Source organism: Peromyscus leucopus, chromosome 20 (genome assembly GCF_004664715.2).
Source record: "Peromyscus leucopus breed LL Stock chromosome 20, UCI_PerLeu_2.1, whole genome shotgun sequence".
Lineage (NCBI taxonomy): Eukaryota > Metazoa > Chordata > Mammalia > Rodentia > Cricetidae > Peromyscus > Peromyscus leucopus.
The window spans coordinates 43849785-43921873 of NC_051080.1; positions in this window are offsets into that span (position 1 = coordinate 43849785).

Genomic DNA, 72089 nt, shown 5'->3' on the forward strand with positions numbered 1-72089 from the left:
CCACTATCTTCTGATCCCTCGTCTGCTCCTGTCCTATTGGTTCTCCCTGGATTACCCAGAATAATCATCTTTATCTTCACATCAGCGGACAACCCACAACTGTGATTCCATCTACCACTCAAATCATAACAACGTGACAGTTCACATAATGCATCCCGGGAGCTGGGCAGCATTGCTACTGGATGAGCACAGACAGGGAGATGAGTTTCTAGAACATGGTTCTGTGCAAATGTTCTACTTCTTATTGCTGAGATGAGTTTCCAGCATTTAAAGAACTAACATTTGTGTTGGTTTTTAGGGAAAGTGTTGCTTAATGGAAATAAAACCTCCCTGCTCCATAGCCAACTGTGATGAGTGCACACCTGCCATGATGGTGTACCCCAACTGTGATGAGTATATCCCAACATTGATGAGTGTACCCCAGCTGTGACGGGTGTACTCCAGCTGTGACAGGTGTACCCCAGCTGTGACGGGTGTACTCCAGCTGTGATGGGTGTATCCCAGCTGTGACAGGTGTACCCAGCTGTGACAATGTACCCAGCTGTGACGGTGTACTCCAGCTGTGACAGGTGTGCTTGTGACTTACCAGCTTGTGACAGGTGTACCCCAGCTGTGACGGGTGTACTCCAGCTGTGATGGGTGTACTCCAGCTGTGATGGGTGTACTCCAGCTGTGATGGGTGTACTCCAGCTGTGATGGGTGTACTCCAACTATAATGGGTATACTGTAGTGTGATGAGTGTACCCTGACTGTGATTCATATACCCCTCTAGCTTCCCTGGGAGAATTCCCTCATTTATGCTTATAGCTCCCAACTTCTTTCTTGGTGAAGGACCCAACCATTCCATGGCCTACTTGGGATTCCACACAACAGTCTGTAAGAGACCATAGACTTCACAAGTCCTTAAGAGAATTCCCGTCCACTTGCATTCACTGAGTCCCTGTCGACCTTTTTCTTTTTCATCTAGATGCTGACCTTCCACACTGCCACTCTGCTATAATTCCTTCCTCAAGGGCTGTGATTATATTTCCAGATTTCTACCAGGGACCAACCAGGCCTGTTCCCTCAGTTTGTGGAGTCTTAGATCTTACACATCTATCTAGGCTCATCTTCCCAACCTGCAGGCCACATCTTAGCAGTCACCTCTTCAGGGAAGTCTTCTGTGGCCCTCAGATGAAAGTCCCCCATAGCTGGAGTTTTCCTGGTCCTGCCTGGCCCACAGTCAGGACAAACCTCTGTCACCTGCCAGTCCCACAGCCACTCAGACCCAACCAAGTAAACACAGAGACTTATATTGCTTACAAACTGTGTGGCCGTGGCAGGCTTCTTGTTATCTAGTTCTTCTATCTTATGTTAACCCATTTCTAATCATCTATACTTTGCCACATGGCTCGTGGCTTACCAGTACCTTACACCTCGCTTGTCATGGCAGTGGCTGGCAGTGTCTCTCTCCTCAGCCTTCCACTTCCCAGAATTCTCTTCTCTGCTTGTCCCGCCTATACTTCCTGACTGGCTACTGGCCAATCAGTGTTTTATTTATTAACCAATCAGAGAAGCACATTTGACATACAGACATCCCACAGCAGTCCCCACACACACATTGCAATTTCAAACAGCGAACCTGTGATTTGTCGCTGTCTACCATAAGGCATGGTGGTGGTGCTTTCACCATGACCTGACCGCAGAGGGACACTCCAGTTGGTTTGATTCAGTTGTGCCCATTGCTTCATCTCCACAAGGCCATCGACTGGGGCCTGGAACTTTTGATGAGGTGGAGAGCTGTGTGTACTGGAGCTGGATTATTGGTCTGACTCCAGGAGAGTCCACTCACTCTGACTTCCTTCTCCTTTGGGAAGTCCTTATCCCTTCCTTCTCCCCTTCTCTCTGAAAGGGAAAAAAATCAGTAGCCATCTTGAGAGACGCCCCCCACCTCCTCTAAAGGTATTTGCTGACCAGCAGTTTTAGAACTGACCAGAAGTTGAACTTATGGGAAGATAAGGCTAAAACAATAAATCTATATGTCCTGGACTTGGTAAAACAGGATATGGGGAGTAATGGACTCAAATTGAACTTATGGGAAAACAGGACTGGAACAGTAAATCTGAATGTATATATCCTGGGTTCAGCAAAAGCAGGACATAGGGAGTAAAAATTTATGTCTCTGTAGATACCTGAATCCTGACAGCCATCAGTAACCTCATGCTTATAGTTCAGCAAGTAACTTCAAAGACCTACCTCACACCTAGCCCCCTCATCCAATCCCAAGCTGCATGTAAACCTTTCCTATAGAAACCCCTTCAAGTGAGTGCTCCGGGGCGTCCTCCTCTACCCCCTGTGTAGGATGCTGGACATGAGGACCAAGTCCCAGACCTGCTGTTTTGTTATTAAAAACCTGTGTGTGCTTGCATGGATATTGGCTCTGTGGTGGTCTTGTGACCTGACCCGGGCACAACACTCTTTCCTGTTGACACTGTCTTCTCACACTCTCTCCTATTCAGGCTCCAGATTCTCTGGTCTCCCAGAAACAAAAAGCTTCGTGTGTCCTGCATCTTCCCACAGCAAGAAGCGAGGTACTTTTTTTTTTTTTTCATCTTTGTTCTGTTTCAGTGTATCTTAACTCAGAGTACCATGAGGAGGCGAGAGGTGGAAACTCAGAAAACAGCCACATTGCCACTTCCATATCATTCTGCCCCATATAATTGTGCTTCCTGTTTACTGGTTTACCACTGTGGACCTGTGTGACTCCTCCTCTCAAACTTGCTCTCCTGGGACCTTCCAAAGACCCTAGGAAATAAGGTTTGTTGATGCACTTAGCTAAGTGGAGATCAGTGGATTAGGGTGGGTCCCCAAATCCAACATGACTGGTGTCTTTAGAAAAGAGGAATTTGGTATAGAAATGTAGACACGCAGGGGAAAGGGGAAAGGGTATAGGCGATGGTTTGGCTAGCACTGGTTACTGCAGCAGCAGCGGTTTGGGTGGCGGTAGAAGAATCACGAGCCATGGTTACCAGAGTTAGAATGGGTTTTATTAGAGAGAAGAGGGGATAGGACAGGAGAAGTCAGGCCTGGCAGAGAGGAGAGAGGAGAGAAAGAGAGAGAGAGAGAGAGAGAGAGAGAGAGAGAGAGAGAGAGAGAGAGAGAGAGAAAGAGAGAGAGAGAGAGAGAGAGAGAGAGAGAGAGAGAAGACTTTTAGGCTGGGTCGCCTGCTGATGACGTAATAAGCCGAGCTGCGCATATACAGAATCCCTACAAAAGGGTTGTGTGACGGAGGCAAAGACTGGCGGGAGGAGCACCAAGGACGCCAGGAAGACTCCTCCCTGGAGCACGTGGAGGGCACAACCCTGCTGAGCCTTTGAGTCCAGACTTCCAGTCCTCAAGCCACGAGGTCACAGTCTTCTGTTTCTTAAAGACAAAGAAACATTTGTTGAGTGTGTGTGTGTCTGCATGTACACACCTGGTGTGCATGTGGAAATCAGAGGACACAGTGTGTGTGTGTCTTACAGGCTGCAAGAATATATTATAGAGATTCAGCTGTGTATTAAAGCTATCCTTTGACTGGCCAAGGGTCTGTCAGATGGGACGCCATTTATCATGGAATATTTGGTGTTATCTAGTTTTTAATATTTCAGCTGTCTTCTGCTATGAAATTCTTGCAAGGCCAAATACATTAGACCATTTGGCAAATAGTTAAGCTCAGACCTGCTGAACTTCTAGGTAACTAACACACACACACACACACACACACACACACACACACACACACCATCACACCCCTCCCCCCCGCTGCCCCAGACAAGCAGGCTCCTAGATGCATAGCTTTGTTTCTTGTGCAAATGAAGCTCAGACCATCCCAGTCATGCCTAGGGGCAGGGCAGAGAGACTGACTGAGGACAACAGGGCTTTTTGCATAACCAGGTGCAGTAAGGACTGGAGCAGGATTCCAGAGATGGGCAGAGAGTCGCATGGCCAGAGAGAGGAGAGGAAGAGTGAGGGTGAGGCAGGAACATAGGACACAGAACCACATGGCCTGAGAGAGGAGAGGAAGACAGAGGTTCAGTAGAGAGCAAAGCAGATCTCTTGTAGAGTTTATCAGGGCCAGGGGTAAGGAGCCAGGAACTATATAGATGGAGGACGAAGAGATGGAGGAGGAAGATCAGGTCAAAAGCATGAGAGTTTACTAAAACTATGAGGACAGGATAACTGGACACAGAGAGGAGCTGAATGTAAGGACAGAGTTGAAACTGTGTAGACAGAATTGACTGAGAAGAATAAAGTGAGTGGACTAAAGAACTCTGTGCTTAGGTTCATCTGGCATCCCTCAGATTAGTATCCTTAGCTGCCTGTAGCATCTGTTCTGGACCCGGATAGAAATCTCCTCAAGGTAGGCATTTGGGGGGAATTCGTTATATGTGTCTGCATGTGCACACAATGGTGTGCATGTGGGAATCAGAGGACAATGTGTGTATGTCTGCATGTGCACACCGTGATAGGAATTCCAACCACACTCCTATGGTTGTGCATGCCTGGTGGGACACTTAGTCATCTCTGCCTAGTCATTTCCAGGTCATATGTCCTGTGTGACCCATGCCCCGTGGCTGCGTGGTCACGTAATCGTGCAGACGTGACCATGTGATCTATGTGCATGTGTGGAATAGCCATGCGGGTCTGTGTGCAGGTGCAGCCTGGCCTTTGAGAGTCAGGCCCCATGTTCTCCTGCCCTTTTTCTCACAGTGTCCCTCCACAGGCCTAATCACATCTATCCCTTTCTCCTTGTCTTGATAAAACTCTACTTAGTGGATTCTGTAGTGTTTCATGACTTTTCCTTGGAGTAAGAGCACCACTAAAAAACCATCACACAGTGGTGTGCATGTGGAAATTAGAGGACTGTGTGGGTGTATATGTGTCTACATGTACACAAAGTGGTGTGCATGTGGAAATTAGAGGACTGTGTGTGTGTGTGTCTACATGTACACAAAGTGGTGTGCATGTGGAAATTAGAGGACTGTGTGTGTGTGTGTGTGTCTACATGTACACACAGTGGTGTGCATGTGGAAATTAGAGGACTGTGTGTGTGTGTCTACATGTACACACAGTGGTGTGCATGTGGAAATTAGAGGACTGTGTGTGCATGTGTGTGTCTACATGTACACAAAGTGGTGTGCATGTGGAAATTAGAGGACTGTGTGTGTGTGTCTACATGTACACAAAGTGGTGTGCATGTGGAAATTAGAGGACTGTGTGTGTGTGTGTGTGTGTGTCTACATGTACACAAAGTGGTGTGCATGTGGAAACAGTTCTCGTTCCACCATACTCAAGAAAGTGGACACAAGTTAGCAGGTTTATGGCAAGCTCCTCTAGTCACTGACCCACTCACTAGCCCCAGTTCCTGTGGTTCCTGACCTAACCTCCAATGGCCTTTGTTAGAGCAGCCACAAGACTCACTAAAGGAGCTTGTGAGGTCCCCAGGGCAGGGAGCTTGTCTGTTTCTCATTCCCTGCAGAGTTTGGAGCATAAATGATCCTTGATACATTTTTGTTGAATGAAGATGGAGAGAACCAAGAGCTCTATTTGTCTCCTAGAGAAGAACACAGCCACAGGGTGAGGGCTTGGACTTGGCTGTCTTTCCAGACAAAGAAATGACTATTTTTGGTGAATACAAATCGTGGTTGCACCAGTGTCTTCAGCCCAAGGCCGCAAAGGCACACAGTCCGCCAGGGTCACAGTCACAGAGGTTATTTTTAAAGTGACTATGGCTGACTTTCAGGCTTGGAGTCCTACAGACTCACCTTCTTGATCAGGGGCCATTAGTCCTGAGCATAGAAAAACCACATGTTCTAAAATGAACGAGGCTTCCAGCACTGCAGGCAGAGGCATCCTTTCCTGCCACCTGTCCCTGTCCCCTGGCCACTTTCTGACACGTGTGACACAAATCAGAAGCTGTTGTTCTTGGCTGGGAGCTCGGTTTCTTGAATTAAATTATAAGGGTGAAGGTGGAATGCAGCCCACAGGGTGTGCCGTTGGCCAGGCTCTCTCACCAAGCCAAAGTACTCCCTCTGACCCCTCTGTCTTCCCAAGAAGAGATATAAAAACATTCTCCAGAACTGCTGGATCATCCATATCCAACCCCCACACCTCATTGAGCCGAAAGGAAGCAACAGCAGCTGTCCACAGGTGTGGCATGAGTTGACAAAGACCAGGACTCTTTCTTCTCAGATATTTTCCCAGATCCCAGCTTAAAACTATTCCACCAGACAGTTAGTTCATCAAGGGTTGGGATGGGGGCAGGGACTGAGCTGCGATGGTTAAGCAGGTGTATATATAGACATGGAATGTGCATGTACAAAGTAGAATATATTTCTCATCCATGTGACTGAGCACCTGACAAATGACTTAAGGGAAGATGGTTCTTGTTTCTGAAGGATCAGCCCAAGGTGGCCCTGTGCACACAGGCGGGAGCATGGGAAGAGCCCTCTTGTGTCTCGGTGGGCAGGATGCAGAGAAATTCAGACAGGAAAAGACCAGAGACAAGATACACCAAGTCCTGTCCCCAAGGGCCACTCCCTCCACACAATTGCCCTCTCTGAACGACCTTCCCAAAAGAGCAGACCTAGGTGGAGACCAGTCATTCAAATTATGAGTCTGTGGAGGTACATTTCACAAGCAAACCACGATACAAATGCTGTGTGTGTGTGTGTGTGTGTGTGTGTGTGTGTGTGTGTGTCTGTCTAGAAAGGGAAAATCAGAAAACTGAGCTTCACACTAGAGACTAATGTATTTTGCAGCAAACACAAAAAAAGGAAAAGTTGTGATTCCTTGATGGCACTCATGGTTGTTAGTTATTTTGCACCATATGTTAGTTATTTTACCCTGCAAGGAAATGTCATGAAACACGACAAAATGCGCTAACAGGAGTTTTATTAAGATGAAAGGGACAGAGAGTGCCCAGGCCTGTGGAAGACACGTGTGTAGAGAAGGAACCAGGAATATGGCACCAGCTTATGAAGGCTGGGCGTGCACAGGTCGACGTAACTACTCCACGCTTGTGCGTAGATAACATGGCTACGCTGCGTGCTTACGTAACCATGCAAAGTCACGGATCATGGTCATGCAAGACGCCTTGACCCGGAAATGGCTATTTTGACCTGGAACTGGCTAGGCGGAAGTGTCCAAGTCCACCGGGCATATGCAAACATGCCCAACCGTGGGGGCGTGTTGTGAATCCATCAATGGTGACTTTAATTTTTCATTTTCACAAGCTATGTTTGTGCTGATAAAGAATGTCTCTGATGAGACTGGAGAGATTGCTCAGTGGTTATGAGTGACTGCTGTTCTTCACAACAACCAGTGTTGGGGTCCCAGCACCCACAAGACACTGCTCACAGCCACCTCTAGCTCCAGCTCCAGAGGATCCAACATCTTCTGGCCTTCTCAGGCACCTGAACTTACCCAAGTGTGCACACACACACACACACCACACACACACACACACACACACACACACACACACACACACCCATCCTCTTTTTTAAAAAACGTCTCTGACACCTTCCAAACAGACAAACACATCTGGCATCCCTTGTTCTCAAGAGAGGCTTCCTTGGGAGTCTGTTGTTCACGCTGTACCTACCTAGAGAAATTCAGAACCCCCTGCCTCATGGAAACCATAAAGTAAAAGGTTCACAGTTGATCCCCAAACACAACAGTGCAGACTTTACTGAAGGTTTTCAAGGCGGGTGGGAGAGCACACATTGTCACACACATGTCACACACATGTTGTCACACACATATTGTCACACACATGTCACACACTTGTTGTCACATACATGTTGTCACACACATGTTGTCACACACACATTGTCACACACATGTTGTCACACACATGTTGTCACACACATGTTGTCACACACATATTGTCACACACATGTTGTCACACACATGTTGTCACACACATGTTGTCACACACATATTGTCACACACATGTTGTCACACACATGTTGTCACACATATTGTCACACACATATTGTCACACACATGTCACACACATGTTGTCACACACATATTGTCACACACATGTCACACACATGTCACACACATGTTGTCACACACATATTGTCACACACATTGTCACACACATGTTGTCACATACATATTGTCACACACATGTTGTCACACACATGTTGTCACGCACATGTTGTCACACAGCACCAAGTGCCACCCCAGGCCATGGCTGCTCCACTCTTCTGCTGACTCCCCTTCTCACTGCCCCCCTCCGCTCTCCTCTCTGAACTTGTAGCCACACAGGCTGTTCTGCCCTCTCCTCCTCTTGCAGCTTGTTTTGTAAGAGTCCTTGGGGATCTCTCTACCAACTCTGGTCCCAGGTAGTTTGGACTTGGCTTGGCTTCTGTGCTCGCTCTCTCCCCAACGCTCACACATGCCCAGCTGCTGGGGTGTGGGGCTCACCCTTCCCAGAAAGCACGTGGCTTTCCCACCATGAGCTGAACCTCTGGCTGCTGTAAACGGACACATCTTTGGTTCACGCATTGTAGCACGAATCTTAAAAGTTCTTATTAATAAAAACAAACCTGAAGCCAGGTATTGGGGTGACTGCTGGAAGATCAGAGAAGCAGAACAAACCACAGCTACCTCACCCTGCCAATTCCTCAGCTGATCCTTTTTCCTCAGACTGGAAGCCTTTGTGTCTTCATCCAGAATGAATCTCAGCTGAACTGTGCTGCTCCAAAGCCTAAAAGCTTAACCAGCCCTAGTTCCTGGTTTTCATGCCTTATATACCTTTCTGCTTTCTGCCATCACTTCCTGGGATTATAGGCATGAGTCACCATGCTTGGCTGTTTCCTGTGTGGCTTTGAATTCACAGAGATCCAGGTAGATCTCTGCCTCCCAAGCGATAGGATTAAAGGTGTGAGTGCCACCATTTTCTGGCCTCTATGTCTGTCTAGTGGCTGTTCTGTCCTCTGACCCCAGATAAGTTTATTAGGATGCACAATATATTGGGGGACACAATATCACCACAACGTATGATCTTGCAGAGTTCTGAGATGGCTTTAGTTCATGCTCCCTACTTTCTTGTGATGTCAGAGACCCGGAGACAGGAGGCAGAAGGAGTGGGAGGTGACCATAAACTCAGTGTTGGGATGAATTTCCAAGGCTGTTATTTAGGCTGATCTGACCAGGGCATGGGCTTTGCCACAGAAACAACTACACCTGGTGATTAACGTAGTTCAGGAGGAGTCATAGCTCTAAGTGTTTGGGTAGGTAAACCTCAAGCAAGTAGGAAACTTCCTGAAAAATTGGTGTTTTTTTAAATGAGAGTCAAGGACATTTGGTAGGAAATTCGTGAGAAGTATTGTCAGGATGCTGCACTGAAATGTGGGTTCCTAGACCAAAGCAGCACTGGTGGTGGCCTTGACTTCTGGAGCAGAGGCACAGGGCCTGCTAGGTCCGCCATTGCTCAGCACTGGGAAGACCTGAGCAGTGCGGCCTGGGAGTCTAATGTCCACAGGGCTTAGGACTTGACTGAGCGCCAAGGATTCCCAGAGAGGAGCTTGCACCCGGCAGGACCTCAAGCAACGCCTGGTGAGTTTGGAAGTAGCAGTAGATTATCCAAGAAAGACGCTGGAAGAGCCTGGGATGGTGCTGGGTACAGAGGCTGAGGGTATTGGCCTCAAGCTCTAGTGGGCAAGCTGATACAGACATCAGTGAGCTGAGCTGAGTTAGTGTGGCTGAGTATACACGGGCTTGCTTTAGATGGTCCATCCAGAACCCAAATCTCTTCCTTCCCTTCCACTCCCCTCTCTGCCTTTTCCCTTCCTTTCTTCCCTCCCCTTCTCTCTCCTTCTCTCCTCATTGACTTTTTCTGCCAAGCCATTTCCCAGGCAATGAGGTCACCATGATCAATATAATTGTTATCCTCATGGTGATTATAGTAGACACATCATAATAATTGTCTTAGCTTGGATTTCTATTGCTGGGACAAAACACCATGGCCAAGGCAACTTATAAAAGAAAGCATTTAATCGGGCTTACAGCTTCAGAGGGAGGCATCCATGATGACTGAGCAAAGGCATGGTGTTAGCTAAGAGCTCACGTCTCAGTCCACAGACAGGAGGCAGAGAAAGGCACACTGGAAATGTCTTTTGAAACTTCAAAGACCTTATCCAACAAGGCCACACCTCCTAATCCTTTCCAAACAGTTCCACCGACTGGCGACCAAGTAGTCAAACATATGAGCCAATGGGGGGGGCATCTTTATTCAAACCACCACAATAATAAAAATCCTAATAGTGTAATTGTAATTGTGGACAATGTTCCAAAGCGATACAATACTTAACAGCACTGGGGACATCTAGTCAGGTCTGGGAGGGAGCAGGCTCAGCAAGGCTGTCCCTTGGATATGACATCTGAGCTGAGACCCAAAGGAAGAGCAGACTGGCAGGCAAAGGGCAGAGGTGTGGAGAGAGGAAGAGGATCCTAGGTGGACTGAAGCACCAAGGCCAAGCCACAAAGGCAAGGAGAAATGTTCTGGGGCCTTTCTGGGGAGAGTGAACAAGGGGATGGGGCATGTGTACCAATCTGGGGCTGCTCACAGGGGTGTGCGGCCCCAGATTGGTGTGGGGTGGGGCTGCGTTTTGGACATCAATGGCAATGATATTGATGATAATCACTGCTTTGTGTAAGGCCCTTCCTACGTAGAGCACATTTCATGTGGACCATGTTACCAGATCCTCACAACACTCCTAAGGAATCAGAGTTGTCTCCCCCATTTTACACATGACAAAAACAAGGTTGGAGAACATGTTGGTCATAAGCCAACATACAAAGGAACCTGTACTCGGTCTCTGCATCATGGCCTGCCTGGTTCAAGGCTCTTTTTCTCCTCTCCTCTCCTCTCGTCTCCTCTCCTCTCCTCTCGTCTCCTCTCCTCTCCTCTCCTCTCCTCTCCTCTCCTCTCGTCTCCTCTCCTCTCCTCTCCTCTCCTCTCCTCTCGTCTCCTCTCCTCTCCTCTCCCCCCTCCCCTCCCCTCTCCCTCTCATCTTCTCTTTGCTTTTTTTTTTCTTTGCTTTTTTTCATTACTCTTTGTAGCCCTGGTTGTCCTGGATCTCACTCTGTAGCCCAGGCTGGCCTTGAACTCAGAGATCCACCTGCCTCTGCCTCCTAAATGTTGAGATTAAAGCCTGTGCCACCAGGCTGTTTTTCTGCACACCGTCCCTGTGTAATGGCCTTCCTGATTCGAGGCCTGGTTAAGAAAATATTACTATACTATCTTTTGGCACCAGCAACTTGCTGAGAGGGTCCAGGTATGGTGCTCCCAATGAATTAGCTCTTCTGAACCCTAAGAAAGGTAGGAGTCAGGACAGCTGATCAGGTAAGGGGGGGCATTGCCATAGAAGAGTCTCTGGGGGAAAGCTGGTGGTGGAGGCAGTGGACTGTGCGAGCCTCCTCAACCTGTGAATCACTGATCGGTGAAGATTAGTCAGACATTGGTGTACTGTGGGAGAAGGAGCAGGCTGTGTGTGTGCTCAGCCTGCAGCTGTGGGCGCTGGAGTTTTCTCTACTGTTGACGCTGAGCCATGAGGGTAAGCCAACTTTCGAGGGTGGGTTTTAAATGAAAAATCATCTTTTCCATGCTCACATGTGGCTTTAAGTGTTTCAGGGGAAAAACAAGTTAGAGATATACCCAAAACCCGCCTGTCCCTAGCATAGGAAACTGAGCCCCCATTCTGTAGGCTCTTCATACAAATGCTAAGGGCCCCTGGTATAGATGCTAAATTAGCTGGGGAAGGAATTTCTCACAAAGATGATTCAGGGACTTCCCAGAAAATGTTTATGCCTTCAAAAGAAAAACAAAAATCTCAAGTGCCTCTCAGTGTAGTGGTGTTTAAAACAAACAACCCCCAAAAACATAACCCTGCCTTGGGGAGCAACCATCAAATCAGCAAAACCAAGAACCACTGTAAAAATTAGGAAAAGCAAACCATGGCCTGCGTTAGGGTCTCCAATATGCTCTGGCCTTGTCTAGATACCCCCTCAGATTTTCCAGGTGTCTGGATCATGTGTCTGGGATGTTTCTCATGTTAGTGGGAACTTGATATTAGTGGTCCAGGTTTAACTGCTGCTCAAGCATCAAGAGAAAGAACAGGGGTGGATATTTGACCTGGAAGGAATTTCCACTTAATGGTTTACCAAAATTTCTGAGAATACATTCATCACAAATGTTTCCTGAGGCTAGCTATATGTTAACTCAGAGGGTTCTTGACCTAGAGTCTCGTAGTTGAGCTTAAGAAATGACCTTTCCCAAGCCCTACAGTTAATGGCAGCTGTTTGTACAGCTACCAGTAATTGGATCTTCCTCCAAATGAGATCCTCAGTTGAGCAAGGGACAAAATGTTACAGAAGAACTTTCAAGTCTCTCTGGCATGAGGTTGTTCTCCAGCTTCAGAAGCTGGAGTCTTAGTTCCCTATAGCAGATCTACTTCCTAAATGAGAGCTTGGACAATACCTGTAGCCTCTCTTTGATGTTGGCTTTCCTTGACTGGAAAGGGTGAATCAATCAGGCCTTCCTCAATCCACTGTGGTGTGGATTACTGACATGAGCTCATGAGGTAAGACAGGCAGATCTCTGTCTTCACACAATGTCAGAAGTTATTGAATAACAATGCATTCACACTGTTTGATGGTTTTGATGACAGCACATTGCCATAATCTACCTTGGTGAATGCAAGTTCCTTTATGACAATCTTAATTGTTAATATTAACTTCTATATAACACAGTGTACAGTAAATCTAGAGACTTGCTGATGGGCTGCTATTGAGGTTGCTAAAACTGGGTGGGTTTGAAAGCAAGGCTGTACAGTTTGGCTATTAGATGAAAGGTCAAGTTAAGTTGAAAGCAGGAAATAGCTGGTCAGGTCCAGGTCCAAAGGATGAACAGATAGATAGGCAGGTAACTGGGTAGGCCACATCAGCAGCAGGGGACTGAGCAGAGGCAAAGCTCCAAGAACAGTCAAGAAGTCCTCGGTCTTTACCATACACTGGCCAGGTATCAGTGAATGGATTGGAGCCAGGGCATCTAAGAATTAGGTGTTCCCCTTGATGGAGCTCAGGGGAGGGAGCTACTCTAAGTAAATTTGTTGCAACTCTATGGATTTGGTCCTGGGTTTTGGCACCAAAATGTGAGTTTTGCAACTCTGGGGAAAGGTATCCTGATTACTTGGGGAGTCAGGCAGCTCCTTGAGCTGCTTAGGACAGCTCTGATAGCTGGAGCTGCAAAAGAGACAGCTCAGCCCTGGAGGGTGAGGTATCCCAGACACCTCAAGCTGCTTAGGACAGCTCTGATGGCTAGTGCTGCAAAGAGACAGCTCAGCCCTGGAGGGTGAGGTATCCCAGACACCTCAAGCTGCTTAGGACAGCTCTGATGGCTAGTGCTGCAAAGAGACAGCTCAGCCCTGGAGGATGAGGTATCCCAGACACCTGGAACTGCTCAGGACAGCTCAGCCCTGGGGGTGTCCCGGACACCTGGAGCTGCTTAGGACAGTTCTGATGGCTGGAGCTGCAAAAGAGACAGCTCAGCCCTGGAAGGGAAATTTTTCTGACTGCTCGGGAGAGTCAGGCCTGGAACTGCTTCAGCAGGGAAGGGTGTCCTGACTGTTCTGGAAAGTCAGGCCTGGAGCTGCCAGGACAGCTCTGCAGGGAAGGGTATCCTGACTGTTCAGGAGTCAGGCTAAACCTGGTGTGGTGGGGGATGGTCTCCTGCAGGATACAGCAATCCTGCTCCTCTCCTGGAGAGCCACTGCAGCTGAGCTTTGCTCAACTCCCACTTAAGGGGGCTTCCCGGCAGAGCTCTGCTTCATTGGCCGAAGATGTTGCTTCTTTGGCTTCGCTCTGCAAAAGGGGAAACCTCTGCAGAAATGTCGCAATCTTCTCCGGCCCTGGAGAAAAGTGTTACTTTTTCAGCTCTCCCTTGCTCGGTCCACTATGGGACATCTCAGAAAGGATCTTCTCTACACCAGTGAACAAAGATCTCCACACCCAAAATTCTTCTGAGAAGGATATTTATTTGGGGAAGAGGAGTCCAGGAGAGTAGCTGCCTCTACCAGGGTGGAGAGAACAGCCCACAACTGACCAGGCAGGGCAGTTCATATAGGATGTCTTGGGGGCAGAGTCAACCAGTGATTGGTTAGTTTTTTCTTGCCCAGGGATTGGCCAGTTTTGTGGACTAGGGACAGAGATGGCCCTGATTTCGGAGCCAAACTGTATTTCTTTCACTGGCCTTACTTAGCTTTCTGACACTAATTCTAAGGCCAGGGCACATTTCTTTCACTGACTCTGATTCTAGGGACCAAGAGTGTTTCCTTGGTACTGGTTTCAGAGTCAGGACAAGTTTCCTTGGTTCTGGGTTTGGGGATAAAGTGTTCCTTTCTCTGGCTCAGGTCCCAACCCCAGACTGTGTTTCTTTCCCTGGTCCTGGGCCCCAGGGCCAGGGTGCTACTTTCCTGCTCTGTGTTTAGTTGATTTCACAAGTCAGTTGGCCAGAGGCAGAGATGGCTCTGATCTCACTGAGCCCAGGGCCAGGGTGCTAGTCTGTGACTGGTTGGTTTCACAAGTCAGTTGGCCAGGGGCAGAGATGGATCTGATCTGACTGAGCCAAACTGTGTTTCTTTCTGCCCTGATCAGAGCCTTCTTTCCCTAGTTCTGGGCTCCAGGGTCAGGGTGGGTTTCTTTAGCCAGTCCCTTTTTCCCTACATTTCCCTCTTTTTTGTTTAGTAATAAGCATCCAGAGGCTGGGAAGGGGGCAAAGTAATCATTAGACTGCTTCCTGCTGAATTGGGGCATCGAGGTTCTTGGGACCAATCTTGATCTTCATCAGCAGGATGTAACCAGGTTCTGCAGATCTCTGGCTTTGTCAACAGGGGCTGGTAATCTTGTAATATTAATGGGTTCAGAGTTTGGTTAGAAATATTTTCGATCTGTTACTGAAGAAATCTAGCCAAGAGGTTTATGAGGCAGGGTACAACTAGTAGGGCTAAGAAAAGAAAGGAGGTGATAAAAATGGCAGCATCCATTTCCATATCTGACTATTAGTGATCCACTGTCTAGAGGTACCAAGCTGTTTCTGAGTTTGAAGACCCATTTGGAGTTGTTGGATCTTATCTTTCACTACCCCTGATTGATTGACATAAAAGCAACATTCTTCCCCAAGAAAGAGACAAAGACCACCTCTTTCTGCTGTTAATAAACCTAATCCTCTCTGGGTTTGTAATAATACAGTGGCCAGCCTGACACAATGGGTCAGTTTTCGGACCTGCATTTCCTCTTAGGATTTTAACGCACCCATGTGCCCCTCACGGTCTCAGCTCTTTCCAGAAAACCTGTCAGATGTTTCTTTATCTACTCCCAGGAATTCATCATTTATCAGTCTGTGCTGGACGAGTGGTGCCCGGCACATGGTGCAACTTCTGGGTCCACTCCGGGGCTGCAGCCATTTACCCTTTTCCAAAGCTGATTGTGAAATGGCGTCTCCTAGGTAAGGCACAGTCTGGAAAACCACCGTTTTGTACACTAGGGAGTAACTTAGAGTGGAGCCTAATCTCCACAATGTTAGGAAATAATATGTAATCAAACTAAAAGCAAGTTTTAATTACATATAATTTTGAATACATTGAAAAAATTTCAAAACGGTAGAAATTAAACATGAAGATCATCAGGTTTTTTTTTTTAATTTACTTTAAAAGGGGGATTTACATATCTGTGCTTTGACTCTTGTACCCAACACACAAGTGGATATAAATTTTAAAAGATGAATCATCATCATCAGCATCCCCCCAGGATGCACACTCACCCCAGCACATCTGGATCCAGAAGAGCTTCCTCTCAGTGGCTGTTTGAGCATGATGGTCTGAGGCTTGCCTAGGAGGCCATTCCTATTAATGGAAAAGATCAACATTCCCAAGTTTGATCAGATCTGAAAGGACGTGAGTTTCTGAGTTCTGTCATAGACTGTTCCAGCCCCTGTGGGTTCCTGTCTGAGTACAAGAGGAGCTAATACAACCGAAAAGCCATTTCCTAACATCTCTGGCAGCCTGAGGACTCCTGGTCACCTTGTCTTGTAACCAGGTGTGATTGAGAGGGACAAAAGGGACGCCCTTTCTTCTCAGGAGGGACCCCCTGCATAGAGAGCTGGGGATCTGAAACAGTTGGTGACACCTGAGTGCAGTTGCCTATGAGAAAGAAAAGGAAGGTCACGGCAGCCACAGGAACCTGAAGGTCAGACCTTAGCTCACCTGGGCATCTGCTAGGAAAGTCAAATTGGTTTAGGAGAAACTTGCCAATGACGTCAGAATGTACTGTGTGGTCTGGGGACTGAGCAAGGCAAGGGTGGAGGCTTGCCCTATTGGTACCTAAGTGACTCATTTTCCTCTTTGGATTTTCCTTGTGACCTCAACAAAGCCCTTGTCAACAACCTTAAGGAAATGTACGAGAGCACCATCAGGACAAGCAAGGCATCTACCTGCCTCATCTCTCTGAACTACACTACCTTTTCCTTCAGTGTCGGAATTGAACCCAGGGCCTCATGCATGCTAGGCAAGTGCTCTACCACCAAGCCAGACCCTTGACTCCTCAAGAATTCATTGAAAAATTATGAAAACACTTTGATGGTTCCTCAAAAGAAACTCAGAATTGCCATATAAGCCAACACACTATTCTACTCCGAGGAATATGCCCCAAAGAACTGAAATCAAGGCTCAGATATTTGAACCCCAGTGTTCACAGCAGCATAATTCACAATAGCCCAAAGCTGAAAACAAGTGGCCAGTGAATGGAAGGGCATAAGGAATGTCTGTAAATAAATGTGGTGTATACTCCATTCCTGCCAGACAATATGTGGGGATCTGATTTCACCATATTCTTCTGAATTCATATGATTTGCTTTTCAAAATTATTATTATTTTAGCTATCTCAATGCATGTGAAATGGTATCTCAGTGGGGGGTTGTTTTTTATTTACTTAACTAGTGATGTTGAGAAGGTTTTCAGACATGTATTAACTTTTGTGTATCGTCTTTTTTAAGATTTTAATTTAAGTTGTGTATATATTTGTGTGTGTAGTAGAGGTGTCTGCCCTCTGAAAAAGGCTTCAGCTCCCCTGGAGAAGGATGTACACAGGCACAGGCATAAGGGAGGAGCAGCAAGTGCTCTTAACTACTGAGCCACCTAGAGAAATATTTAATTCACTCCCACTTTTATCTATTTGGTTTATTTTGTTTAAGTCAGGGTCTCAGGTAGCTCAGACTGAACCTCCTGAACAAAGCAGGAATGCCTCAACTGTTGTGCCCAGATCGTGACCCCCAGAGAGACCACCAAAGACGAGCATGCCGGAATGCAAAAGCAAGGTTTAATTCTGGATATCCAAAAGCAATACAAGCCTAGGCAGGGACTTTGTCCAATACATCCAACGCAGTGGAGGCTGGAGGAAGCGCCCACCTGTCTGCAAGCTCAGTTTTTAAAGGGAAAAGTCACAAGGTTACATCATTTAGGGGTGCTAGTACAGGTACAATTCTGATTGGCTTGTGTCTAGGAATTCCAGAAATCACAATTCAGTTTTCCTTCTAAGGAAGTAGTTGCCCACCACCATTTTTCATTGGCTGCCCCCAGATGGGGGCATCTGGTGATTACACAGTCACTATGGAAACTAGGGTTGGGACATTCTATGGTCAAGCAGTTGCCTAGGGGGCCAGGGAGAGGACATTCCATAGTCCGGCAGCCATTACCTCCTGACTACCTTGTGACTCTGTACTTTTACACTTCCTGGTTTCTGGAATCTGAACTGACTGGTCTCAGTAACTTCTGGCCTGTTCTCAAAAGGAGAAATCTTAGGCCTTAATTTTAGGGTGAAAGCATTTTGGTCTTATTTCTAAGATGGCTCATTTTGGTCTCACACAACATCTTGGGTTCTAGAATTACAAGTATGTACTGCCGTGGCTGGCTCCCCACACCCCCACTACCCTGCCATCGTGTTTTTAATTGGAATTTTTGTTCTTCTTATTAAGTGACAGGAGTCACTGTGTAAGGGCTTGCGTCACGTGTGCACACGCGTACTAGCGTGCATGCTCATATGTGTCTGCAAGACATTAATCTTTTGTCAGATATGACTTGTAGGTGTTTTTCTCATTATTTAAACTGCCTTTTTGTTTTCTTAAGAGTTGAATGGCTCAGTTGCCTTTAGCCTACTGGCTATGGGTGAGATAGGACCTCTGTTGGTCTTTTCTGTATCGAACACACAGATTGCAAGCCCAGTGCCACTTTGAGATCTTTGGCAGCAATTAACCATGCAGCTCACACACGATTGAGCCGGTATGATAATGAGTATTCAGAGATGGGTAATGCCTCGGGGGCACTCACCAACCTAAGACAGAGCACCTGTGTGGCCTGGACAGGCATCTGTCTCCATGATGGGTAAGGTGACCTGCTGATGTCCCACACAACCCAAGTCAGAAGCTCATTTTTTTAATAAAAGGGGGACCTGTAGGGCCCTGGCCCCTGTTTTGGGTAACTGTTGCCTTGCTTGCTGACCTTGACCTTGATATCCTCCCAATGCTAATTTCCTGCCAGGTTCCACCCTCCTGAATGCTTAAGGGAAGTTCCTTGTCTGTGTATCCTGAATAATGGGCGTTAACAGCTTAGATGCAAGATTGTAAAACATCGGTATAGAACTTCTGCCCTCCGGGGTCCTCCCATTGTGCTGTAAGCCTGTAATTAAGACCTCCTATCCCCTTCAAGAAATGACATTCGACATTTAAAATTAAATATATATATATGATTGAATGAATACTGCAAATGTAATCTATGAATACCACAAATGTGATTAATATCATGAGTGTAATTTAAAAAATTAATTAATTAATTTTTTTAAAAAAGAGAGAAAAATGTTGGTAGTTTCCTGAGCTTTGCAATAAATAGAGACATAAGTCTATACAAAAAAAAAAAAAAAAAAAAAAAAAAAAAGAGTGTCCCTTGTTGCACAGATGTTCGTACTTTTGCAGGTCCTGTTATCTGTTTTTGTTGACATGGCTTGTGTTTTTGGAGTCCCACCCTAGAACTGCAGTCAAACCCAACCCACAACAATCCCTGCTGTTTTCTCCTGACAGATGCGGCGCTGGTCGTTGAGGTTAGCCCTCAGGCCCACTTTGAGTTGGTTATTTAGGTGCTGTAGAGCGGGACGCAGCTTCTTTCATGTTCATCTGTGTTTCTTCATGATTCCCGCTATTGCCTTGTGTTCTTTGGTTTAGCCTGAAGGACACCCATTAGCAGTTCTTACAGGACTTGCTGGTGTCTCAGCAAAGCAAATCCTCAGCTCTTGCTGATCTGCCCTTAGCTATTTCTCATCAAGATGACAGAATACTCAAGAAAAGCCACTTCACGGAGGAAAGCGTACCTCAGATTACAGAACTGGAAGTTTCCACCTGTGGTTGGCCTGCTCCACTCCTGTGGGCCCGGGTGAGACTGGGACATCACGGGGGAGGCACAGGGCAGGGCTGAGGTGCCTTCTTCCTGGCATCCAGGGAGGGCCAGTGAGAATGGAAGAAGCTAGAGACAAGGGACAAGATACACCTTCTAAAGGCACAATCTGCTATCAGCAGCTCTTGCCCACTCCTCCAGCCAGCCCCACCTGCTCATGGCCTATTCAGTAAGAACTCATCAGTGTCGTCATGAATAAATCACCTTTGAGAGCAGCTTGAGGTGAGCACCATGCCCTCACACATGAGCCTTTGGGGGGCACATTCATACCCAAACTGTAGCATCTATCCCCTATGAACATAAAGGGTCTTCTCGTGTCTTTTCTGAGTGTGCACTTTGCTCTGAGCGTGGCTCAGACTCCTCTGGATACCCAGGAGTAACTTCATGGAGAGTGGTGTTCCAGCTTGCCATCTATCAAATGCCTGTGTCATAATCTTCAGTGGGTTGTCAGGTCACCCTATCTGTTTCTGAGCAATGGCCTCGGTTTCTTAGCTTACGGTCTTAGGACAATTGTAACAATCACATTGCATCAGGCTTTTGGGTAGACTCAGACACCTTAAAGCAGGCACACGTGCTAGTGTGGGAGTGTGGTCTGCTTCGCTACCTCTGAGACCAGGGACTAGAGTCCTACCTTAGGAACACAGGCTGCTTCTGCTTCAAGACTGTTGCCAAGCTGGGAGGGGAGGAACTGAGATAGTAAAAGTATTCCAAGGCTTTCCCATTTTCTGGTGGATTTGTCTTGCTTCAGTGTTCACACGGTTGCCATAAGCCTCTGTTTATGATTCAGAGTTCTGAAATTTTCTGCTTTGTGTACGTGTGTTTGGTTGGTTACATTTTTTTTTTTAAGATTTATTTTAGTTTTGATTTTATGTGTCTCAGTGTAGAGGTATTGCACATGAGTTTCCTGGCTTCTTGGTCAGTTATTCTAAAGCAGCTATGGGGACAGCAACAATTTAACAACTCAGTCTCAAGGAGGGCAACATCTAAAATCTACCCTTTAGGATACTGGCAGAGAGAAGACATGAAAGGCGACCCTACCTTTCTTCCATCTTTCCTTCCCAGAGCTGTGATATAGGGTCAGAATCTCAAACCCTGAGCAAAGCTCTTCATTAAAAGCAGGGTGTTTGGATAGAGCCTCCCTGTTAGGTTAAGTCAGTAAAAACAGGTCCCTTGTTTAGCAGAAACAACTCAGGAAGTTAATGCCATGGGCAAACAAAATTGCACTTTAGGAGGCGCCATGCAAATGTGGGCACCTGCATTCAGTACTCTTCACTCGGGTGCAAAAGAAAAACAACCACCCAAGCACAGAATGACGATCTCGTTTTCTGACCGGCAAGACCTGAGAGCGGATGGCCTGCGGTCTCCTATCTTCTTAGTGCATCTCCTTTTATTTCAAGTAGACAATTCCCCAGCAAGAGAGAGAGAGCACTGTGTACCCTCCAAGGATGCAAAGGAAAGAATTTCTGAGCTGACTCAAAGTGTTGTATTGGCAGTCCTTGCCAGCTTAGAGTCGCAGGGCCATCCACCTGGCCTGGAGCATAGCTTCCCACAGGCAGTCACAGCTCCACCATCAAGCTTGCCTGGGTACTGTTCCATGCCACACCGCAGAGTACCCATTTTGAGGAATTTCCAGATGACAGTCTTTTACTCTGTCACTTTGTGCCTACACTCTGAGTCACATGGTAAGGTGCAATACAAACAGTTCAGCAAGTGTGTCCTCAAATCATCTTTAAAAATTACAAAGAACATTTGTTGATTTGCTTTCTTTGGATACTGGAGTTGAGCACTCTAGATTATTGAAAATACTTAACTTAGTTTGTGTCTGGTTTTAACCCACACATGTATTAGTTTTCTTTCCCGTTGTTGTGATAAAATATCATGACAAAACCAACTTACAGGAAAAAGTATTTATTTTGGCTCACAGTTCATCACAGCAGGGAAGTCACAGCAGCAATGAGTCTGAGGTGGCTGGCCACTGATCCACAGTCAGGAGGCAGAGGGAGATAAACACCTGTAGTCATTTTTCCACGGTATGTCCTCACTTGAACATGAACATTAGCTGTAAATTAAGGGAGAACCATGCTACAATCCACAAACAGACATGGTATGTACTTACTCAATACGTGGACATTAGCTGTAAAGTAAGGGAGAACCATGCTTCAATCCACAGACCCAGAGAGGCTAAGTAACAAGGAAGCCTGAGTGGGGGGGGGCTGTGAATCTTCCTGGGAAGGGGAATAGGATAGAAGCAAGTGGGGTGGCGGGATCAGAGGGATCAGGTAGAGGGAGGACGGAGGGAGAGAGTCCTGGGAGAGACAACTGGAATCAGAGGCATCTCTGGGATGAGCTAGAAACCTAGTGCAATGGAAACTCCCAGGAGTCTCTGAGGGTGGCCCTAGCTAAGACTCCTGGCAATGGGGGATACTGAGCCTGAACTGGCCATCTCCTATATCCAGGCAAGACTGACAGTGGAGAGATTGGGACACCAACCCAGTCCCCAACTCTTTGACCTACAATCTGTCCTGTCTACAAGATGTGCTGGGGTAAGAGTAGCACAGAAATTGTGGAAGTGGCCGAGCAATGATTGGTCCAGCTTGAGTCCCACACCATGAGAGGGAGCCCACCCCTGACACTGCCTGGAGGGCCAGGAACCAGACACTGGACAGCCCAGAGACCAAGGACAGAACCAAACATGACTGGCAAAAAGAAAAAAAAATCAATGAAATGATTCCTAATGATGTTCTGCTATACTCATTGGTGCCTAGTCCAATTGTCATCAGAGAGGCTTCGTCCATCAAGTGATGGGAACAGATGTAGAGACTCACAGCCAAATTTTAGACAGACCTCAGGGAATCCTGCAGAAAAGGAAAAGAAGGATTGTAGGAGCCAGAGGGGTCTAACTGGACTCATAGGGGCTCACAGAGCCTGAACTGACAACCAGGGAGTCTGCATGTTACTATCCTAGGTTGTCAGCATATATGTTATGGTTGTGTGTCTTAGTCTTCTTGTGGGACTCCTAACAGTGGGAACAAGGGTCGTCTCTGACTCTTTTGCTGGCTTTTGGGACCCTTATCCTCATACTGGATTGCCTCGCCCATCCTTGGTTGGTGTCCATGAAAGGTCTGCTCTCCTCTGAATAGAAATAGAGGAAGAGTGGATGGGAGGGCAAAGGGAAGATGGGGAGGGACTGAGAGGAGAGGAAGGAACAGAAACAGCAGTCAGGTTGTTAAATAAATAAATAAAAAAAATTTTAAGATTTATTTATTTTACTTTATGTGTATGAGTGCCTATACAAATGTGTGTGCACCATGTGTGTGCCTGATTCCAGTGAAGGTCAGAAGAGGGCCTTAGATCCCCTGGAGCTGGAGTTACAGAACTTCATGCTGGGAACTAAAGCCAGGTCTGCTGCAAGAGCTACAAGTGCTTGACTGCCAGTCCATGCCTCAGCCCAGGAAATGGTGCCATGCACATTAGGATGGGTCTTGACTGCCGGTCCATGCCTCAGCCCAGGAAATGGTGTCTTGCACATTAGGATGGGTCTTTCCACTCCAGTTAACTTCGTCTAGATGACCTCTCACAGCTATGCCCAGAGGCTTTGTCTTTATTTTTGTCAAGTTGACCATCACTGTTAACCATCCCAAAGTCATATTCCATAAAGTAGCAGAATGTGTATGATGATATTTTAATGCATTTTGGTTTTTGTTTGTTTGTTTGTTTGTTATTTTGGTTTTTGTTTTTTGTTTGTTTGTTTGTTTTTTGTTTTTTGTTTTTTTTTGGTTTTTTTTTTTGTTTTTTTTTTTTTGTTTTCGAGACAGGGTTTCTCTGTGTAGCTTTGCGCCTTTCCTGGAACTTGCTTTGGAGACCAGGCTGGCCTCGAACTCACAGAGATCCACCTGCCTCTACTTCCCGAGTGCTGGGATTAAAGGCGTGCACCACCACCGCCCGGCTTAATGCATTTTGGAAATATGTTTTCTTATGTTACCAAGGGAAGAAATCACATATAAACAAAAAGATACAATCTTTAACAACAGATGGGAACCACGGCACCTGCCCCCATGACATTTGAATGCATCATTACTCATTTATTAAGCAAATACATATGAAATTATTGTAACACTAAATGGTATAGCTAAAAAAAAGCTAACAAAGTATCTGCTACTGGCTTTTCTAAAGCTCACAGTGTGCACAAGGAGATAGGACAACCCAAATGTGAGAAGAACAGTGAGTATGTGGGAATCCCTGCATGAAGAAGGAGAAACTGGGGTGGGAGGAAGCCTGGATGTGATTGAGGAAGGGCTCCTGTGTGCTGGGCAGTGCTGAGGGGGTGTGCAGTGTACTGCAAGGCACTCCCCAAAGCTGATCTCAGCTGCAGGAGGCCTCATCCGCCAGTAGAAGCTGTGTAGGATGGTGTTTTTGTGGTTGTGATTATGAACCTGTATATATTTGTGGGAAATTTGCGTTCACCATGGCCTGCTTTGCATTATTTATGCTTTAAAAAATAGTATTGATTTTATTATAGAGAAACTATCTTTCCTTGTAGGGTTTTGTTAATTTTCCTTTTATTGCAGTTAAGTTTCAATGTAGTCACTACTGATTTTGGTCATTGGATCCTTATATCAAATGCCTTTATTATCTACTATACATTATGTGTTCAGAAACTCAGTGTTAAGTGGATTTACATCAAGATTAGATTAAAGGCTTGGTTGAAAACGATGTGTATTTTCTGAATGTCAGTCACCCACTCTTTGTGGTTAATTTAAAGGTTACCAGGTTAACATCAGTTTATGACAGCTTGGGTTTTTAATCATAATGTAGAAAAAGTAGACGATTGATCTTAGCATAGTGACTCTTTGAAGGCATACACTAAACACCAGCTGGCATGCTGCAGCAACTTTGATGAAACCATTTAGAGAAGTTGGAGGTACATATTTTCATGGTAAGAATGACTTTTTCATTGCTGCTAGCTGCAGGATTATGGCTAATATTAACTAATAAATTTAAATACCATTCTACTATTGTGGAGGAAGTCAGGCGCCCATGTTTATCTGGAGCTTCTATAAGATCTACTTTAGGAATCATTTCAAATCATGGTTGCTTGTTTTGTTTTGTTTCCTGTTGAGATTATCTGACTCAAGTAAGTAGAGTAGGAAGGGCAGAGAAGATAGAGCAGGTAGAGTAGATTCTAAAGTGCCAACCACAGCGCTACACATCGATAACCCCTTCCTCCGGTGGCAGAGACAGGAGGATCTAGACCAGGCTCCACACCAGCCTGGACTACAAACCAGACCCCACCTCAAAGGACAGGGTATGTGGCTGAGTGGTAGAACACTTGTCCAGCGTGTGTAGGGTCTGGGTTTGATTACTAGCACAGGAGAGGTGGAGAGAGAGGGAAGGGTTATTGACAAACTGTTTAGGCCAGATAATCTAGCTATAGGTCCAGTCCATCAATATAAAAATTATGTGAATGTATATTTAAGACAGGGAAAGGTCAACATAGATGTTTCTTACCTACACAGTTTAGTTCACATTCCTCTCTTTCTGTAAAGCTCATATTTCATAGTACAAAATGTGTTCTTGAGAACTGGGGCTTTCTCCAAAATGGATAGTCATCGTTGGCTCTCTAACACAGTGCCAAGAACACCAGAAACAAAGTTTAATTATTCATTGCTTTTCTTTTCCTTCAGCTTCGTCTGGAGATTGCTTTACAACTGGGAAAATAGGCATCGCTGAGAAGCAGGTCTCTCTTTTCCGCTCTTCCTGCAGAGCCTGAACATCTGAGGCAGTGTTTCTTTTCTGAAATAGTTCCCTCACTCTTCTCTGTCCATGTGCTGAGCGTCAGAACACCCTCGGCTTTATGAACTTGCTAGGAAGGGAAATGGTTACAGGATTTTCCAGAGCCTGGGTCTCCCTGGAGTTGGACAGACTTGAACTCATCTTGTGTCATGGTTTGTATTTCCAACATTCTGCTCTCACAGTTGTGTGAGCTTAAGCAGGTACGTTGTCCCTGGCTGAACGCTGAGGCCTAGGTTCCTCATAGATTGATTTTTACAACTCAGATAACTCAGAGTGTGGTTGTATTTGGAGGTAACGCCTCTCAGAGGGTTGCCATGGTAACACGAGGTCTTTAGGGCCAGGTCCTTATGTCATGTAGCCAGTATCTCTATTAAACAGGAGGTTAGGACAACCATGTATGAAGGAAAACTCTACAAAGACACTAGGAGAGATGTCTCCATTCTCAAGATGAGAAGAGGGCTTCAAGGTGCTGACAGCCTGATCCAGAAATGTAAAACATACAGTTCTGGTGTCTAAGTTACCTCGTCTGTGCATTTCTGTTTTGACAGTCCTTAAAAAAGAGTGCAAAGGACAGAAAGAGTCTGTTTCTAAATTACACATTAAACAGTGTAAGATAAGGAATGTTCCTGGAAGCTATGTGTTTGGTCTGTTTCTACCACTTTCTTGCATGAGGAAAAAAATAATTCTAAACTGCATGTTCTGTTCTCTGTTCCTAAACTGCCATCTGTGGATTTGGCTATCAGGAGTTAGGCCTCAGATGGAACACAGACGCAATGATCATGTGGCGGCGGGTGGTGTAACTAAGATGCCCTAGAGTATAATATCAACAGGCTAATGATCTAGCCTCTGTGGTGACGGTACCAGTTAGGGCAGCAGGTCTGAGGTAAGGGAGGCAGAGGTCATCAGAGTGGGTTTATTTTGAAATATCACTGCTAGAATAGTTTGTGTTTTCCTCCAAGCAGAGTTAAGGATGTTTGTTCATTTAGTGTTATGGGAACGAAATCATTAAACACTATGGACTTTATTTTCCTTAAGCCAGATGGAATCATGATTTCACTGACGTGGGGAGACAGCTGCCACATGAATTGTTGGTTGTTCCTGGTCGACCCCTCCAGGGACTTTCTTCTCCTCAGCAATTTGTGCTTTCATCACTGTCTCCCTGGCTGCCCAGTCACCCTCTGAGTCACTTTCTGTCCCTTCAGGGTCCCCAGATAGGCTGGGTGTAGATGCATGCAAGCTCTGGAGCCACAGACAGAAGAAAACACCTTTGTCCACTAATCATTCAGTCCAGGCTCACCAGACCTGGAGACGGGGAACAAGGGTCTCCCATCTCCCCACTTCCTCCGACCTTTCTGCAGCCAAAGTGAAGCCCTGACTTTTCCTCATATCTGTTGCCATTAGAGGGAACACAAAGGCTTAAATCACAGAAATAACTCTCACGGAATATTTCAAAGGTTGGAAATAGGGTCCCCTCTTGGAATTCTTAGTCTTATGACTAAAAGAATTTTTAAACGGACTCAGATGGAGGCTTAAGGACAATTGTGTTAGTTTAAAAGCAGAATGTTGTAAATCTTGTCAGCTACCTGGAGGAGGAGAATGAAGAAGAAAAAAAAAATCATGTGTTTGAGTGAACTGGCATGGAGGTCAGTCCTATGGCTGACAAGAAGCTACATGGTACAGAAGGGAGCTTAAGTACCGAAAATAAAACACACTTAGGTTCTGGCCAGCATCTGAAAGAAAGAGATGGGAAAGAGGAAAAAAGTCAAGACAGACAGGTGGGTAGATCCAACAGAACCCTGAGGCAGCCTGTGAAGACTGCTGGAGCAGAAGCAGAGGACTCTGGGACAGAGGCGTATATTATCTTATTAAAGGAATAATCACTCCTCCCATCTCTTTAGCAGGGTTTTAGGTGGCCCCATCTTCCTGGGGGGTAGCACATTGTGAATTAACTCCTACCGGAAAAGACAATAGCTTGTCTCCCGCTGAAGGTAGATTCCATTCTTTACTGTGACCCCCACACCCCATACGGAAAAGGTGACCCTAAAATCATTGAAGAGATGGGCTGAGACTGGGAAGAGATATAACCCATGTTTTATGGAAGTCCATAGATACAGCTCTAAAGCTTTACACCAGAATGATTGACGTCTGGACTGGAGTTCCAGGCCCCACCTTCACACACAGCCTCCAGGCAGCCAAGCTCACGTAGGAGGCGATAAGAAATCAGAGTGCTTGCACCAGAGAACCAGGACAGCTCTGGCTGCTGTTATCAGCGCCCTCACCCCCCCCCCACCCCCCCACCCCCGCTGCCTGTCTGGTTTGTATCTCCAGTTTCTCTCTCTGTTCTCTACTGAGTGGGACCTGCTGTAAACTGAAGAGGGGACGAGGTGACACTTAGTCTTGGGGACACCTCCAAGGGGCTGTTCAAATGCAGTCAGAGCTTCTGGGAGTTGGACATCCCAGGGCCTTTCTTCCCATCTTGCTCCTGGCATCCTGTGGTGGCCGCATTTAACAGGAGCCCCTAGCAAGGAGGCTGGTGGTTACCAGTGTCCCAGTCCCAGCAACACAGTGGAGAGAGGGTTCGAATCTGAGAAACTCGGGCTTGACAGCCCACACTCACACACTCTGCCTCTTGGTTTCAGCCTCCTGTACCCTGAGGTACCCTGCAGCCTCCCTTTACTCAGCTCTGGACTTGCTGAGATCTGGGAGGAGACGGGGAAGTGGGCTGGGCTTCCCAAGTCTTCTCCGTGCTATCACGTACCTCGGCTCTCAGATGGTGCTGAGGAGGCAGCAGCCCACTCAGTGGAGCCAGGGCTGGCCTGACAGATGAGGAGCGTTGTGGAAATGGGCGGTGTGTGCATTCAGCAAACTCGACCTGCACAGGGAGCCGGCCAACCGCGGACAGCGCTTTCCCGTGTGCCACACAAACAACTTCATCGGGGGAGGACTGCTGCTGGAGACCCGGGGGGCGCCGGGAATGTTCTGCCCACTGCACTTTGCAGAGAAAGGGTTAGCAGGAAGTCTTTATTTCTGTCCGGGAGTCCTCTGAATCTGGCACAATGGTCGCTTTGACTGAGTTTCTTGCTCTAGCTTGCACACAGGGAAAGTACGGGAATGCAGGTGAGGGGTAGAGTCGCAAGCCCATTGTTTTCCCAGTGAGACGTGGTGCCCAGAGCCCTGCTGGGGACGTCACAGTTCCGCATGGATCTGCAGCTGAGAAACAGCAGCACGATGACCTTGGGCTTGCCAGGCCATTACATATTGATCTTAGACTTGTGGCCAAAACCCCTTCCACCTTGGCCTGCCTTCTACCTTACACAACCAGTCCCACTTCTGAGTCCTGGGGGCTGGCCAGGGTAACAGCATTAGGGAAAGGAACTTGAGAAAAGTGAAGGATTTTGTGACTAGCCGCCCCGTCTGAGTGCCAGCATTCTTGAGGGACTATGAGAGGAGCCAAGTTCAGACGCAGGCTGTCCTGTGGACTTGGAATTCCCTGGCCGTTCTCCTGGGGCCTCCCTGAGAGAGTAGCTCTGAGCAGGAACTGAGGAGAGAGGGTCTCAGAGGTGGCCTGGTGGAGTTGGGGCCAGGTGACTTCAGCAACCTGCCTTGGGTGATTTGGGAAGAAAAGCTGTTACTGTTGTACCTGTTTCTCGAAACCCTCAGAGACCACCAAGGAGCTGGTGTCCAATGCAAGCACTTAAAGGTCTTTTTATTCAGGTTCAGCCTGGGCCACCGCGGCAGATGGAAGGAAATGTGGCAGCGGTCACGAGCCCAGGTGTAGAGTTTTTATAGGGAAAACCCACAAGCCGGGAATTGGCAACTTGGGATTGGGTAGAAGGGACATGGGGTGAGGTGATTTTTTGAAACTATTGGTCTAGACTTTGGGTGCAAAACTGCATTTGAAACCATTGGGTTAGACTTTTGGTGGGGAACCACAACCCATTGAACAGGATTATCTGGACTGCTCCGCAGGATTATCTAGGTATCTTCAAGGGCCATAAACCGCAGACAGGATGTCTGCAGGAGCGTACTGCTCTGTATCTGTTCAAGTTATCAAGGCACATTCCTGAGGTCCTTCCTGGAACTGAGTACAGCAGGTGGTCTGAGATGGTGGCCCTTTCCCTAAAATGGAACCTGTAAAGTTAAGTCTAGGCTTTCACATTACCTAAAAAGTCTATTGTCAGAGATTTCTGCTGGACTCCACTCCAGACATCAGGAGGTCTTAGTGGGAAGAGGGTCTGCTCCACAGGCGTGATTTCCCTGCCCTTTCCCAGCTGTTTTGTGGGCCACCCATACATTGGGGACTGTGGACTAGACCACAGGTGGCCAAGGTGACGAGCTGGAGGTAGGTCTTCCCGCAGCAGCTCCTCAGGCCCTGATTTAACTGTTGGCCATCCTCATAGAACCCTGCAGGCCTGCACTGTGGTCTGCCTGTATCCAGAGTGAGAATGAAGACTGGGCAGGCCTCCCCAGTGGGCCTCGCTGTAGTGGGAATAGTAATGCTTAGGTTCCAAGCAGCAATGTTATTGTCCAGCTGCACTTTGAACTTGATGATTATTAATTAATTTACATAAATACAGCTACTATGACCAAATACTGTAATTTGGGTCAGATGCCAGGCCCCGGGGACAGAAATATGAAGAGTCTGGCAGCACCAGCATGAGGTGGGCATAGAGAGGGAAGGAATTTAATGACAATACAGTGTGATGAATATGATGACCTGTTTTCTGTCTATCTTCCATACCAAGTCACTTGTTCTTCAATTTTTTTTATTTTAGAGCACTGACTCTGGGCCAGGCACTGAACTAGGATGTCTACAAAGATGATCTCATATCAACCCTACAAGATGGTGGAGCCAAACTGCCAGGGTTCAAATCCCAGCTGAGCTACTGCCCGCTTTGAGGTCTTGGGCAAGCCAACAAACTTGTCGGTGTGAGGACTGAATGAGTTAATGCTGCAGGGTGCTCAGAACAGATCCGGCCAGTATCTGGCACTGTGTAAGTGTTGGTTGATACTGTGGCGACCTCCTGCTAAGGTCTGGATGTGCTTTGTGTGTCTTTATTTCCCAGTACAGCAGTGTCGGGGGAGGCCTTTGGGAGATGATTCACTCTCATGGATGCCCTCACGGCTTTCTTCAGAGACTAGGTTATGGCTCTTGGGAGTGAGCTGGGTCTTCTGGACTGAATGGGCTACCGTGGGAATTGTCATTCAGCAAGGCCTCTTTCATGCGTGGTGCTCCTCACTGCTCTTGCGGGTTTCTACTGTGTGGTGCTCTGTCATGGCACAAGGCCCTCCTCAGCCGCAGCAGCGTGTCCTGCAGCATCAGCCGCAGCAGCGTGTCCTGCAGCATCAGCCGCAGCAGCGTGTCCTGCAGCATCAGCCGCAGCAGCGTGTCCTGCAGCATCAGCCACAGCAGCGTGTCCTGCAGCATCAGCCGCAACAGCGTGCCCTTTTCATGGCATTACTGCTGAGTTTGCTCTACAGCGACCTCTGACACCAGCTCTGTGTGTCCCACGTGCGCCTGCATCCTGACTGAGGACCTCCTGCCATCCTGGCCTCAGCTGTGTCCCACTGAGCTGCTGAAGGGGCTGACACCAGTCTTGCCCACACAGCCCACATCGGGGCTAGAACACACATTTGTAGTCTGGGCTCCCAAGACAATTCTCTGTCCCGGGTTGGAGTATTCAGACTGGCTTTGATTATACAGACAGGAAGACAGGCCAGCTGGAGAGGTTTCATGGGGGAGAGAAGCAGCAGGAAGTCAACCAAGGGGGCTAGGATGTCAACCTGAGGAACACAGGAGATGGCGGGTGCTGAAGCCAGGCCCACGGAGTTCAAGGCTGGTAGATTTACAAGAGCTGTAAGAGAGGATCAAGTGTGGCTTTGGGGACACTTCTCAATGGGATTGGAAAACATCAGTGAAGGCCCCAACACTGATGTCAGATGGAAATACCTCTCAATTGTCTTCTGTGGGCCTGTGTGAGTCTGATATGTATGTGTACGGGGTGTGTGTGTGTGTGTGTGTGTGTGTGTGTGTGTGTGTGTGTGTGACTGATGACATCATGCCTGTCCATTGAGTATGAAAAGAGGCTGCATGAAGGTGGACTTGTCACAGATGAGAAACTGAAAGTCAAGATCTCAAAACTCCATGCCCTCTGTGACCTTGGGAAAGACGCTGCCTTTCCATTCTCTCTCCTCATCTGGGAACGATGGGAACCCTTGCAGTCTCCCCACAAGGAACATTTCAAAGGGGAGTTACAGGCCACTTCCATAAACAGCACCACACAGTGAGAAGGAGAGACGGCTCGCCAGGAAACATTCAGCTCAAACGGAGCTCAAATAGGAGTGTTTTCCTAAAGAGAGGCCAGCCTAGCCCCCAAGGATGAGGACTGTCTTCATCCACTCCTGAAAAACAGACATCAAGTCTTTTATTTATTTGAATCTCATTTGGGATATTTCAGACCATTATCCTTCAGCTGGACCACTGAACCTTCACTCAGAAATGAGAGCCAGCTGACTAAATAAAGTCGCGTATGGAAAGGAAGCAGGAAATGCCATTCCAAAGCTAATAATATTAACAAGCATCCAAGGGACACACAATCCATAATTAATATCAATTTGGGAGAAAAAAAGAACATAGACACTTGAAATTTGAAATATGACTCTGAGAATAGCCTCGTGGTTTTTCTCTTGCTCAGAGTCTGTCTACCTCTTTCCTGGCCCCTTTTTATTCCAAACACCACATTTATTCAAATTCTTTCTATAAATGTCTAAAGTCTGCTGATTTAGAGACTGAGATTCAAAGCTCCTTGCCTGAATTCCTGAGTGGCCAGCCAGTCAGCAGGTGCTTATTAAAAACCTCAGTAAGTCACATGACCAGACACAGCTGATTTTAGCTAAAGCCCCAGGAAGGATGCCCTTGTTCTCAAAGACTAGGACCCTATCAAGGCTCAATTTGAGGTGAGACTCAGTGACATTGACTAGAATACCAGAGCAGCCCCCCAGGCGATGTACATAGGCCGAGACTCAGCTGGCCACAGATGCCTGGGGACTGGGCTTGACCTGTAGGATCTACTCTGTAAGAGAAGTATGGGTCCAAGGAGGACCCCCTTCCAATGAATCCCATTCAACCCAAGATCCATGTGCTACTCACGAGCCTTCACTAGGCTGTCACGTGACTCTCCACTCCATCTAAGTGTGATTATGATACAAATGTCTCACTGACGCATGAAAGGTTGTAAGTACCTTCCCTCTCTGATCTCCAGAGCGTAGACTTGCCCACTGTGGAAGCAGTGCCTGGCAGTGCCTTTGCCAGGGACTATATTTCCTACCCCATGCTCCATCATCAGTTTGGACCAGTGAAGTAAGAGCCTGAGTGCTGTATCACTTTCTAACTGAGGCACCTTATCTACCACGTCTCACTTCTCTTTCTTCCTTTGTGTCACGAAGGGACAGGGCACTTGGGTCCCTGAGTCACTATTTAGGAGCCCAGGAGGGCCAACTGACCAGGTCTCATTCAAGTTTGTGCACATGGAACAAGGCCCATGTCGGCTTTTGTTGTAGCGCTTGCCTGGGCTGACTGAGATCTGCCTCCTCAGCAGCGCCAAGGCTGTGCCTCTTATCAAGCGGGATTTCCCCATCTCTTCAGAGAACACCAGTTCACCCACACTCCTGGGGGCTGTGTCTGAATCCTGTTGAGCCTCTCTTTGCGAAGAGGCTGTGAGCATGAGCAGAAGTCAACAGCTTTGGCTCTGAGTCAGCGTTGACATCCCAGCTTCACCACTGACTTACATGAGTTCCCTTTCTGGGCTCAGTTTCCACTCGGTAACCCCGGCAGAACACCGTACACTACGATTACGAGAATAAAAGAAATGTTCCGTGTAAAGCAGCCGGCAATCATCAGGGCTCATGTGGGTCTTACATCGCCTATAGGGACTACTGGGCCAGCATGACAGGTGTGCACACTGGGCCAGCATGACAGGTGTGCACACTGGGCCAGCATGACAGGTGTGCACACTGGGCCAGCATGACAGGTGTGCACACTGGGCCAGCATGACAGGTGTGCACACTGGGCCAGCATGACAGGTGTGCACACTGGGCCAGCATGACAGGTGTGCACACTGGCCACAATCAATTGGCACGTGGCCTGCCACTCTTTTCTGCGGCAGCGTCCTCTCGGAGGAAGTGATGTTCCTTTTCCCTCGACCCTCCACGATGCCACTTTCTACTCCTTACCTCAGATACCACAACTGATTTTGAAACACCCAAGTCTGCTTCAGGAGGACACGGTGGGTGAATCCGTGTGTGTGTTAGCTGAAGCTCCATGGTTGCTGGTCCCGAAGATGAGCCGCCACACTGGTGTGCCAGCTCTAGCCCACTCCCTCTCCACAGGACTTGGCGTTGCCATCCCGACTCTCAAGTGCTTTGGTGTTGCTGAAAACCCCGAGATAGAAGGATACAAAGCACCTAGACCTGCCCAGAGAGTCTCCAGGAATTCAGAGCACTTGGGGGTGACCAGGAGTGAAGAAGAGAAGAGAGACTGAGTGGCAGTGCCCATTGGCAGTACTTAGCCAGAACCCACAGGCTTGCGGATGCAGCCCCAGCCGACCTCAGACAGAAAGTGTGGGAGAAACAATGGTGTCTGAGCTTCCCATGCAGACTCTGTGCCTTGCTAATGTTCCCTAAGCACATGCTGCAGCAACTGTCGGCCGGGGCGTTCCACGGTGTCTTATAAGTAACCTGGAGGCGACGAGGTGGACAGGAGGCTGTGAGTAGGTCATGGGCCATGTGTCATTCTATTTAAGGTCTTTGAGCACTCTTAAATTCGGTGTCTGTGGAAGACGGGGTGTCCTGGGAGCGATCCCCTGTAGATACTAACTGGCAACTGGTTTAGAAGTACAAACTGGGGTTGAAGAAACGGTTCAGTGAGTAAAGCGTTTTCTGTGTTCAGATTTCCAGAACCCACAAAAAGTGGGATTCAGTAATGCATAGGTCTGTAACCCAAGTTCTCCCACAGGTAGCTGGGAGGAGGAGGCTGGAGAGTCGAGTTTGGCAAGTACTGTGGGAAAAACAAGAGACCCTGTCTCAAATAAGGTAGATCGTGAAGACATCTGAGGTTGTCCTCTGACCCCCACACATGTACACATGTGAGCACCCACTTCACGTGCATGGATGTGTACAAGCACACTGCACACACACATACATATACACAAACACACCAAGTTTAAGAAAGGAAGGAGGGAGGGAGGGGGGGAGGGAGGTCCAAGAAGGTGGCACATGCTTTTAATCTCAGTACTTGGAAGGAAGAAGCAGGTGGATCTCTATGAGTCTGAGGACAACTGGTTTATACAGCAGGTTCCGAGCCAGCCAGTGAGACCCATCTCACTACTACTTAGCACTACTTAGTGAGACCTAGCTCGATGAAGGAGGAGGAGGAGGAGGAGGAGGAGGAGGAGACGACAACGAGTGTAAGTTATTTCAACTTGCTTTTCTGTAAGTGGACTAGCTTTCTTGTGTGCCTTACTATGAGACAGGACAGTGCTGGCTACCTATGTCATGTGCGTGTTTGCATATGTCAATATTCACTCTATAATCAGGATCAGAAGCTTCTTTTTAAAAGCAGTATTCACCCAACAGCCTTGTGACAACTGAGGAGTCCGGGAGGCAGAGGTGACAGACACAGAAGGGCAGTAGACCGGTAGAGCCTCACCTCTGCACTCCGCCATCAACACTGGTGACCCCCCCCCCCCCCCCCCCTGACCACTGAAATACAGCCTCACCCCTGCACTCCACCATCAACACTGGTGACCACTGAAATACAGCCTCACCCTGCACTCCACCCTCAACACTGGTGACCACTGAAATACAGCCTCACTACATCACTGCACGTCAACACTGGTGACCACTGAAATACAGCCTCACCTCTGCACTCCGCCGTCAACACTGGTGACCACTGAAATACAGCCTCACCTCTACACTCCGCCGTCAACACCAGTGACCACTGAAATACAGCCTCACCCCTGCACTCTGCCGTCAACACTGGCGACCACTGAATGGGTGGGGGTGGGCACAGACAACATGAGACAGATGTCCCTGTGCCCACACTGGATCAGCCCCCTCCTGAGGCAATAATGCTGTCATCGGATGTCTCAGTGAGTGGTGGCAAATTGTGACTGTTGGCCATTTCAGGCTCTGATGAGAATCCAGATCAGTTACAGCCTAGAAGCTGTAAGGTCCTGACTGGTCTCTGCAAATGGCTCCTCAGTGACACAGGCTTGGACCAGAGAAGACTTTAAACATCAGAACATCAATCTCCCTCTTATTTCCTTTTGTAATTTTTTTTGAGAATCCCTTACATCAGTACTGTATTCTGTATTACATCATTTCCCTCCCTCTCTTGCTTCTGACGTCTCCCATTTGCCCCAACTCCCATTTAAATCCATGACCTCTTCTTTATTTTCTGTCACACACACACACACACACACACACACACACCACACACACACACACATACACTCACACACACACACACCTACACACACACACACACATACACACACACACCAATGAGTCCATTTAGTATTACTGGTGTGTATATGTGTTTAGGGCTGGCCACTTGAGATTGGATAACTCATCAGGGGATTCATCTCCCTCTCCCGTATCGGTTAATTGCCTGCAGCTCTCCCTCTGGGGTAGGCTTTGTGAGATGTCCCCTATCCGGACTGGCACGTCCACCAGTTCTGTCATTGCACACAGGTCCTGCTTAGGCAGCATGTGTGGCGATGTGTGGCTGCAGCTTGTCTGTCCTACACAGAGGGCACTGTCCGTCTCTCAGCAGACACCCTGGCCCCTGACTCTTACGGTCTTTCCACCCTTCTTCCAAGGTGTTCTCTGAGCCTTAGGCAGAGGGTTGTGTTGCATGAGTTGGGGTTGGGCACCCCACTGGTCATGAACGCCCTTGTTTTAAGGAAAGGGAAACTTGAAATTCTGTAGATTCCGCATAGCAGATGCTCATCGGGAGTGAAGAGGCATGCTCGCTCAGTGAGGTTCAGGAGTGCTGTGCTTCCGCCACCGTGGAAGCGGGCTCCCTTCCCCTCTCTCCACCGCTGTGAGCAGCAGGGGACGGGCATGAGTCTGACTGAGGTAGCAGGCACTGTACAGGTACCTGCAAATGGCTTCCTAGGAAACGGAACCCCTCAGCAGTCCTTAGCACTGGTGGTGGGCATGGGAGTGTCACCACTTCACAACAAGAAGCCCAAACAATCCTTTGGCTTAAGTTTTCTGCGTCTAAAAATGCAACCATCCTTCCATTAAAGGTTCTACAGTGGGAGCCTGGAGCCTGAGTGGGAGAACGTGGACTGAGTTCTACACGGAACTAGATTTTAGTGCTGGCCTGTTTCCCGCTTCCTGAGAGACCATGGGGGACAAGCACTGAGCCTCAGCCATGGGTCCTAGGAAACCATCTGCATGGGACTTCCAAATTCTGCCAGGATTCTAAAGTAAAGAAAGAAGAGTGAATGTCCCTTCACACTTGATGACAGTCCTTTTCCAGAGAGCAGCTATCCGGGAAAATACATCGACTGGGACCGAGGGACTCTGGGTCCTGAGGAGGAGCATCAGGCCCAGCTCAGGGCTGCTGGCCACAAAGCGCAGTGCTTGCAGCTCAGAGGCCACAGAGGTTTTTACGCTGCGCAAAGGCACCTTGAGCCTGTGTGAAGAGGCTGCAAGTTCTGACACCCATCTCTGTGTCTTGTGAGAGGAAGAGGCAGAAGCATTCTTGGACGGCTCCTCTGTCATGTAGGGGAGGGGGCGCAAGGGACAAGCAGGGTAAAAGGGGTACAGGGTATGCACTCATGGGGTACTTGGTGACTCCTTAGTCACCAAGTAATTGCTCCCCAAAAAGTTTTACACCACACAACGGCTTGCCAGTTGCCTCCAGTCAAAGCTGAAATGTTTTGTTGTGTTTTTTTAAAAAAGATTTATTTATTTATTATGAGGACACCAGATCTCATTACAGGTGGCTATGAGTCACCATGTGGTTGCTGGGAACTGAACTCAGAACCTCTGGAAGAGCAGTCAGTGCTCTTAACCGCTGAGCCAAACTGAAATGTTTTTGTTTTCTCAGTTTCAACTCTGAAGTCTTACGAATCTGAACGTGAGTTTGTCCCATTTCAGATAGAGGGGTCTTTTAAGCTTTCCTTTGGGAGAGCAGAGTTCTTGGGCAGAAGAACGTCACCGTAGTTGATGTTGTGTTTGACGGTGATGGGTGTTGGCCTTTGGTTTCCTCGGGAGTTGAGTGAAGGAGACGGTTGCCATGTCTCCTGGCATTCAGCAACTTTTGAGCTCACTTTTGCTGGATCGGTTTGCCGCTTTATGAATACCATTTGCACCTGAAAGAGAAAAATTCAGTGTGCACACTCCTTAGCCATCAAAGCAGAGTATAGTGAGCCAAGTTCTTCAATCAAGTTACCGGATAAAACTCCAACTGGAGGTAAGACTCTGTAAGAGTCGCCCCCTTTTTCTGGCAAGGCAGATAGCAGAGGTTAGGAAGAAATGGCCAGAAATGGCAGTGATGGAGTGGCTGAGTTTTTCCCCTGGTGGGAACGGCCACACAGCAGCTGCTGCTTCCTGGGGCAGTTCTGTTTTTCTGTGAGACTGGTTCTCTTGGCTCCATTAATTCCGTGAGCCAGCCAATTTCCTTCTAATGACGCCTTCCTGCCTGATTGCCTATATGGCCTCTGGCTTACCACGGAGGTCACTGAAGGGGTCCGGTCTCCCAGTGACTCCTCACAGGTAGCCGGAGCCTGGACTGCTGCTAACCCAGCAGCGGGGCCTCGGGCAGACCCTCAGGAGTCGTCCTCTACAGCTTCTTTTCTGCTTTTGGAGTTCTGTGAAGCTAACCAAGATTCCTTGAGGGAATAGAGCAGTGAAAAGGTGATCCATAAACCCAGAAGGGGCGGAGTCAAGTAGTCCTCCAGAATGGCTGCTGATTGGCTTTCAGCCTTGTGAGTATCATTTGCACCCAAAGAGAGAAACTTGGGGAATTTCTGTTTAGTTTTCAAATATCTGGTTATGCTATCCATAGAGTTTGAGGCCCCTTAAGTACAGCGCCCACCTCATGATAGCATCCAAGGAAACGCTCAGGTAAGTAATTTGTTTGTTTTTGGTTTTGGTTTTGTTTTGTTTTTTGAGACACGGTCTCTCTATGTAGCCCTGGCTGTCCTGGAACTCACTCTGTAGACCAGGCTGGTCTTGAACTCAGACAGATCTGCCTGCCTCTGACTCTGAGTGTTGGATTAAAGGTGTGAGTCCCTCACACCTGGTTCAGGTGGGTAATTTATAACATTGAAACTCTACAAGGACAGAATTCCTACCTCAGAGTGGGCACTAAATAATTATTGTTGAAAAGGTATGAATGCTTGTATGAGGTTATTGAACTGTAGACTCTCTGCTAGGTAATGGACTAAAACATACTGCAAAAAGGATGCACAAGACTTTGGAGTTTTTGTGTCATGAGACTTTCATAGGAAATACGTATTTCAGAGCTGAGGAGTTTAGCTCCATGGTTAAGAACACTTGCTACTTTTGCAGAAGACCCCTGCTCAGTTCCCAGCACCCACATAGTGGCCCATGACCACTCTTAACTCTAGTTCCAGGGCATCTGGCACCCTCTTTTGACCACTTGGGCACCAGGCATGCTTGTGTACACATTTACATATACAGGCAAACGCTCATACACATAAAATAAATAAATCTGAACAAAGGTTTTGAGCTTTAAAAAAAGTATGTTTCTATCTATTTGTTCTAGAAGCCGTGGCTACAGAGAGACCTATTTAGGCCTTATTATAAAAGAACCAATAACTTCTTTGGGATATTTGAATATTGTCTATTATGTATTATGAATTATATACATCAATCAGAATTTTTGATATTTAAATGGCTTGGTTTTATGTAGTATCTTTGACATATGCAGAACATCTCATCTTGAAACACTGAAGGGCAGCTATGCATTGATATCTGTCCTGCCTATTTTCATGTCAACTTGTCAAAAGCTAGAGTTATCTGAAAAGAGGGAACCTCACTTGAGAAAATGTCTCCATAAGATTCGGCTGTAAAGCATTAGTGACTGGGGAGAACCCGGCCATTGTGGGTGGTGTTATCCCTGGGCTGGTGGTCCTGGGTTCTATAAGAAAACGGGCTGAGCAAGCCATGGGGTGCAAGCCAGTAAGCAGCACCCCTCCATGGCCTCTGCATCAGCTCCTGCCTCCAAGTTTCTGCCTTGTGTGAGTTCCTGTCCAGACTTCTTTGATAATTAACTGTTAAATGGAAGTGTGAGTGAAATCAACTCTTTCCTCCCCAGGTTGCTTTTGGTCATGGTGTTTCATCACAGCAGCAGAAACCCTCACTAAAACAATATCATAGTTTTATGTCCAGGTGAACATGGTTACTAAAGCCTGTATGAGGTGAACACAAGCCTCCTAATGGAGGCAACATGTGGCCTTTGGGAGATGGTGGCCTTTTGGCCTTCGAGGGACAGAGAGGGTCTCTTCTATTTTAGTCTGTGGCCAATGCCATGGTAGAGCTTTACCACACCTCATGTGTCCTTCAGAAACCTAGAAAGGGTAAGCCAATGATAATCTCCGCTGGACAGCTGTGGAGAGGGGTGGGGAGGGGCAGAGATGTTACAGTACTTGCTGGTGGGTGATGGAGCCGAGAGTCTAAGTCAGTCCAGCTGAACCGGGGGCCTGTAAACCTGAGTACCCTGCGACCCGCAGAGCCGAGGGGTTCCTGAGCTTTGTAGATAGGAGAAAGCAATAAAGGCGCTCGCCACGCCCAGACATCTAGTCCCCGACTCTAAGTCTGTGAGAGTCACTTAGAATCAAGCAGCGCAGGGGACAGGCTTATGCTTAACACTGCTTTCACATATATGAAACTTTAAACAATAACAAAACAAAAAATACCAGGGTGTCACTATACAGCTTAGACTGGCCTGGAAGTTATCATTTCCTGTCTCAGCCTCCAGGATGCTCTGATCTACATCAGAAAGAAAACAAACCGTGGGCTGGAAAGATGGCTGGGGGGAGGGGCAAACTGTGTGCTGGAAAGATGGGGGGCAAACTGTGGGATGGAAAGATGGCTGGGGGGGGCAAACTGTGGGCTGGAAAGATGGGGGGGCAACTGTGGGCTGGAAAGATGGCTGGGGGGGCAACTGTGGGCTGGAAAGATGGCTGGGGGCAACTGTGTGTGCTGGAAAGATGGCGTGGGGGGCAACTATGGGCTGGAAAGATGGGGGGGCAAACTGTGGGCTGGAAAGATGGCTGGGGGCATGGAAGGACGTTTGAACACTTACTGCTCTTGCAGACGACCTTGGTCCAGTTCCTAGCACCCATATCTGACAACTCATGCTAGCTGTACATCCAGCTCCAGGGGATCCAGCACCCTCTTCTGACCCGCACACAGATACAGACCGCTCCTTGGGGACCCGCCCAGCATTCTGACAACATCACCTTATGTGAAATCAAGTCCTCTTTAAGAGAAAATCCCTCCCCTTCTCTCTCTGTCCTTTCCTCTTTCTTGCCACGAGACTGCACGTACCTCTGCTCTCTTTCCCTCTCTTTCCCTCTCTTCCCTTCTTCCCCTTTTAATAATAAAATTTTTCACGTGAGCGCTATCTCATGGTGTGAGTAACTTTCTGCCATGAACCTTGGCTCCACCCACCAAGGCCACCTCACTCGGTTTTTAAAATACAGCAACACATATACATAATTTAAAAAAAAAATTTAAGAAAGCAAATTGTAGTCCCAGATAGTAGGTTTTCTGCCAGCCTCCCCCCACCCACCCATAACGAATTTCTCCATCTATGAAGTAAGTCAGATCAAGCTGAACTGAAAAATACAACAGCAGGTACAGTGAACAAAACAATTCCCAGACAGGTTCTCTGGTCCCCCAAACTAGAGCAGAGAGATTTTATAGGTTAGAGGCGAGGGTGATGACCACCACCAGCTGGGTTTGTGCCCAAGTGTGGTCAAAACCTGAGCGCTTTAGGTAGGGTTTGGGGCAGCTGGCAACATTGGGCTTTTGACACTTTTCCTGTGTTCCAGACCATTTTATTTTTCTAGTTTTATTTGTTTGTTGGCTTAACTTTTATTTATCTTGATTTTGTTTTGTTTTTCTTTCTTCTTTATTTTCTCCCTCCCAAGACAGGGTGTCTAGCCCAGGTTGTCCCTGAATTCCCTACAACATCAAGGGTGACCTTGAACTTCTGATCTTCCTGCCTCACCTCCCAAATACTGGGATCACAGGTGTGGGTCACCACCCCAGTTTGCTGGGAGTTCAGTCAGGGGCTTCCTAGAGGCGGGCGGCCGGGCGGCCGGGCCAGGCAGGTGGGCAGGCGGGCAGGGGGGCAGGCGTTCTACTGTCCACAGTCCCAGCCCCACCCTGTGTTGTCTCAAGCTGCTCAGAGCACAGTGGATCCACTTTGGGAATTCCCCTTTGGATCTGTGGCTTTGACTTTCAGACTGAGCTCAGTGGTAAGGATCTGTCACAGTGTCAGCAGGAAAGACTTTGTCACCGGTAATTCAGCTATTTCAGATTATTAATTAATATTAACTAATTCAGTTATTACCCAGTCTGCTTAAGAATGCTGCCCCAAGGCCGAGCAATGACGGTGTGCACCTTTAACCCCAGCACTCTGGAGTCAGAGGCAGGCAGATCTCTATGAGTTCGAGGACAGCCTGGTCTACAGATTGAGTTCTAGGACAGCCAAGGCTACACAAAGAAACCCTGTCTCACAAAACAAAGCAAACACAAAAAAGAATGCTGCTCTGAGCCATTTAAATATCAGTAGGAAGTACAGCATCTGAGTGGGCAAGGTAGATGACCACCTGTTTTCCAGTTCCTTTCCCCATTGTCCCTCCAACTAGGAATGGAACGTGAAAGTTCCTTGTAAGATAATGGTCTCTCCGCCCTAGAGTTGGTACTGAGCTGTGAGTTTTCAGCCCCTCGCTCACGTCACCTCTCTGTCACAGTTCTGAAGCGCAGACTTTCTTGTCAGTCAGCCAATGAAGGCTTCTCTCTGAAAGTCTCTTGTCTATGCATTCTTCTTTTGATCACAGCAACTACTTTTGTGGAGATCTGTTCTCTAGAACAGTCCACAGAAGACATCTCCTAGAAGCAAAGCTAATGACGGCCTGAGCTGATCGGATGTCGGAGCTCTTGTGCTCCGTCCTAATACCCAAAGTCAAACCTAAAAATACAGACTTGAGGTTGCCGACGGAACCAGAGTGCATCTCTGTACCACACTTCTTTACCAGAACAGGAAGTCATCCCAAATAGAGGATGTCAATGCTTACCTTCTCCACAAAGGCGAAGAAAGGGCAGCGCAGCACAGCCAGGTCATTTCTCAGGGGGTGGAGTGTTCACCTCCCATGCCTGCAGAGAGGTCACCAGGGGTCTCATTAGACTCCCAGCCACTTGCCTCTGGGTAGGGGCTTCTCACTGCCCTGAGCTCCTCTCCACGTCATAGCTTGGCATGTCCCCTGCAGCTGGAAAGAAGCCAAGAGCACTGGACAAGTCTTTCTTGCTCATCTGATGCCATTGTTCATGGTTTCTTGTCCCAGTTTTGAAACCTGGGACTGACTCCATCCCTGCCTTACAAGGGTGGGGCTTTCAATTTGGTTTCAGTTCAGTCTGTCTGTACCTAACCCAGTGCAGAAGCTCAGCTAAGAATTTCATCAGCACCAGCAGTCTGTGTCATACAGTCAGACATATAGACATGATGTAAAACAAGCATGGACCCACCACCCAAATCCCTCGGATCTGTCTGCAGTTACTTCAGCCCTGAACAGTTCCCTCTTTAAAGGCCCTGGCCTGAGACCTCCAGGAAGAAGCACTGGACCTCCTCTGGCTCCGAGCTCACTGAGTCAAAGCTGTGTGTAGACCATGTCCTTCTTTTTCTTGTGCTACACTACAAAGCTTGGAGGTTGGCCCCTCTGGGTGGGAAACCTACTTAGAACAATTTCTGTTGAAATGCTTTTCTTGGCTGGATGTACAACAAAAACAATTCAGGCTCAAAATATGATTCTTCCCATCTGCTCAGAGGCCCGGGAGGCATCTGGGGGGAGACTTCTAGAATCCCACCAATACAGGGACTGTTTGGGTAGAAACTGTTCATCCACTCTTCCTGAAAGATGGAGATAACATATTGGTTGATTCTAGCTTTCTCTAACCAAACTTCCTCCATACCGTTCTCCTATCCCCACAAGCTTTTGCTTTTGTTTCGTTTTTCAAGACAAGTTCTCACTAAGTTGTCTTAGCTGGCCTGCCGGTCACTACAGATAGTCTAGAATGGTTTTAAATACACCATCCTCCTGTCTCCACACCCCGAGTGCTGTGGTTACAAAAGAACACCATCACACCAGGATTATATGGTGCTGAGGATCAAACCCAGGGCCTTAACCATTTGATCCCCTGACCTTCATCATCTGACCACTGAGCTCTATTCCCCAGCCTCCCTTACAACCTTTTTACCGTCAATAATAACAACGGCTAAGGTTTATTGGTCACTTGATGTGTATATAAGGAGTTGTGGAGCTTTTTACACACATGACCTCATTTCCACTCTCCTAACTGTGAGGTAGACATCTTTGTAATTTCGTTTTACAGATTAGGAGGTAAGAAGTTAGGTAAAGTAGCCTTCTCAACTGCATGTGGTTTATAAATGGCAGCATCAGCAGCATCCACCTCACCTGATTCAACCTCTGTGTTCTTATTCCTGGCCTAAAGTGCCTGTCGAGTTAGGGTTGATAATAGACAGGAAAAAACAAAACAAATAAACAAAAAACCTGCTTTGTTTATTTATTTTATAATGTGTTTTTATTTGTGTGTGTGTGTGTGTGTTTGTGTCAGTGTTGAGGGGGTGTACTCAGGTGCCTTTAGGGGCCAGAAGAGGTTGTCAGACCCCCTGTAGCTGAAGGTTTAGGCCGTTGTGAGCTGCCTGAGGTGGGTGCTGGGAACGAGACTTGGGTCCTCTGCAAGAGTAACAGGTGCCCTGAACCCCTGAGCCACCCCTCAAGCCCCTTGAAATCCAAGCTGTATAACCAACAGTGGTCACATGACAGGCCAGAATCAGGTGCGTGGTTCTCATGGGCTCCCAGCCATTCTTCCTCCCCTGCTCAAGCTGTTGATGAAACAGGATTCCAGGGCAGGAAGTAGAGGGAGGAAGGTAAGAGGTACAGGTGGGGGACTGAAGGACAGTGGAGCGGGGAGAGGGGAGAGGACAATTGCTGGACCATAGGGACAGGGTTAGTGAGGCAGGACCCACTGCTTGGACTGTGACTTCCAGAGTGTCCGTCCGTCCGTCCGTCCGTCCGTGGTCAGCACTGCCGTCTAAGCGGGTGGGGAGAGCCGAGGTATTCCTGCGGACTTCATGCAGGCGTGGGTCAGACTACAGAGCCTTGGCATTTCCAGTCTCAAAGGGGTGTACGCTTTTTCAAGGGCTGATTAAAAACTCCTCAGCTCGTTTGCACACTTAACCATCCAACAGAAGCACAGACACCTCCAACACCCACTCCCCATGACCACACAGCAAGGGGACACCCCAGGAAACACCCAGCTTTGGGGCAGCAAATGTCAAGAGCAGATTGCCTACCATACCCAGCTCTCAGACCTCTTTTCCTCTGCACCCCAACCTGCAGGAACGTTTGAGCAGCTTCTAAGTTTTAGTGTAAATAATTTAAACTAAGTTAGCCTTGTCAGAGATAAACACATGCACTCTATGATGCAATACAGCCTTGGGAGGTATGAGTGCTTGCGTCCGTGGCTTGATTCATAAACCCCACATTCCAGGAGTCGCGTTCCGTATCTGCTGGCTCGAACTGGAAGCTTTTTATTGTGTGTTTCATTCTCTTCAACCAAGCAGCCACCCGAACTAAAGGCAAGCAGTCTCTGCCAAGGACCCAAGGGCAGCGGGGGTTGTAAAGCCATGTCTGGGTCAATGTTTGCTTCTGTTTCTCTTTCTGGATAGGGTATGGACTTTGCCTAATGATTATGTTTCCCCGAAAAGTTAATCAGTGTCTAGAAGGTCAGCTACAGACCACCACAGAGATACAGAAAGGTTGGATTTCAAACTCGTGTCCCCAAGGGCCATGTCCCTGGGCAGGGTGACAAGAAAGTTACAGTGAGCAGTGGAAGTGGCCAGAGACACACTGGGACTGTTACCGGGTATCTGTTCATCACTTTGCAAAGCATTACAGTCCACACGGGGCACACCAGTGGGACGCCGTGTGACCTGGATCACCCAGCACACCTGGCCACAGGCCTGCTTCTGGCCCTGGACCACCTTGAATAATGGGCCCTGTTATTATTTCACTGGGTCATTTTTTTCTTGGAATTTTTGACCAGAAGATACCCCTTCCTCCCTGCAGTGTGTACACATGTGCCTGACCTTGAGGGGGCTGGGAGGAAGAGGGGAGGTGAGTGCCTGGTCTCAGCTGCTGGTCCTAGTTGAGAGAAGGGACACAAGGGGGAATTAATTACACCCTGGATGCTTCCTGCTACAACAGGGTGTCTGCATCGGAGACTGTGAGGGAGGAGAAGAACGGGCCAGAACATGGCCTTGGAGGTTAGGGAGGCCCTGCAGAGGAGAAAAATTAAGTCTAAATAATACTGAAGAGGAGATGGGGGCTGCCAGGTTGGTGGTGGGGCTGTGCAGAATAATGGCCTCCAAAGACACTCTGAACCTACGCAGCTATTGGGTGGCAAATCGGACTTTGCTGGCGTGATTAAATGAAGGATCTTGAGATGAGAGATTAACCTGGATTATCCAGCTGGCCTTCCGTGTAATCACAGTGTCGTGGTTTAAGTTGAAAGGTCCCCACGAGCTTGTATTCTGAACACTGGTTGCCTGCCGTTGCCCCCAGTGGTGTCTTGAAAGGCTGTGGAACTTACAGGAGATGGGGCCTAGTTGATAAAGATGGTTTCTAGGTGTGGGACATTGAAGGCCGTAGCCTGTCCCTTGGTCCTGACCATTCTAATTCCTCGTCCCCTGTGATGTGAGGGGCCCCTGGCATGGCTAGGAATTCTACCATGTCTTTTTCACCACGATGGGCTGGAACCAAGAGGCAAAATAAACCTCCCTTACATTTTTTTCTGTCAGGTGGAGTTATCATCATCATCATCATCATCATCATCATTATTATATGGATGCTTATCCTGCATGTCTGTCTATGCACCATATGAGTGCCTGATGTCCACAGAAGCCAGAAGAGGACAACAAATCCCTCAGAGATGGTTGTGAACCAGGATGTGGGTGCTGGGACTCAAACCCAGGTCCTCCGGAAGAACAGCCAGTGCTCTTAATTGCTGAGCCATCCCTCCAGCCCCTCTGTCAGGTATTTTTGTTACTGCGATGCAAAAGTCATTAACATAAACACACATACATGTACACACGTGCACACACACACACACACACGCACGCGCACACATACACACTCACACACACACACACACACGCGCACACACACACGCGCACACACACACACATGACACACACACACACACACACACACACACACACACACACACAGGGGCTGGGACACACACACACATTATAAGGGAAGTAGAGGAGGGCCTAACTAAAGCAGAAGAGAAGGAAATTTGGCCTCAAAGGCAGATGGGCTGTGACGGAAATTCGAGGCAGGGAGTACTGCCAACCCCAGAAGCTAATGGATTTTCTCCTCAGACTCCAGAAGGAGCCATCCCAGGCAGCACCCTGACTTTTGCCCACTGGGACCAACCTCAAGATTTCTGGCCTCCAGCACTCTGACAGAAATACATTTATTTTCTTTTATTCTACCAAGTTTGTGAAAATGTGTTACTCCAGCAACAGGAACCTGATACTGCGGGGTGTGTGGAGAGGGAGGAGCTCAGGGGTGTGAGCAGCATGGCCAAGGGCTAGCTGCCATCAGGCTGGTGGGTCAGGGACAGGAGAGAGAGGATGCAATGGTTACTCTCAATTGCCAACTTGACTGGATGGAGGGCACTTAGGACCCTCGTTTCTGAGTGTGTGAAAGGCCGTGTCCAGAGAGAATTCACTAGGGACTGGGGAGAGCTGCTCTAAATGAGGGTGGTGCCATCCCCAGAGTCTGGGCCACATGGAATGAAAACTAAAAAAGCAGAAAGCAGCTAGAGCAGGCTCTCTCCACTCTGTTGTGTGACATTTTGAGCCAGACATTTTCATGTCCCAACCACCCGGTTCCAAATAACTGACTCAGAGGCTGAATATGAACTATAAATTCTCAGCCTTATAAATAAGCTCAGGCTTATTACTAGCCAGCTCTTACATTTTAAGTTAACCCATATTTCTATTTATGCTTTGCCACATGGTGGTACCTTTATTAGCATGGCATGTTCATCTCCTGCTCCCTCTGCGTCTGGCTGGCAACTCCTCTCTCAGTCTTTCTCCTTCTCATCATCCTTAGTTTGATCACACCACCTGTACTTCCTGCCTGTCTACTGGCCAATCAGCGTTTTATTAAACCAATTCAAGTGACAAATCTTTAAAGTGTTCAAGAGGATTATCCCACAGCATTCTCCCCTTTTTGTCTAATTAAAAAAGAAGGATTTAACTAAAACATAGTAAGACTTTATATAACAAAACAGTTATCAAGTAAGAATTACAGTTATAATATCCAGTCTATTTGTATTTGGCAAAATTAGAGAAAATACTCTAATATCTATCTTATCTTTGTGAGTCCAAAGTTTTGTACCTAATTTATCTCTTACCATAACTTAAAAAAACTATAACTATCTAGTCTTCAACACTATCAAAGACCACAGAAGGGTGAAATGTTACCTAATGACAGGGACATCAGGCTGCCTGGACAGTTACCCAAAGTTCCTCTGTAATGTTGGGGTATCCAACTCTGGCCTACAGGCCTAGCATATCTGACAGACTTTCTTGTGAAGCAGGGAATTTTGAAGGACTGTCCCACCCTGTCTTGGCAAAGTTCAGCAGTCACCTTTCTAGTGTCCTGCTGGTCCAGTTTGGACAATAACTGTCAGCAATTGAGGCAAGGGCAGTTTCTTTGCCCCCATGGCTAGCTTTTGTTATAAAGAAAACAAACTCCATATGGAGTTTCTTCAATGACCATCATCCTCTTTGAAGTAATTGGTGCTGCCAGGAGCAGACATAACTCACTGTCAAGAAAAGTCCAAGTTCTTAAAACATTTTAAATATGATATTCTGTAGGTCTTTGAAGTGTTTGAAGATTGCCTATCTATCTGAAATATATTTCTGTATACCTAGAAAACCTAACTAACATGACTATAAGTTTAACTATCATAGATAACTATTAATCTGTACTTCTTAATTATACATTACATTTTTAAATGAGCTACATAAACAAGAGTAAAAATATACATACAGTATAATAAAATTGAAGCGCCGGGCGGTGGTGGCGCACGCCTTTAATCCCAGCACTCGGGAGGCAGAGGCAGGTGGATCTCTGTGAGTTCGAGGCCATCCTGGGCTACCAAGTGAGTTCCAGGAAAAGCACAAAGCTACACAAGAGAAACCCTGTCTCGAAAAACAAAACAAAAAAAAAAAAAACTTTAAATTTGTATCAATAAACTAAAATCCATACCAATGTAAAATATGTGCAATTAGTTGTTTTTTAGATTAAAGTAGATTCAATAATCTACCTTCTTATCTTATCATTTCTATATCCCCTTTTCTTTTCAGAATGAGATCTCTGAATCTAATCTCCTTTGTTTAGCTTTTTTCTGACCATTACCAATAACAACTTGTAAGCAACCCCCCCCCCCCCCGCAAGTGATAACAAATATTTATAACCAATATTTGGGGAATGTGGGTGTAGTTTTCTAGACTACTTCCTGCTGATTGGGGGTGCTGGTAATCTTTGAGAGACCCTGAGAAAATTTAGGATAATGGTTAAGTCTTGGCTGGAATAGTCTGTAAGGCTGGATCATCTCAGTCAGCAACCTTGAAGCTGATGTGGATGCAGAACCCAGAGGAAACAACAGAGGCACTCTGAGACGTTGGATCATCTGGGCCATCTGTTCCCACTGGAGGTCGTTCAGGGGGTCTTCCTCAATCAAGCCTGGTTTTTCTTAACCCAGAATGAATCCACCGCCTCTCATTTCCTCATTTTTTACACATCCTACTTGTTTGGCAGCTGGCTGGTGTTGCCTCTCTCCATCCTTCTTCTTCCCATCCTCCTTAGTTTGGTTGCCCTGCCTGTACTTCCTGCCTGGCTACTGGCTATTCAGCTTTTTATTAAACCAATTCAAGTGGCAAATTTTTACAACGTACAAGAGGATTATTCCACAGCACTGCTCCCCGGCCTGGTCTGTTAGTTGTTCTCTCCTAAACCCTCCCCATCATGATGGACCAAAACCTCTACACTATGAGCTGAAGCAAACACTCCACACCTTTAAATTGTAGTCCCAGTCATAATGACAGATAATCAGACCAACACAGGCCTCAGACTGAAGAGACCATGTGTATACCATCAGAGTCCTGACCCATGAACACAGATGTTCAGTTAAGATTGTTTTTCTGAATGCCAACCATAATGACTCATCCTTTAATCCCAACACTCAGAAGGCAGAGGCAGGAGGATCTCTGTAAGTTCCAGGCCAGCCTGGTTTATATAGTGAGTTCCAGGACAGTCAGGGCTACAGACCTATAGAGAGACCTTGTCTCAAAAACAAGGAGGGAGAGAGAGACAGAGACAGAGACAGAGACAGAGAGACAGACAGAGAGAGAGAGAGAGAGAGAGAGAGAGAGAGAAAGAGAGAGAGAGAGATATTTCTTCTGAGGACACAGAGAACGATTTAACAGTCTGAGATATGATCAGATGATGATCGAGCAAAGATCCATCCAAACAGGATCTAGATTCCTAGCTAGAGAGAGGTAGGGGATGGGGTGAGAAGCAGCCTGATTTCAATGGCAGAGAGGCTGTGGAGGGACCTGTCACCAACCTGTGGTCAGAGGCTCTCTCTGGATTTCCTCACTTGCTTCTGAAGTTCCAAGGACCTGGATCAACTCTGCTTCTCTCAAACACATCCCTTGTTTCTGACTTGTACAAGAGGACCAGGTGTGTTCTTTATGTTAACTGCCTACACATGTATTAGACTTGAATTTTGTGGAGTATACAATGAAGCTCTGCAGGTGATATAACGAATCTTACTAGTAAGCAAATACCTAGAAGCCACAGCTCCAAACAAGAATCCGGCATGCAGGAAAAGTGACGGAGAACGCTGGCTTTTCCCACAGAGCCACCTTACTGTTGTGGCATTTCAAAGGAGAAAGACGAGGGAAGCCTCTCAAGAGGCTGCCCTGGTTTGACAAGATGTCCAGGGCTCTCCATGCAGAAGATGAGGCCGTGAGAAACTGCTTAAAGCAGACATACTTTACCGAAGGGTTTTAAGTACCGGGCGATGTGGAAAAGGGCGACAAAGAGCAAGAGGCCAGGGAACCCAAACATCTGCTTTCTATTTACAGTTTGGGCATCTTTGGCAAAAAAGAGGGTAGATAAATTGAGAGCAATCATTTTAAAGAATCATTTGGCTTCAAAGGAAGCAGGAGAAAGAGAGAATAGGGGGAAGGAATCCCAGGCTGGAAAAACTAAATTCACAAAATAACCAAATCAACAATTACATTAAAAATAAACTAACTAAAATGTTCCATTTAAGAAGTCAAGAATTACCAGAATAGGTTTTAAAAAGTAAGTTTCAATATTATTGAAGCAGAACACAAAGTCAGTGGTGAATTGTAAGTAGGAGAAAAAAAGAAATTGTGTTAATTGCTTATAGAGGAGAGAGTGTTTTTAAATTTATTTAGGATATCATCATAATCCTGATATCAAAACCAAAGAAAGCTAGTTTGATGAGATAAATTATGCACCACTATTCTTCATTAGTATGGATGCAAAAATCTTTAACTATGCATCAGCAAGTTAAGATTCAAAAGTTGAAACACCAACAGCTCCATTCTACATAGGCAGAGGCGGTCAACAGGCATTCACAGAGAAGATACACTTCAGGCCATGTGGAAGATTGGTTTGTTTTGTGGTAAAACTTGTTCTATTTATTTCTTTATAGGTACGGAGTATCTGTGTGAGTGCCAGGGTTAACAGAAGACAGAAGAGAGCATCCAGTTCCTGGAGCTGGAGTTACTGACACCTGGGAGCTGCCATGTAGGTGCTGGGAACTGAACCCGGGTCCTCTGGAAGAGCAGTCAGTGTTTTTAACCACTGAGCCATCTCTCCAGCCCCATGTGAAAAATTAACATCATAATCACTAATCCCTGGAGAAATGAGAATTAAACTCATACCAAATAGAACCACACATCTACCGTCCACCAGAAGGGCTAAAATCAGGAAGACAAAGACAGTGTTTATCCTTAAGGCACCACTCAGCCACAAGCCTGGCACACTCTCGGCGGGAACGTAAAATGGTGCAACCACTTTGGGAAAAATTTCTGGCAGTTTCTGTAAAACTAGATCTTCTAACAGGACAGCAATTTCACTCCTAAGTATTCACGTAGTAAAAATAAAAGACACCCACGAAAGCCCTGCTAGCCTACAAAGCCTGTTGCTAGTTATCACACCTTTATTTATAATAGCTAAAACATGGAAAACTGCCCAAATGTCAAGAATGAGTAAACCAGTCACAGCATGCCCCCAGCAAGGGGCAGAGACAGCTCGGGAAAGGAAAGGTCTGAAAGTACAATGCTGAGTGACAGAGGCCTAACAAAATGAGCACAAGCTGCACTGTGTCACTCTGGAAGATGCTAAGATGAAAAACAAAAGTCAGAATAGCATTTGTTCTGGGGTCAGGGACAGTGTTCAGAACTCTGAGGTGCCGGGAACGATGTTTGCAAAGGACTGGGCTGTATGTTGATGCCTACTGTGGCAGCCTTTAATCCCAGCACTCAGGAGGCAGAGGCAGAAGTGGTACATTTCTGTGGATTTGAGGCCAGCCTGGTCTACACAGCAAACTCCAGACCGGTGGGGCTACATAGTAAGACTGCTCAAAAGAAACAAACAAAAACAATGATTAGTATACTTATGATTTCGGTTTGGGTTCTTGAAACATTTTCAAACATGATTATCTTCCTGACCTTTGATATATATATACAGGCTAACATTTGTAGCTGAAGGATACTGTGAACTGCAATTCACTTAGAAAGGCAAACAAAAATGAGATGGAGAGATGCTTGGATGGATGGATAGATGGGTGGATGGATGGAAGGATGGACAGAAAGAAAGGGTGGAGAGATGGGAGAGAAACAGTCATAAAATGTTAACATGTGTAGGATCTAGGGGGCATGTGAGTGATATCATTTTTAAGCTTTTCTGCATGATTGGTACTTTATACAGTAATATCTTGGCAGAGAAGGATAAAGAATGTGGATAGATGGGAAGAAAGTTGAAAGGGACTCTCAAGATTTCCATAATCAAAGGAATGTATGAGGAAAATTCAGGCAGATCAAGATCTTGAAGACATAGTTTCCAATGCCCATGAATCATGAAAATGTCATGGGACCCTTAAAACAATATGGACACCTCGGCTTCCTTTTGGAAGGACATAGTTTCATGTAGCGCAGACTGGCTTTGTCTCCTGCACCCAAGGGCGGCCTTGAGCTTCTGATGTGCCAGCTTCTACCACTGGCACGCGGCATCGTGTCTGACTTTATGCAGTGGTAGGATTGAAACCAAGGCACTCTACCGCTGAGCTCAGCTCCCCTCTTGAAAGCCCCAGTGGACCTGGGAATTGTTTTCAAATCTTGCAGGGTGACCCTTGATGTCTACCAGTACTGGGATTATGAGGCCATAACTGCTTCCTGTTTCTTTGGAATGCTCTGAAAGATATTGTATATAATTAATAATTAACGTAAGATAAAGAACATTTTCATTGTTGCTGATCTTGCCACTGGGTTAACCGTGAACTTTGACACCAGCATTACTCCTAGAGCTGGTCTTAGCTCTCCACCACATCATAAATAACTAGGCTTCGGGTCTCTTTTGAGTACTTGTACTCCAGCAGAGGCTGGCCTGGAGCCAGTGCTTTAAAGCATTCATGGGCTGACTGGGACACTAATGAAGGTGTTTGCCTTTCACAGGCGACAACAGCCTCCCAAGCCAATCATTCCTATGTTCTTCCCATTTTCCAGCTACAGGGAGCACCCACGACTGTCACCCTAGGCCTCAGCAGATCACCTGGGAATTGTCACCCACGTGTGGTGGCTGTGATCTCTGATATGGAACAGTCTCTGCCTGTGACACTCATGAGGACCAAGGCCAAAGACCACGCCAGGGAAAACTTTTCACCTCTAGAAATGGCCAGGGCAAAAATCTACGCATGTCTCAGAAAGCCCCATTGAGCAAAGGCCGTGCTTGCTGTTTGTCCATAGTCACTAGCCAGTGGAGGACTCGCCCGGCCCCATCATCCCCACCAAAGGAAAGACTAAGAGGGAAAAGAAGATGTGTCAAGTGACTGGGAAGGGCAGATTCTCCCTCCAAAGCGATGATGCCGTGGCTCCGTCTGGGGTCCCTGTCCTTGGCCTCCTGGTAGCTCTACACTGCAGGAAGGCCATGTTCTTGTCCCTGTATGAAACCCCGCTCACATCTACTCACCTGGGCCTGGCAGTAGCTAACCCAATAGTCCTGAGTAGGCAGAACTCACATCCACTGGAGGTTTTGTTAATCCCACCAGGAGAGAATAAGATCACTACTACAATTTTGAACCAAATTTGAAGCAAGCTTCAACTAAATACTGTCAGTGAAATGGACTCTGGCCAGTCCATTCAGAGGTTCCCAGAAAATGGACATGAACTATGTTGGCCAGGTGCTTATAAAGGCCATGTATTTCCCACCTTCCCCAAATGGGAGCAAGCATACATCCGGACATACTTCCTGCCTGTACTTCCCTCCTACATGTGATCAAGTATATCTTGTGCACTTGGGTCAACTAAACTCGTTTAGAAGATAACACAAGCTTGTTATTGTCTATGAACAACAGCCTCCAGCATTGCTGGAACTACCTACCTGTCCTTGGGCAAGGGCTTACAGGTTAGAGGCTTTTTTGTTTTGTGGATCTCTTAGGCACAGTAATTAACACCTAAAACATAACTCTGGCTCTTGTGGTAGAATATTATTTTTGTTGGTTTTATGTGGCGGTGCAATGTTATTCATTAAGCGGCGCTGTTTACCATGCCATGAGAAAAGCCGCAAGGCACAACAAGACCCACTACGAGAGTTTATTAGGGAAAGGGGTGGACAGGAGAGGGTGTGCTCAGGCCTGTTTGAGAGACATGTGCAGAGAAAGGAAGGAGGAGAAGGGAAGAAGAAGTGGGGAGGAGTCTGTGACCCTCTTTATAGATCTTCCCCCATAGGGGCTTACAGAGCTATGTCACACATGCGCATAGATTGCGTGATCACGCTGCGCACAGATTACATAGGACGTGAGGCCCTGGGATGACTGACTGTTTTTGCCAGTGCATTCGAGGTCATATAGCTGGGGGAGTGGCCAGTGGCCACGAATTCCAACATTTTTAAGGTGTGTTACTTTTGTTTATGTTGCATTTGTTTAAACTCTTTGAAGCTGTGTTACTTTGCCTAAAACACCAGATGGTCTAATAAAGAACTGAACGCAGGAGAAAGGATAGGTGGGGCTGGCAGGCAGAGAGTATATATAGAAGGAGAAAATTGGGAGAAGAGATCTAGGATCCAAAGGAGGAGGACATCAGAGGCCAGGCACCCAGCTACATAATCAGTCACTCTGTATAAACAGAGCAAGAGGATGAGAAAAGTCCAGAGGCAAATGGAACTAAGCTAAGGAAAGCTGGCTAGAAACTAAGACAAGCTAAGGCTGGGCATTCATAAGTAAAAATAAGCTTCTGTGAGTGATTTATTTGGGAGCTGGGTGAAGGGTCCCTCAAAGAGCCAAGAAACAACAAGCTCTCACAGTTCCTCACAGGTGACTTCTTGGAAGAACTTGACCTTGAAAGAGAACAAAATACACTTGACAGAAGAGAACTCATCTATCTGTGTGGGAACCTGCGAGGAGGGAGTTGTAGATGGGAGTGACCTTGTGACCCACAGGTGCCCCAGTATTAGTAAGTAAACTGAAGGACCACCAGATAGGGATGGCAGTATTTGGGGCGGCAGGGGGGGGGCAGAACAGGGATGAGAAGCCCAGCTGTCATCCTCAGGGGCTGGACAGGCTTTTAGGGACCTCTAGTCAGGTCAAATCACTATCCATGGCCTTGATAAAGGAAAGAATTTCAGAACCGTTCATGAAGCAGAGTTGGGATTTAATAGTGGTGTTTTTAATAAAGGCTTAAGCAGAAAGATTAAAAGAAAGGAGGTCAGGATGGGGTAAGATAGACCCAAGAGCACCAGTGTAGGTTCCTCAAAGCAGAGTCACAGGTCTTTGTAATTGTCTTTATTTCAACCATACACAGGATTTCGGTAAGGTTTGAAGTTACTATCTTTAAAGAGATACAAAACCTAAATGAGATCACAAGGTGGTTCCTAAAAGGCTCCTTGACAGGATTTCAGATGATGAGGTGAATGGCTAGTCCTGAGGCTGACAGGAAGTGGGGTATCTTTAGTGTAAACCAAAGTAAACAGTTTTGTTTGAGATTCTCAGGCAAGGTCTAGGGATAGGAAGGAGGCCTCACCCAAGCTCAGGTGCATTCAGGTCTTAAGCTTGGAGGCTGCTGTTTAAATATACCTACACATGAAGGAAACACTAACTTTATGTCCGAAGCCTTAACAGCAACTGTTGACGGCGCTCAGATGACGGCGGACTTTAATCAGAGTCTGGGTGAGGGGGCTCCTTTCCCTCTCGTGTCCCCTAAATTTCTCTTTTTTTTTCTTGCCTTGGAATAAGGAAGAGGACAGAAAAGGGGGTCTGGGTCGGAAGAACGAAGCCCACTGTGGGATGATGACGGCTGTGGGAGCCAGGGAGGGAGAGGGGATGCCTGCAAGGATCCAGGCCATGCCGTGGGTGCTGGAAGTGGTCCAGGCACTGGGCCATAAAGGTCCAGTCTCGAGGTGACAGTGGGGACAGTGTGAGGCTCTCACAGGGGTCATGGAGTAGAGGCACCAGCAGAGGGCCTTCAGGGCGGACAGCACTGAATCTGGAGGTGGTGGACACACTACAGCTGGACACCAGGATGTCGCTAGGATTGCAAGCCCTGGATTAGTGAGGGTCCCATGGCTAATGTTATGTTTAAATTACTGTGATTAAGAGATCTATAAAACAAAGATGCCTCTAACCTGTGAGCCCCACTCACCCAAGGACAGAGAACTTCCTGGAATCCTGGGGGCTGTTGTTCATATATGATAACTGTTTCCACTTCTGTAAACAAGCTTGGTTACTCCAGTTACACAGGATGTGCGCTTGATCACACACAGACAGGAAGTACATCGGGATGTGTGCTTGCCTGTGAAGGCAGGAAGGACGTAGCCTTGTGAGTTCTGCCTTTATAATTCAGTGCCACACTCTGGGCACGAGTCTTGGGTATGGACTTGGCCAGTGTCTTTGGTCCTGGCCAGTGTTTAATGAAGCCTCTTTGTTAGCATGTATTCACAGTCATGATGAATCTCTGAGCTACCCCAAACCCATAACAAGGACAGCGGCACAAAGCAGGCCTTCACTGGGAGGAGTGGAAATCTATCAGGCAATCCAAGAGGACTTTGAAGAGGATTCAGGGATACTGATGCTCAGCTCCTGGGTGGGCAGCCTTTTGCTGGTGCATACATCCCACACAAGACTAAGATTCCATAGGTCTAACTTTGTTGAATCAGCACTGAGTGGCTTGGGAGAGCAGGCAGAGGCTCAGGTGCCTGGCTTTAGGGTCAAAGTGGATTTCCAGTGTGCAGAAGGAGGAAATCCACTCCTGTTATTGCTTGGAAAGGATATGGCCCTAAACGGCCCCTGTGTTGACACCGTGGCCCAGCTAGTGGATCTAGTCATTCCGAACTGAAGGAACCGTGGGAGCTCTGATCTAATCAAGATGGATCGTGGCAGGGTCACAGTCTGGTAGCATTTCTAGGAGATCATGTGAACTCAGAGGTGAAGCCCCCGGAGTAAGTGCTATGCCTTCCAAGGCTGCGTCTGTCCCCAGCCCCTGTCTGAGAGCTTCCTGGCTGCTCCGAGGGGAACCACTTCCCCCCACGAGGCTCTGCCACCACCATGTTTCTCCATATGGTCCTGACTATGGATGGAATTGCTGAAACCATGAGCCAAAATACCTTTTTCTTCCTTAAGTTGTTCATTCTTATTTCATCCCAGCAATAAAAAACTAACTTCAGGGCCTGGAGACTGGAAAAACAAAAAGGCCGAAGTCTGAACTGCTCTCAGGAGCCCTTGGTAACAAAAGCTCTGCAGCCTAAAGCAAGGAACAGGGCGCTGCCATCCCCAGCAGCAGCAGCCAGGGACAACCCGGAAACCAAGACGGACAGAGAGCTAGAGGGTGTGCGGGGAGAATCCAGCGGTGACTAGAGTAACGCCAGTTCACGCTGGGGAGTCTGGTGGGTGACAAAGAGTTTTGTTGGCTAAATGAGGAGACCTCAGGGGACATAACTGCCTGTCCCCACACTGCCCCTCAGCAGCACTGCTGTCCCGGGGCTCCTGGCACCACGTGCCTTCCACAAGGCCACCGTGACCACAGTGATGGATATGGATGCCAGCTCTCTCACCACACAAGCCCAGAGCCCTAGACCCAGCCCTTCCTAACTCCATCCCTCTCTTCAGCGGTCTTTGCTATGAAGCTCCAACTACCTCAGCCAGAAAGCTGCCATCTCTTTCTCTGGAGCATTTCTCAAGAGGCCATTGTCCTAGGGTATGATGAAATTAAACTGGAAAGGACAAGGATGTGTAACCAAGCTGGGGTGTGAGGTCAGTGATGATGAGGGGACGAGACAGTAGCAACAGAGATGAAGGAATGAAGCCACGGAGCCAAGGGAGTGAGCAAAGAGCCATTAGTGAGCACATGCCAGAGGCAGTCAAACTGTACGAACCAAAGATGTCTCCCACATGTTTGGGTTAATGTCACCAGTCCATGGGACAAGCACACAGTGAGACTTGGCCCAGTCACAACGCCTTTCCAGAAATACGGACCATCGAGTTCTGTTCCATTTTGAACAACAGTGTCTGGTGTGCTGGGGAGAATCTCAGTGGGGGCTTCTTGCCGTCTTTGCCCACCGGAAGCCTGAGGGGCATCTGAGGTGGGAGACTTTTATTCAAGGGATCTAGACCAAAAGCAACCAAAGGAAGTCATAGGATCAGGATGGTTTCCTGGGACAAGAAGGAAAGAGAGCTCCGGAGGGAGGAAGGTGAGGGGGGGAGAGGAGAGGGAGAGAGAGAGGGAGAGGGAGAGGGAGAGGGAGAGGGAGAGAGGGAGAGAGGAGAGAGGAGAGAGAGAGGGAGAGGGAGAGGGAGAGGGAGAGGGAGAGAGAGGCTCTTAGGGGGACGCTTAGAACAACTGGGAAGAGAAAGGGGGACGCACTGTGACAGGAAGTGAGTGAGAGCGTGCACTCATCACCAGACAGATGCCTAACTCACTATTCCCGAGGGGCCGCCTTTGGTCCCCTCTTTTCTTCTTTCCTTCCCTCATCTCTGGACCCAATGTTCCCATTAGTCCATGTGGTCCTAAATGAGGGCCCAGTGCTCACTGCAACCCTCCTGACCTCTCTTGTTCCTTGACAGCCAGGTGGGAGCAGTCTCATCTGGGTTAGGGTGGGAACCACAGGACCCTCAGGCCAAGGCTGTGACCTGGAGTCAGGTTTTATTTCTTGCCACAATGTCATTAAAGCTAACGTGTCTACACCCAGCTTTGGATGGGATCCAATCTCCCCAAAGATGAGCATTCAAGGCTGGTCTGAGCTGGAAGCTCTGAAGTGGATTTGTGCTGGGGGAAGATGCCAGTGCTTGTTTTTATTTCTCCTAGTGCTGGTACCCATCAGTGAGGCCTGGATATAATGAACAACAGCACACACCATAAATTTTAAAACAAACGAAAACTCCAGGAATGCTAATGCGGACCAGCCCTGGGATGCGGTGTGTTTCTAAGAACATAGATTGTTGGTGAGCGATTCCACTCGCTGCCCCTCACAGACAGTAGGTGGCTGTCTCCTGATTGTGTTAGTTATAAACTCCTGGCAGGAGGTGTGAATGGGACAGTAGGAAGGTAGCAGTGGGTGACACAGGAGGAGGAAGGATGGGCGTCTACGGTAAGGGTTTTCGTTTTCCACTTTCTTTTCAACTTTATAATTTTTATTTTATTTTATGTGTTGAGTGTTTGCCTGAATGAATGCCTATGCCTGGTGTCTGTGGAGACTAGAAGGAGGCATCAGATCCCCTGGAATTGAAGTCAGAGATGGGTGCGAGCCACCATGTAGGTGCTGGACACTGAACCCGATTCGTCTGGAAGAGCTCTTATACTTACCATCCCTCCACCCTGGTTTCCCACAGCAGGAGTGAGACAGCTTTTCCCAGCCCCTGTTGCTATGAGAGGCGGCCACAGAACTCAGTTTTAGACGGTACAGTATAAGGAACCTTTGAGATAGCAGCAAACCTCCTTCAAGCTCATGGTGCCCTCCTGCTGGCTCAGGGCCCCTGGAGACGATGAGGGAGCCATAGTCTGAAGGAGCCTAGGTCACCTAAGCACCATGCAGGGCAGATGCACCTGTGGACCTGGACTGTCTACCCTAGAACTTGACATGGTCTAAGACTATGCCTCTTCTGTGAGTAAATCAGTGAACTCTGGAGTCCATTTGTCACTATGGTTCAACCTCTCCTAACTCAAGAAGGACCAACCTAGAATTCCAGATGGGAGTCTAATGAACCTGGGGTTCACAAGTCTGGGGTTCTTGGAAGGAAGTTAAGGAAATGGGGAAGCTGTCCCTTACTAAGGTGAGATGAAGGTCTTGGTGAGGTGAGTGAGGTTTGCCTTGAGCTACAACCAAGAGGAATGTCGCAGAGTCTTGGATTATGGGAGTATGCTGCATCATCCAAAGTAAGCTCTGGCTGGGTGTAGTAGTACATGCCTTTATTACCAGCTTTTGGGAGACTAGCTTGGTCTATGTAGCAAATTCCAGGCTAGCCATATCTACATAGTGAGACACAGTCTCAAAGCAACAAGAACAAAATGAAACAAAAGGATCTCTGGACCCAGATGTGGTGGGGCACATCTGTAATGCTGGCATTTGGGAGACTGAGGCAGGATTGCTGTGAGTTCCTAGTCTGCTATGTAGCAAGCTTGAGGCTAGACTGTGGTGCATGAGACTCTGTCTCAAAAAACAAACACAAGAACTGGTTGAGAGATGCTCACCTGGTGAAGTACTTTCATTGGAAGTGCAGGGCTGAGGTCACTCATAGAACCCACATAAAAACAGAAGAAAAACAACAGCAACAACAAAAAGTCTCACTGTTCCATGAGGAGACATCATGACTAGGCAACTCTTATAAAAGAAAGCATTTAATTGGGGCTGGCTTGCAGTTTCAGAGGTTAGTCCACTATCATCACGGTGGGGAGAACAGTAGCACACATGGTGCCAGAGAAGTAGCTGAGAGTTACATCTTGGCCCACTGGCCAAGAGACACTGGGCTTGGCCTGAGTTTTTGAAACCTCAGAGCCTGCACCTCAGTGACACACTTCCTCTCATAAGGAAAGCCTGCACCTCAGTGACAAATTTCCTCTCATAAGGCCATGCCTCCTGATCCTTCTAATCCTTTCAAATAGTTCCACTCTCTGGTGACTAAGTGCCACGGTGCATGGCATATTACAGCAGATGGCAATTAATAATTCAGATGTCAACCCACTAGATGAATAATTCTCTGATGGAGGAACCTCGTCAAGCAAGGCTTGCGGGGCCGAAGACTCTGAAAACTGGTTGCTTCTGTCTGTAATTTCACATGTGCGAGAACAGCTGTGGAATCTCCTAATACCGTGCACTTTAATGTAATGTGTACATGTAATCTCATGATTACATCTCAATCTGATGGGCATTTATTCTGTGAACTGTCTAAAGATGATTTCTTATTAAGCTGTATAATTTTGATGAATAGAAATAACACTAGGATATTTTTCATAGCTCAGACTGACAGGAAAATAACAGTATTCTCAGCTACAAAGACAGCTTTTTACACATTTAGCTTATTTAAGACCTCAGAGTAAATTCAAAGCAGACTAGTTGCCCCTGAAAGTGAGGAAAGATCCCAGGTGTCAGTTGTTGAACCAAGGTCAAGCATGAAGCAACTTTAGTGCCAGTTCTTTGTTTGCAAACTCTGACTGGAAACATTAAAGACATAACTCCCTGCACAAATTCTCTCAGCAACTGACTCTCTGCACAAACTCTAATCTCAGTTTTATGATACAAGACTCAAGGTCAGCCAACTAACTGTTTATGTTTAGATCCTGTCCCTGGCACTGGAGCACTGTGTGTCCCTGGGTAATGTGACCCTCAAATGTAAGCTTTCTGTTGGGAATATATATACTGTGTAAAGACAAAGAAAGAAGATTTTCAAAGGAGATTTTTCAAGGTGAAGTAAAAAAATGAAGGTTACCATCAGAATGAGTATATTCCTTTTCCTAATACCCCTCAGATAGAAAAGTTTAGTTCTCAATGACATCATGGATTTTTTTTTTTTTTTTGCATTACCTGGGTGTGGTCTTGGAGCAGGCCCTCTAAAGACCAAAATAACTAAGCATTTGAATATATGACCAGTGGGGGGTGGGGAGGGTGAGGGGGGCATTCTCCTTCAAACTACCACATCCCCCAACTCACCCCTGAGATTAGCTCACACCCAGTTGTCTTTTCCAAGACCCTGGCCTGGGGAAGAAAATAAGTATCATTTTTTGTGTGTTTTTTTAAGATTTATTTTTATTATTTTTATTTATGTGTATATGTGTATGTGCAAGAATGTATAGCACATGTGTGCAGAGAGGAACTAGAGTTACAGGCAGCTGTGAGCTGTCCCATGTGGGTGCTGGGTCCTGAATGCAGGTCAAAGTAGTAGGTGCTTTTAACCACTGAGGCTCCTCTCCAGCCACAATCACTCTTAAGTAAGTGTGAAATCAGTATATTAATGGTGTCCCATGACATCATGGTTCACACCCACAGATTAAGATCTGTGGAAAAATGTTGTCAAACTAAAGCTAATAAAAAAAACCCAAAAAACCAAGAAAGTCATTGAGTGAACATTCCCTAAGGTACCACAAAGGCAAGGCAAGGCTCCCCCTGCCCTACTCAGTTGATAAAAGATAGTGTTGGCTTCCAAAACAGAGCTATGGGACCAAAAGGATACACAGTCCAAAGACAAAACAACATCAGGGGTGAGGAAGAACCGAAAGATCCCAGAGCTGGGGAATCTGATGAACATGTTCAGCTCGATTACATTCTTAGAACAAGACACATCATTATGCATTTACCAGACCCCACCAAGAGTGACTCCCATGGTGGTCCACGGACTCAGTACCATATAACCAATGCCTCACTATTCCCTCCAGGAACCTCTGAGGAGGTACTGAGAATCAAGCCTGCTGCCTTCGGAGCCCATCAGTAGCCCCTCGATCCCTCAGGTGCTCTGGGTTAGTCTCTCTCACCCGTTTTCTGCCTGAGTACCACACCAGGCACACTTGGAAAGTTTCGCAAGTGTTGGGGATTTCTTATTGTTACGATCCCTGCTACACTGATTCCAGATAAGGGATAAATTATAAGGGAGAATGTTCACATAAATCCCTGGCAGAGCAGAGCTTACAGAGAGTGACAGTTTTATGGTCACAGTACCTGTCATACTGTGGTGGTCCTAACAGAGCAAGGGACAGGAATAGATGCCTGAGTGTCACCCTCCCTGGGGTGGGGGTCCTGCTGGGCTGTATTCACAAAGAACATAGTCCTAAAATAAATGAGGAAACAAACTCACTGATAAAGTGATACCAACAAATGCCCTTTGTATCTGCCTACTAGTGGCTTTGGTGGGACAGAAATGACTTAGGGACACCCCTGACCCCAGCCAGGACTTGAGATAGCCCTCTCCCTCTCTCCCTGGGTGGCTAGCATCTCAGGACCTTCTCCAGCAGCAGATGACAGAGGGGTCCCTGCCCAGTTACCTGGCACTGAGGTCTGCCACCAAGCAAAAAGAAGGTGGCTTTTACTCTTCACAGTAGGAATCAGCAGACTGCCACAGCTCCAGCGGGAATCCAGGCCTCCCTGGGTGACCACCTGTCCTGCCTCAGCAGACTCGCGCTCCCTGGAGGCAGAGATGACCTTTGTCTGGGCAGCTGCGCCTGGTGTCCTGGACAGTTTCAGCTCTGCTGGGCTGCGGGAAGTGGCTTGAGGGTCAGAGTTATCCTGCGCTGCTGTGGAGGAGGTTCTGTACCTGAGGCACCTGCAAGTCTTGCTAACGATGTGTCCAAAGAGCAACACAAAGAGACATAAAGCCTGTGTAAGGGCTCAGCATGATAAACCTCTTCAGGGCATTTCTTCCAGGCAGGGAGGGCCCCATGTATGCTGTTGGCTGGATTCGAACCAGGAATGTGTACTTGGTGACGGACAGGGCTCTGAGGTATTTGCGTCTTAGTGTAGCATGTTGCTGACTTACAGGGATCATGGGAAACAGTTCCCATGCCCAAGTGAAACAGGACTGATGCATGAGACAGCTAACACTGAGGTCCACCTCATCCCCGGCACATTTGTGACTTTCCAGTGAGCAGAGGGAGACGCCTGGAGGCAGCCTCTGCTAGCCATGGCCCACTGAGAGCCACCCTTTTTGTGAGTGTCCCTCTGCAAGGTCTGGGCCAGGGAACGCATGAGGTAGGCCCTACCAGTCAAAGAGTGGCTGAGGCCTGGGGTATTTACCAATGCGGGGTGCCACAGTGCCTCTGTAGTGTGAGCTAGCAGAGCCCGTGTTTAGGGAGACGTGTTGGGATCTGCGGGCATCTTCAGGAGGTAACCACTGTAGCTGATTACTAGGTTTTCAGCATCGCCTCTGGGGACAGCTTTGGTCCCATAGCTCAGTTACCAAACTGAGCAGAGAGGGCTTGCATGAGGTCCTCCTAATCCCAGGGCAGAGTAGAGCTCCAGAGTCCAAGGCTGTCAGAACCCAGGCTTCCACCTCTGGCCTGTGACTTCATGTCATCCCAGCCTCAGGACCGGTACCTGAGAGAGGCAGGCTGGCTTTCTCAAAGACAGACAACATGGGCTCTTCAAGAGAGGAACCCAGGTGGGAGCAGGGAAGGAACCGAGGCTGGAGGGCTCCAGCCTCAGGTTTGTTCCCTTGAAAGAACAACGGAGTATGTGAAGGACCACTTCCAAGGGCCTGGGCTGGGGTGTGTCTGACACACATCCCTCCCTGCAAGCACTGTGGAGAGAAAGAACTTTGTTTGCAGTATCTCATTAACCCCTCAGCAGCCAATGTGGCTGAGTCACTGTCCTGTGGCCATTTGACAGAGGAAAAAACTGAGGGGGGGAGAAGCTGGGGACACAGTACAAGTGAGTGACACCTGGCACACAGCCGGGTCCTGCTTCCAAGCCCACGACGTTACCATCATTATTCCACACAGCTCCACTTTTTGGAATTTCAACAACAGAGAGGACATGTGGTCTGTGGCTTTCAGACAAATGTCCATTCATCCAGACAGTGTCCTCAGCACTGCTGTGGACTGGGAGCGTCTACTGATTTATTAAATCCACAGGTCACGTTCGTGCTGGAAGGAGGGGGTCCATAGGGTGGGTCTTTCTGTGGTGGGAGGATCGGGAAGAGGAGAAGGAACGGAAGACGAGGTTGGTTCGGCTCCTGAGTTCCCTGGGAGCCAGACACTGCACTGGAGGAGCCTGTGTCCCCCTCCCCCTTCCCCACAGGACTGCAGCTAGCCAGTCTTCGTCTCCATTTTACAGAGGGAAAGGAAGACTGGAGAAATCGGTGAGCAGTGTGTCCCAGACAGGACCAAGCTGGGACTGGCCTCAAGCACCAATGACTGCTTTTATTGCTGCCTAATATGTCTGTTCCATTTGTCACGTGACCAGCAAGCTGCAAGGTAGACATCAGCAGGGAAGCTGGGCTGTGAGGGAGCATTACCTGGCCCGTGGCTCTCTGGGCTAGAGAGAGGCTCTGAACCCAGATGCCCCTGGGCTGAGTCTAAGAGCGTCTCTCTGGGACATGGTCTTGGAACTCGAGTCAGGGTTCCTGCCAGGCTCCTGGCCGGGGCCCCAGGCCCACATCAGTGTTCCACATGGTGAGTGACTGACTGAAGTCTGCTCTGCTGACTTGGGATGTGCAGTGGCCCTGGGCACCAAGCATTTCTGGAAACACTTCAGGCAGTTGGGCAGGCAGAGCTGAGGGCGGGCACATGGGCCGTGTGGCAGGGAAACCTGGACCGGAGAGAGAAGGCGCCTTTGGGGGCATCTGCGCTGCTCATCTGTCCCCTGCCCTGTGAGAAGAAAGTGCTGCTGAGTCACAGTGAAAGGAAGACTGTGTTCTGAGACTTCCTGTTGTCTGCAAAGATAGCTGTGCCGTACAGGAGCCCTGAGTCCTAAACACACACACACACACACACACACACACACACACACACACACACACGCATATACGCAGAGATACACACACACACGCAGGCATAGACACAGATACACACACACTGACACACAAAGACACAGACACATACATACAGAGAAACATACACAGGCACATATACACATAGACATAGAAACACACACACACAGGCACACGCATATACAGAGACACTGGGCATGCTGTGCGGCCCCAGACAAAAGGTCTCCTCTGCACCCAGGAAATAAAAATACGACCCTACTTCCATGGCAGCCAGGGGCTGGGGAATGTAGCAATGAGGACTTCCATCCCTGATAGAGTGACTTCTGTGGGGGCCTCAGAAACTGCAGGTGATTCCTGGTTCCCACTCTCTGCGGGGATGGGTTTGGTCTCCACCCAGCAGAACCCCAGGAACCAGGGATGCAGGTATGCTGAGGGTCACTCCCTCCTGGCCGGGTCCACCTTCTCACTGAGCTCTTACTGCCACCTGCAGCCCCCAAGGCAGAAAAGAATAGAGACGTCAATTAGCCCCTGTGGCTGCAGGTGTGAGCCCAGGCCTGTGGCTTGATGTCGGCTCTCCTTCCACAGGGTGGTGGCCCCTGGCCCGGGCCTGAGAGCCAGCCCACCGGCTGCCTGCTGGCTGTCTCTGCGCCAGGAAGCTTCTGAAAACGCTGAATGCAAGCTTCGCTTTTAATAGGTGAAAGTGAAATTGCCACGTGACTTCTAGAAACCCGTCAGCAGTTCAAAAGAATCGCTCTCTGTAGTGAGTTTAGGAGTGCCTTTCTCACGAAGTCCTCTGAATTAGGGGAAATTGACACAGATTACTGCAAGAGGCAGTTCTGTTAGCGCATCCTCCTCCGCCTCCTCTTCTTCCTCTTCTGCTACTTCCTCTTCTTTTGTAAGTTGCGTTTCTTTATAGCAGATGTATTATTGTTGTTATTTGTTGAGACAGGAAGTCACATGTAGCCCAGGCTGGCCTGGGACACACTGAGGTCTTCCTGAGTGCCGGGACTACAGATGAGGGTCCCCCGCACACAGCACACATTTTGTTCCTTAGTCTCCGGCCCCACACCCACCTCTCCTCGGCAGTGGGTGGCAGTCTTTCCCATGGCCGTGGAGAAAATGATGAAGCTGGGTCCCAGCAGGGAGAGCTTGCCTGTGTCAGTCTTAGGCCCTTGAATTCCAGACATGGCTGCCCTGTTCATAGGTAAGTGGCTGGAGGTTGGACTGTGGCCTAGGACAAGACAAACTCAGTAAAAAGCTCTGGCCGAGCCCCAAGATTCCCCAGACAGCTCTGCCCACCTCCCCCAAGAAGTCTCCTTGGCCCTCCAGACACTGCAACACTGTGTGAGTTAGTTCACCTGGAGTGACTGGAACGTCATGGTAACAGTATCGGATGGGGTACTCTGAAGGGACTTGAGCGGTGCTTCCGAGATCCTGAAGGTCTGAAACGAGCCTCATGGAGTGAGGCCCAGAGCCCTAGTGCATAACCCGCATAGACACAGGAGTGTCATCCAGTGTGTGCCTGGTGTCGGCCCATGGGGAGGCCTGTCCTGTAGATCTCTGTGGAGTCCCCTCCCAGACAGCCACTGGCTGGGCACCTTGGAGCAGGGTCTCACCTACTCCCGTCTGAGGAGAGAAGCTGGAGTCAACTCAAGACCAGCAGGGACGAAGTGTGGAGGGCCGAAACAAAGGAGGTGATGTCTTCTTCACCCATCCCTAGGCTCAGGACTGAGTTTCCATACCACAAGATGGAGTAGCAAGAAATGAGCTCTCACATCTATTTGATGAAAATTTTATGTGACCCAAGAACTTTCAGAAAAGAAGTCCAAAGAAATAAGGAAAATCATGTAATTTTATACCTAAGAATCATGTTTGTCTTTGTGTGTGTATGTATGTGTGGGTTTGTGTCGGGGAGCACATGTGTACACAGCCCAGGGTGTCACCCTCAGGACTGGAGGGCGCATGTGCACACAGCCCAGGGTGTCACCCTCAGGACTGGAGGGCGCATGTGCACACAGCCCAGGGTGTCACCCTCAGGACTGGAGGCCATGTGCACACAGCCAGGTGTCACCCTCAGGACTGAGGGCATGTGCACACAGCCCAGGGTGTCACCCTCAGGACTGGAGGGCACATGTGCACACAGCCCAGGGTGTCACCCTCAGGACTGGAGGGCGCATGTGCACACAGCCCAGGGTGTCACCCTCAGGACTGGAGGGCGCATGTGCACACAGCCCAGGGTGTCACCCTCAGGACTGGAGGGCACATGTGCACACAGTCCAGGGTGTCACCCTCTGAGGGACTGAAGAGTGCATGTGCACACAGTCCAGGGTGTCACCCTCAGGACTGGAGGGCGCATGTGCACACAGCCAGGTCTCAGGAGCCAGGTCTTCTGGAGCAGCCACCTTGTGTTTTTGAGGCAGGGTCTCTCCCTGTGACCTGGGGCTCACCCCCCAGGCTAGGTTGGCCAGGGAGTCCCAGGGCTCTGCATCTCTCCATTTCCTCGGGGCTGGGGTTAGTGTGTGCTGCCATGCCTGTCCTTTTATATGGGTGCTGGGGGTCAAACTCTGGTCCCCATGCTTTAGACGGCAAACACTTTCCTGACTGAGCCGTCCCCCAGCCTAGTCTGTACTTTGCACAGAGGTGTGAGTAGAGGACAAAGGACCATAGTCCTGTGGTAATAAACTGGTGAGCCAGGCCTGTATGGCACTCCTTCGCTCCAATGACTGTGTAGAGAAAGTCTGAGAATCCTTTCATGGCCTGTGGGGGAAAGGCTGGGGGGAGGTGAGAATCTGCCATCTGTCCTATTGCCCGGATGCCATGTTTTGGAGTAACAGGGCCTAAGCCCATGATGGGAAGGTGCCAAGAAGAAACCTTGGGGGTAAAAGGGATTGGGGTACACCCATCTAACAGAGTTCATGCTGAGTCAGGTTGAGGGGACATGAGAGGGTGATCAGACCTAAGTGTGTGTGGGGGGGAGGGAGGGGATGCTACTGAGGGTGGAAATTCCTGGTCAAACTGATTTAGCAAGACATGTGCTATACCTGGACAACAGACGTGGCCCCAAAGCTGCAGGCCGAGTTGAAAAATAGTTCAGGGGACCCAGGCAGAGTTTGGCTAATGACAGAATTTTTGTCAGAACCACAGGACTGGGACCTTGCAAGTGATCAATAAATGTGTTCAGTAAGGTGATGAGCCAGGCAAGCGGTATACTACAGAGGCACAGTGTCCCTGTGGGGACTCAAAGACGGTGGCAGCACACAGAAGGGTCAGAGGCGGTGCCTGAGCTGTGGGTCCTGTGAGGCACAGTGTGTGTGAGCCATGGAGCATTGGGTCTCATAACACACGACCTGGCGCCAGCCATGGTGTCGGTGGGGGAGGGAGCAGCCATGTTTCTCTTTCCCCAGCTTCCGACACTCGGTTCTAAGGAAGCTCTTCCCACGTGACCTCTGTGCTGGTCACCTCGTTGCTGTGACTAACACCAGACAGAAACAACACAAGATAAGAGAGATTTATTCCAGTTGACAATTACAGGGGGATTTCAGTTCCTCCCCCACAGCAGGAAAAGCACGGAGGCAGGAGCATCTGTGTCCACGGCGGTCAGAAGGAAGACCGCTTGGGGGCGTCAGATTCAGAAGCAGCAGATACGGCTTCCACCCTGCCGCTGGTGACTTACTTCTGCCAACTGAGCCCACTTTCCAAAGCCTGCAAGCTTTCACACAGTGCTACCTGCTGGGGACCAAGCATTCGTGTTACCAACCTGTAGGAACATTCCAGATGCAGACCGCATCAGCCTCCCTAAGCCTTCAGGAGAGGTGGTTGGCTCTCTTCGGAGCGCTGACCTTTTGCACTCCACAGTGTCCCACCTGAGGCAGGGGACTAAACTGACTGGGTGTGTAGACACCTCCTGCTCTCCCAGTCAGGGTCGGGAATACCTGGGAAGCAATTCCACCAACGGGAAATCCCTGCAGCTTCTTGAGCCGGCCTGGCTCAGCCTCCTCGCTGCAAAGGCTTCTGCCTGCACTGCCCCAGGACTGCTGAGAGCTGATAAGAAAGAAAAGATAAACTCTTACCACCTCCTGGGCCCCACAGTTTCCCCGTTCCTGAGCCCTGGCTTCCCAGCCTTAGAGAGGACAGTTTCTCCCTTCCTGCTTTCTGTGTTTGCAGGGTAAGAAGACAACAAATGCACCCAGCTCCCTAAGCCCAGGGGCAGGATCTGGAGAGGTGGCTCAGTGGTCAAGCACACTGGCTGCTCCTGCAGATAACCTGGGTTTGGTTCCCAGCACCCACATGGCGATGGCTCACAATCCATCCGGAACTCCAGCTGCAGAGGACCTGATGCCCTCTTCTGGCTTCTTCAGGTACCAGGCATGCTTGTGATACATGTACGTATATGCAGGCAAACATACACAGAAAACAAAAATAAATAAACCTTAAAAATGAAATGAGGAACAGTCCAGTGAGGTTGACATACATGAAAGTTATTGGAGAGGGGGTTTCTGAAAGGCTTTCCGGAGGACTCTGGGAAGTGTGCATCTGCCTCTCTACCTGCTTTGTACTCTGGAACAAGAATGTAATGGCTGCAGCTTTAGCCACAGGGAGCAGACTAAGCCCACCGATAAAGCGGCCAGCATCTTTCTCTTCAGCCTTCTGAGAGGCTGGCCTGGCTGGTCTGCTGTTCACCTACACAGCGCCACCACCAGACAAGGCTCCTCTGCAGCCAAGGCGAGGCAGACAACTTCCTAACTTCCTCTCAGCACAGAGAAAACCCCACAGAACACAGCCCCCCACCCGCCTTCTGACTAAAGAACGGCAGTTGTGATTTTATCTCCAGCTGTAGCCTCCCTCTGATTAACCTGGGTACTGAGCTACGCCTTCCTGGGACTGTCTTGTTCCTACAGCACACGCGGCCTCCGTAGACCCTCCCTGACTGACCTACCAGAGCCCAGCTCCCAGGCAGCCTTCCCAGCACCTTCCACTAACATGCTGTGGTTGTGCAGTCTCCCTTGCCAACGTGAGTGGCTGGGCAGCTTGCTGAAGCACAGGCATGCCGATGCACCCCCAGGATTTGTTAAAATGTAGACAGTGGTCCACAGGTCGGGAGCAGGGCTGGTTCTGTTAGCAGCAAGCTCTCAGCAAGGCCCAGGCCACCGCGCCCCAGGCTGTCCTTCAGGCAGCAGAGCCTTGAAGCACACTTAATCTGCATGGGGAACCCGGGCTGACTGCCGAGTGAAAACTGCCTCCATTTGAACCACTGAGTCTGGGTTTTGTTGTTGTTGTTGTTTGGTTGGGTTTTGTTTTGTTTTTCTGTCAAACCACAACAAAGTGTTGCCCTTGACCTTAGCTTCGAGGTTCCAGATGCGGGAGTTACTGATGGGCCCACGGTGGCCATGTATCTGCACTGGCCTGGCCAGCCATGCAGGTCTGCAGTGGAATGCTGAGGAATCAGAGAAACCAGGCCATCCACTGAGAGACTGACCGGAAATCCTCCCCGGCTCCCAGCTGGCTTTAGGAGCAGAGGTCTCAGGGGCATTCTACGTGCATCCCATCTGGGTTACCTGGCCTGGTCTCTCCGCACCCTCCACCCACTTCCCCCACGGCATCCCTGATGGTGGTGCTTCCTGGCATCACCCTTGCTGTTCCTCAGCAGGAATGCCATCCCTAACTGTCCTGGCTGCCATGCCTCCCACTGCTGGCCTGTGCCTCTTCTCTGAGCTACCAGGAGACACACACACACACACACACACACACACACACACACACACACACACACACACAGATATATACACAGAGACATACAGACATACATACACACACAAAGAGACATACACACACAGGCATACATACATAAATGCACACACAAACACAGACACACATGGACATACAGACAGACAGACAGACATATAAACAGAGACATTCACACATACACAGACAAGCATATATACACAGAGAGACACACAGATACACACAGACAGGCACACACACACACACACACACACCTTTCTAGTCACCATGTCTCAGCTTGCTCTGTTCTTCACACAGGCCGTCAGCTCGCAGAGGGCAGGCTCTGTGCTGGGTTTTGTCTATCATTGACCCCCTTAGAAGGGAAGGCTGCAGCGTCTCCTCTTCAGTCGCTTAAGACTCAGGGAGAGCAGGGAGGACCATCACTCACACCCTGGC